Source organism: Lepisosteus oculatus, chromosome 14, assembly GCF_040954835.1.
Source record: "Lepisosteus oculatus isolate fLepOcu1 chromosome 14, fLepOcu1.hap2, whole genome shotgun sequence".
NCBI lineage: Eukaryota > Metazoa > Chordata > Actinopteri > Semionotiformes > Lepisosteidae > Lepisosteus > Lepisosteus oculatus.
The window spans coordinates 24,997,221-25,069,058 of NC_090709.1; the positions used below are offsets into that span (position 1 = coordinate 24,997,221).

A 71,838-nucleotide genomic window follows, 5' to 3' on the forward strand; every position below is an offset into this window, starting at 1 on the left:
TAGAGAGCCATCTACAAGCGAAAGGCGGCATAACATCACAGTAGCATCTTATAAGGTGGAACGAAAAACGCGAATAAGAAGCTGCCGAATAAGAAGCCAACTTCAGCTTCGTTAATGCAGCAGGATTGGGTGAGGTAAGGTGGAAAATATTTCTTCCTCTGCATCCTAACATTTTTGTAGTTGTTCCAGGACTTCTCGCCCCAGATAAAGCTGCCAATACATCACTTGTTTCTACTCCATCAATATCAGCAGTGTTATCGGTACTAAGCTCCACAGCCGAAACATTGTGTTTCCTTTCTTCTCTCCGTGAAAGTCGATTCGATTTGTCAGCGAAACCGAAACTTAACCCTTTTTATAATTGCAGGAAATGCGAGTGTTTAACACGTGTCAGAATCACCAGGAATGTCCAATAAAGACCAACATTGCAACCCCCCAGAAAACCATATTCACCCATGAAAAATGATCCTCGAATGGCTGGCGGGATACATCATTTATACTCCCGTTGCATTGTGTGGCGGGGGCTCCGTGTCCCCTGAGCGGGGCTGGAGGATCGTTTATTTGCAATTCTTTGGAAAGGAGCTTCTTTCGAAATCAATGCGTGCCTGGATGTTCGCGAACGTGCTCCCTTGTGTTGGCTTGTCCCGCACTGGAAGAGCACAAGGCAAGTCTTCACAAGACAAAAACCTCCAGTGCACAGCACACTGAAAACATTTTTTGGCTGGCGCGTTTTATTTCAAAACAGAAACAGCACCAGTCGAACAAGTCGGCCAGATGCACAGAGCCTCCGCCCTCTTGTGGCTCCTTCTTGCTGCCTTTCCGCTGCCCCGGCGGGCGGCGAGGAGGAAGCGCCGTTTCCTACACATCTGCAGTCGCCATGCGCATTCGCAGCATGTCCCGGGACGCAATTCGGCCTCATTTGCATAACACCAGACCGGCTACGCAAGCTCGCATCGTGCGCCTGCCACACACCGAACAAACACCGGAGCCTTTTCAGCAATTTCCAAAAAACGGGCCTGCTCGCCTGCCCACAAGGCTCCATCTCTTACCCGCTCTCCAGAGCCTGCTGTCTTCTGTGCTGTTCTCTCGGCACCGCTGCAGCGCACACAACTCCTGCAGCGCGGGGAGAGAGTTTCCACGCTCCGCCGCAGGGAAGGCTCGCTCCGTGCGCACACGTCCTTTCAATGCCAGTTCAACAAGTGCTCCGCATTAGCAGCGTCGGGGCTCCGGCGTGTCGCACCTCACCTCACCTCGCACAGCCCCCTCCTTGAATGTCTGGCGCTGGGCATGCCCCGCTCTCCTCCACCTTATCTTATCGCGTGTGACCACCGACAATGGCCACAATGCCGGGGAATGGCACCTGTAAAGTGTTAATTGCGGCACAGGACAGCCCGTCTCGTCTCGGGGTCTGGCTTCAAAGACAATACAGCAAACACAGCGGGGCGGGGGAAGAAGACGACATGACACATGCAGGTACATTCAGCTCCAGCGGGAAAGAGTCATTTGTCGGTCTTTTCAAGTGCTGGGAGCCGAGTAATCCTTCGCTTGTATCGTTTCTCCCCGGTGACTAGATCTCACCCTGCGACTCTCGACTGGGCTCACCCACGGCAGCCCAGCAGGTGTGAGCCTAGCCGGCACCCGGATGGGAGATTCCCCCCGGAAAAGCTCAGGTTGCTACTGCTCCTGCAAGAGGTGTGACTGGGACCAGTAGGGAGCGCTCACCCTGCGGTCTGTGTGGCTTTCTTATGCCCCAGCATCCTGATGGCGACACTCTGCTGCACAAACAGGCGCCGTCCTTCGGGGAAGGCGTAAAACTGAGGTCCCAACCCTCCATGGCCATTAAGAAATCTCTCAAAAAGAGACGTCGGGGGTGTCACTCTGGTGTTAGTGTTCCCCTTTACCAATCAGTCGGAGTCTCCTCCTAATCCCCGTCTCATATGTAACAATCAATGACAAGGCCCCCCTGTCCCGCGATATTGTACTTGTCTCCTGGCCGCTTGCTGGCGCCGTGAGATTTAGTACTCGCGCAAGAGACCGGGGGCAGAGCGCGAACGCGGTCCCCCGCCCCCCACAAAGTGTGCGCTCCAGGTTCCCTCTCGGGGCTCTGCAACACAGCAGAAAGGCAGCGAGAAGGAGCCTCTTGCTCTGACGCCGCAAGGCCACAAGAGGGCGGAGGCGCCGCGCGCCCGGCCGACGTGTTGGACTGTTGCGCTTTATGTGCTGAAATAAACACGCGACAGCCCAGAAATGTTTTCAGAGTGCTGTGCACTGGAGGTTTTTGTCTTGTGAAGACTTGCCTTGTGCTCCTCCTTGCAGTTTGTTTGTTCTCCTCCAGTGCGGGACAAGCCAACACAAGGGAGCACATTCGCCAACATCCAGGTACGCAATGCGATTTGGAAAGAAGCTCCTTTCCAAAGAGTTGCACACGAACGATCCTTCAGTCCCGCTCGGGGGGCACAGAGCCCCAGCCACACACAGCTTCAAGTAGTGAGTCAGGCGCCATGGCTTTCGCTTGCGGCCACACCACCCTGAATGTGCCTGATTTCGTCTGATCTCGAAAGCTAAGCGGAGTTGGGCCTGGTTAGTACTTGGATGAGAGACTGTCTGGGATTACCAGGTGCTGCAAGCTTTTGCTCTCTCGGCCAGCAGGGGTCACCGTTGGTGCCTTAGGCTTTGGGAGGAAAACCTGGAGGATGGAAAGGTGATCTATAGCCTCATCTCTAGAGATGTTTTGTTGCTATGGCATGTGTTTGACCCATATAAAAAAAAACCCGTTTGTAAAACGAATATCGAAGCTGCCTCTAAATCTGCAAATGAAGATGAGTCGATAAACCACTTGTTTTTCGTATAACTATACATATATTCATTTATTACTGATTTCATTCATTGAGCACGGATACAATAGAGGTACAGCCATTCACTGTTTGACATGTCTGCACTGGTACAGAACCTAGCAATCAGAAAACGGGTGAAACTGTCTTGAGAATTAGCATACAGTACCGAGGCCCCCATGACCAAATAAATTGGCCTTAATAATGCAGACTACAGCAAAACGACTGACTTTGAAAAGGGAATGAATGTCCGGAAGGAGTAGTGTAACCAGCTTGAAATGCTTCTCCGGACCTCTAACTAAAAGAAACTGGGAACCAGCAGTGGCTTTCGAACTGGGATCCTATCGCAGCACGTGGTGTCATAACTCTTCCGTATTTGATATTGGACCAAGCACATCAGGGGAGAGCGCGAACGCAGTCCCCCACTACCAGAAATTATGCAGTCGAGATTCCCACATTTGGGGAATTCGCAGGGGTCAGCACAGCCGGAGTGCAATGGGTGAGTCTCGCCCTGGGTGAACCGATTCGATTTTTAAGAACTTTATTTTCTTTTCACAAAAAAATACAGGACATCACAAATTAGAAAGGTTTACATTAATATACATACTTAAAACAGTATATATGATCACATCTCATTACATTTTGACACGGTACCAGTTACATAGCAACAATTTTCTTTTTTTCTTGTGCAAATCACATTCTTTACTTAAACATGATAATGTTTTTCTCTGTTTCTTGAGATATTGACCTATGCTCTCTATTTCCCACAGATATTCTGCTTCCTCCCTCCCTTCTCTCCACAGATCTCTGAGGTAATAGTTCTCTCGGGTGATGAACAGGGCCAGGCTACCTGCTGCCTTGACTGGGACCTCGATGCCTTTGAACAGCCCCATGTTCCTCACTCTCCACAGGGCATCTTTCCCACTGTTCACCACGGCCCAGATCCTGTCAAACACGTCAGGAGGAAGTTTGACCAGAGAGATGCCGTATATAACGAAAGCAGCGGTCAGGGTAAATTGGAGCGAGAGAGATTGCAACCAATCTTCAAACTGTGCCCAGAAGGCCTTAGCAAAAAAGCAGGACCACAGGAGATGGGTCACAGTCTCCTCCTCGCCACAGCCCACCCTAACGCAGCAAGGGCTGGGGGTGAGGCCCCTACGGTACAAGAAAGTTCGGACCGGTAAGCACTGGTGGACGACACTCCAGGCTAAATCTCTGTGAATGTTGCACAGAAACTTAGAGGATGCGTGTTTCCACACCTTCCTTGTTTGGGCTGATGTTAAAATGCCCACAGGGGTCTGCCTATTCTTCTGCGGTGCAACGAAATCTTCCAGTTTTTGGACGCTGACATCTCGGAGGGGAATATGGCCAATTGGGTGATGTAGCGGCAATGCTTGTTAATAAGACAGAATTAAGCGTTGGTATGCTCCTAAAAGAGGCCCCATCTCACCCTCCATCTCTGTGGTGCAGCCACAGAGAAAGAATTCATACAAGCTGATTTAAGATGTTTTCTTGTGATAAGAAACCAGCTCCCAAAGGGGGATGCACTTAGCTAAGCCTGGCTATCATGATCAATGGTCATCCATTGGCGCCTATTTGTCTAGGGAGTGCGAGTTGGACATCTGGACTGCATTCCTAAGTGTCAGGACTAAGTGACTCATATCTCACCTTGACCAACCAATCAGGGACTGGCAGGGCGTGGTAATACCACGTGGGTCTACAATGCCCGCCAAACTCTCAACCAATCAGCACACATCTGGGTCTTGATCAAAAAGGGAGCGCAAGCTCAGTTCTGGGCTCTCCTTGGCCATTTTCGCGCATCCTCAGAGACAATCACGTGACAACTGCTGTTGTCTCCAAAAGGACTTGGACTTTGTTCAAAGCGCGAGGCCGAGGAACCCGTATGTACTCAGAATTCTACCAACGTGAATGCTCCGCTTGATCAACGGCAGCCTACAGTTGGACCCTCGTCGACAACCTGAATAGCTTATTCAGAAGCAGCGCTGGACCGGGAACGAACCAGTTTCTTCCCAGGCAAAAGAGTGACTTGTGAGGACTCGCGGTCACACTCTGTGCATAGAGACTTTCTACTAGCCAGCCGGACTGCTGGTAGATCCCCTCGGAGCAACAACTGCCCTGCGCGCCGCAGTCAGATTCCTCCGCCCGTCCTACTCCGAGCTGCACCTCGACTGGTTGGCCGGTAGCCAGAGGACGCCGTCACAACGCCCATTGGACAACCGCTGCAACAGAGGCTGCAACAGAGCCTGTCAGCTGGTTTGGTGTTCGTGCCGGGAATTCCAAATCCCAACACAGTGGATAAGTAAACCCCATGTTCTACATTGCGTCTCGAGAATTCAATTGTACCTCAACACAAGTTGTTATCAATTTAATTCATGAGTAATGTATTTACTTCCGAGTTTAGAGTAACAGTGGGTAATAACACTGATTAGCGATTTGGTAACCGAACGATATATATTGACATATATTCTCTGTTGTGTATCTCTTTGTGTTCGCATCTCTTCGAGATTATATACCTTGTATATTGATAACCCTCACCGTAAGGTCTGCCGCTCGTATCCAGGCAGACTGGTATATGTTTGTTGCACAGTTATATTAATAAATGTATCCCGTGTATTGAACCTGTGTGTGTGCGTTGTTAGTTGTTCTGACGATTGATTTTCTAAAAGCCCCGACGAACAACCTCGTGATTACTGCTACAATTAATAATTGTCTCAGTAAACCCATCAAAACCACTACAGTGAGATCTTAGAAAACTTTTAACTGTCCCATAAATTGCAGGGCATGTGTCAGAGAGTGGGACATCCAGCTTGGGTCTGACACCCCACACTCTGAACACCTCCCTACCTACCCAGAGCCTGGCAAAATAAGTCCAGGTACGCGCTTCAGGTGCTGTTGCAAAGCTTCTCAGCACAAAGGCCAGGAAAATGCACAGCAGCTTCGTAGCAATATCTGGGACAGACTTCCCCCCTGAGAGTAGCGGTCTGTACATTATTTCCCTTCTGAGTCTTTCCTGCTTCCCACCCCATAGAAAATGAAACATCCATCTACTCAGCACCGCCGCAACACGGTGTGGGATTGGGAAGGTAAAAGCCAGAAAATTCAAGATAGGCAAGAGCTGGGCTTTGATGACCAGCACCTTCCCTTGTTATGGTGAGGTCTCGGTCCTTCCATTGCATCAGTTTTTTGTTTAAGATTGGCAATTTGTTCTGCCAATTTACTGTTCCCATCTCTTCTCCAATACACCCCCAGGACCTTAATTCTCTTCTCTTGCAGCCTGAGATCATGCCCTTCTTTTGGCTCCCTCCAGTTCTGATAAAAAATCTCACTCTTAGATTTGTTAATTTTTGCAGAGGAAGCCAAAGAGTAACGATCACAGCACTGCAGAGCTCTGCTAATTGAGACATTGTCAGAGAGGAGCAGGGTGATGTCATCCATTTATAGAGATGTCTTTACCTCTCCCCCCCCACTTCCAGGCACTGGTATCCCATTAATGGCCTGATCCTGGCGCAAGGCACAGGCTAAGGGCTCCATCGCCAAAACGAATAACAAGGGGGATAATGGGCAGCCCTGCCTCACCCCTGAACAGACTTCAAAGGGGCGTGATCTATTGCCATTAACTATTACTCTGCTGTTGCTACCTGTGTACAGCAGGTTAATCCACTTTCTCATGATGGGGCCAAACTTCATGTGCTCAAGTATCGATGTTAAGTACTGCCGGTTTAGGCGGTCAAAGGCCTTTTTCTAGGTCTACACCTAAAATGCACAGAGGGAGGGAGCGATCCTCAGAGTACAGACAGACATCCCTCAACAAGGCCAGGTTGTCGCTCATCAGGCATCCTGCTATCCCACAAGTCTGTTCTTTCCCTACCAGTGAGGCCACTACATTTTGTAGGCGCAGGAAAAGGGCTTTGGACAGGATCTTAGTGTCCACGCCTAACAGGCTGAGGGGTCTCCAGTTCTTTCTGTCATTCTTTGCTCCTTTCTTAAACAAGAGAGAGATAGTGCCTTCTCTTAAGGAGTCAGGCAGCAATTCTGTCTTATAGCTTTCCTCGAATAGGAGCAGTAGCGGATCCTGAAGCAGATCCCAAAAGGTGCAATAAAATTCTCCGTCAGCACCCGGAGTTTTCCCCTTCTGTAAGCTCTCCATAGCCTGTCTCAGCTCTTCTACTGTCAGATCCCTCTCAAGTACTTCCCTATCTTCTTCATTCAAAACGTTTTCTAGCTTTGAGGTAAAAAAATGAATTTCTTCATCCTTTACCTCAGTAGAGCAGTACAGTCTTGAGTAGAAGGCCTCGGTGCAGGAGAGGATAGCACTCGGCTCTGTTCTCTCTCGTCCCTCCTCATCAACTACACTTTCCATGACAGACTTGGAGCCTACCACTTTCCTGAAAAAGAAGCGAGTACACTTCTCATTTTCTTCCAAGAACTGCACTCTGCTTCTTAACAGCACTCCTCGACTACCTTCTTTGGCTATGCTCCGGATGTCCTTTTTTAAAAGGGTGATATCCTCGAGCACATCGAAGCCACTGTGCAGCATCGTGTAGAGATGCTGCAGCTGCCTCTGTTTCCTGGCTAGCACTCCTCTCCGTCTGGCAGCAGCCTTCCTTCCCTCAGCCATGAAAAAGGCCTTTGTCCTCACCTTCACCTCCTCCCACCACTCTCCTACTGACCCGTACAGAAACTGCAAGGACAGCCACTGTGATAGTTTCTCCTTGTAGCGGGATACTACCCCCTCGTTCTCTAGCAGCTTTGTGTTGAGTTTCCAGAGGCCTGGGCCAAAGACAGTCCCGCCCTGGAGTTCCACTCTACACCCTAAAGCCTGATGATCTGAGAAGAAGACAGGCTGAAGAGTGACCCCAACAACTTTCACTCTCTCTGAGACAAAGCAATAGTCAATTCTGGAGCTGCTATTCCTCCCTGACCATGTATATCTTGCTGTTGTGGGATATACAGTGCCTTGCGAAAGTATTCGTCCCCCTTGAACTTTTCAACCTTTTGCCACATTTCAGGCTTCAAACATAAAGATATACATTTTTTATTTTATGTGAAGAATCACCAACAAGTGGGACACAATTGTGAAGTGGAACGAAATCTATTGGATTTTTGAAACTTTTTTAACTAATAAAAAAATGAAAAGTGGGGCGTGCAAAATTATTCGGCCCCTTTACTTTCAGTGCAGCAAACTCACTCCAGAAGTTCAGCGAGGATCTCTGAATGATCCAATGTTGTCCTAAATGACTGATGGTGATAAATAGAATCCACCTGTGTGTAATCAAGTCTCTGTATAAATGCACCTGCTCTGTGATAGTCTCAAGGTTCTGTTGAAAGCGCAGAGAGCATCATGAAGACCAAGGAACACACCAGGCAGGTCCATAATACTGTTGTGGAGAAGTTTAAAGCCGGATTTGGATACAAAAAGATTTCCCAAGCTTCAAACATCCCAAGGAGCACTGTGCAAGCGATCATCTTGAAATGGAAGGAGTATCAGACCACTGCAAATCTACCAAGACCTGGCCGTCCCTCTAAACTTTCAGCTCAGACAAGGAGAAGACTGATCAGAGATGCAGCCAAGAGGACCATGATCACTCTGGATGAACTGCAGAGAACTACAGCTGAGGTGGGAGAGTCTGTCCATAGGACAACAATCAGTCTTACACTGCACAAATCTGGCCTTTATGGAAGAGTGGCAAGAAGAAAGCCATTTCTCAAAGATATCCATAAAAAGTCTCGTCTAAAGTTTGCCACAAGCCACCTGGGAGACACCCCAAACATGTGGAAGAAGGTGCTCTGGTCAGATGAAACCAAAATCGAACTTTTTGGCCACAATGCAAAACGATATGTTTGGCGTAAAAGCAACACAGCTCATCACCCTCAACACACCATCCCCACTGTCAAACATGGTGGTGGCAGCATCATGGTTTGGGCCTGCTTTTCTTCAGCAGGGACAGGGAAGATGGTTAAAATTGAGGGGAAGATGGATGCAGCCAAATACAGGACCATTCTGGATGAAAACCTGTTGGAGTCTGCAAAAGACCTGAAACTGGGACGGAGATTTATCTTCCAACAAGACAATGATCCCAAACATACAGCAAAATCTACAAAAGAATGGTTCACAAATAAACGTATCCAGGTGTTTGAATGGCCAAGTCAAAGTCCAGACCTGAATCCAATCGAGAATCTGTGGAAAGAGCTGAAAACTGCTGTTCACAAACGCTCTCCATCCAACCTCACTGAGCTCGAGCTGTTTTGCAAGGAAGAATGGGCAAGAATTTCAGTCTCTCGATGTGCAAAACTGATAGAGACATACCCCAAGCGACTTGCAGCTGTAATCGCAGCAAAAGGTGACTCTACAAAGTATTAACGCAAGGGGGCCGAATAATTTTGCACGCCCCACTTTTCCTTTTTTTAATAGTTAAAAAAGTTTCAAAAATCCAATAGATTTCGTTCCACTTCACAATTGTGTCCCACTTGTTGGTGATTCTTCACATAAAATAAAAAATTTATATCTTTATGTTTGAAGCCTGAAATGTGGCAAAAGGTTGAAAAGTTCAAGGGGGCCGAATACTTTCGCAAGGCACTGTATACATCTATATGTGTCTGAGAGTTTAAAGTCTTGAATTAAGTTTTGCAGGGCCAGTGAGCTGGAATCCAATTTTATCGGAGAGCTAGACTGCCTGTCTGTGTGCTCTAAGATACAATTAAAATCCCCTCCCACTATCACGTCTGTGCTACATAACAATAGGGGGGAGAGTGCCTTGAGTAGCTCCACCCTTCCTCCCACGTCAGTAGGGCAATACACATTGATTAGCCGCAGGTTAACGGTCCCCCATTCCACATCCACACACAGCAACCTGCCATCTATGACCCTCTGTATACTTTTCAATTTGAATGCCAATCCTTTGAAAAGAATGGCCACGCCAGAGGCTCTGTTATTATTGTCCCCTGACCAAACAGAAGGCCCTTTATCCCACCTATCTTCAAAGCTTTTATACCTCTCTTGATAGGCTAAAGCACACTCCTGCAACATCAACACATCTCCCTCTCTCTGCTGGAGGTAATCAAAGACAGACTGGCATTTAACTCTGTCATTGATACCTCTGGTGTTAAGAGAAATTAAAGTTTAGAGCCATATTACATAAGAAAGTGGAACCAGTCTTTACAAAACACATTTCTCTTCTGTCTCACCTGTTACCTTCTTCTTTTTCTTCTTACCAATTTCCTACCAGCCATCCTCTGAATGAGCCTTCATCAGGGTGGCAGCAGTAAAAGCGTTCACGGAGTCCATTTCAAGGAAGGGGTAGAGGGAGGGGTGGAGGGGTTCCAGCTGTCCCCATAGCCATGCTCTCCTTCCTCCTCGCTCGGGGAGAAAACAGAGTCATTTTTCCTTTTCCTCAAATCCAGCTCCTGGGAGCACTGAGGGGAAAGGGGTGCAGCTGATGCACCAGTCTCCTCTTCCCCCTCACCCACCAGCTGCTGCAGATCCTCCGTGATGGACTGGATGGAGGAGAGGAGGGCATCTGTAGCACTTGCAGAGTCTGAGAAAAGCAGCTCTGCTGAATCCTGGGTATCCTCGCTGGACCCGCTCCACCGGGGGCCCCACACTGGCCCTCGTTCTGAGGAGCAGAAGAGGGGGAGGGGTCCTCGCTGTTCTCGGGGGTTTTCAAACCCTCGTGCTTGTCTGGTGCAGACTGCGGTTGTGGGGGCGTAGTGGATTTCTCTTCCACCGGCCCTGGAGCCACAGCAGGACTGATCCTGGCTGGAGGCAAGGAGTCTTTGTCCAACAAGGGTTCTTTGTTTGACTTGTTGTTTGCTTTGGATTTTCGGGCCGGTTTGGCTGAAACAAGCACTGCCTCATCCTTTCTCATTTTGAGTCTATTGGCGTAGGTGTGAGGGCAATTCTTAAAAACGTGTCCTTCCGAGCCACATAAATTGCACTTTGGCTGCATTGAACAGTCAGAGGCTAAATGTCCCTGTTTGCCACAGGTCTTGCAGCATTTCACAGTGCAGGACGATGCCAGGTGTCCCACAGCACCACAGCGCCGACACACCTTTGGTTGTCCCACATAAAAAACATAGCCATTGCAGGCGCCCAGCCGGATTGTAGAGGGCAGGTGCCTTAAGCCTCCATTTACATTGTCCAGTAGCAAGCGAACCTCGAATTTCCTTGCTCCTGTTTTTATACGGTCAACATCTCTAACCTCAGTTCCATGGTGGACAGTGCAGTACTGGTTAAGCCAGGTGTGAATGTCCTCCGTCTTTGCCAGTTCCAAGAACATAACAACATGCACCGTTTTCCTCTCTCTCTGTGTCAGAGGCTGCAAGTCGATCTTCTCAAGGGCAGGAACTTTCCCTCTTTTTGCCTCAAACACATCCACACATTGTTCAAACAGAGGATAGGTAGCAAAAACAACCTCAAATGCTTTCTGACCTGGGAGAGCGAAGATGAAATCCAAGTGCCGAGGTTCAAAGCCAAGTTCCTTCTGCAACACTTTTCTGCCGAACTGCATACGATCCATGGAGAGGTCATCCAAAAGCTCAAAACGCACAGCATTCTTGCGGGATCCAAAAGTTGCCATTTCGTGAACTGCTAAACAAACACTGCTTCCACAAAACAAGGAAAACAATCCAACTACTCCACCTACAGGCTTAACAAGGTATCACCCCTGCCAGGTAAGTATGAGCTGTACAAGCCCCTGCAAGCGGCCTGCACCCACAGCACAAAGCGCGCAGCCTAGGCCAGCTCAACCCCTCGCACGTCACCGCCTCCTGCTGGGCCCACTCTTTCGCACACTCTCACGCCACACTAACACTCAAAAGGGTGGGCAAAACGAGAAAACGAGCGCGCCGTTTCCTACACATCTGCAGTCGCCATTGCGCATTCGCAGCATGTCCCTGGATGCAATTCGGCCTCATTTGCATAACAGCAGACCGGCAGATCGCTACGCAAGCTCGCGTCGTGCGCCTGCCACACACCGAACAAACACCGGAGCCTTTTCAGCAATTTCCAAAAAACGGGCCTGCTCGCCTGCCCACAAGGCTCGGTCTCTTACCCGCTCTCCAGAGCCTGCTGCCTTCTGTGCTGTTCTCTCGGCACCGCTGCAGCGCACACAACTCCTGCAGCGCGGGGAGAAAGTTTCCACGCTCCGCCACAGGGAAGGCTCGCTCCGTGCGCACACGTCCTTTCAATGCCAGTTCAACAAGTGCTCCGCATTAGCAGCGTCGGGACTCCGGTGTGTCGCACCTCACCTCACCTCGACATACGATATACGACACTGCTTTACACAGAGAGTGGCGGGATTGGGATGTCAGGGCCTGACAATACTACTTTACGCAGTTAGTGGTGGGGGTGGGATGTCAGGGCCATACGACAGTTTTTTACGTAGAGAGTGGCGGGGGTGGGATGTCAGGGCTTGACAACACTGCTTTATGCAAAGAATGGAGGGGTGGGTGACAGGGCTATATGACAGTGCTTTCCGCAGAGAGTGGTGGGGGTGTGATGTCAGGGCGATACAACAGTGCTTTACATAGAGAGTGGTGGGGGTGGGATGTCAGGGCCATATGACACTGCTTTACGCAGAGAGTGGTGGGGGTGTGATGTCAGGGCCATATGACAGTGCTTTACACAGAGAGTGGCGGGGGAGGGATGTCAGGGCTTGACGACACTGCTTTATGCAGAGAGTGGAGGGGAGGATTTCAGGGCCATAAGACACTGCTTTATGCAGAGAGTGGAGGGATTGGTGTCAGGGCCATATGACACTGCTTTACACAGAGAGTGGCGGGGGTGGGATGTCAGGGCCTGACAACACAGCTTAACGCAGAGAGTGGAGGGGTGGGTGTCAGGGCCATACGACACTTCTTTACGTAGAGAGTGGCGGCGGTGGGATGTCGGGGCTTGACGTTACTGCTTTATGCAAAGAATTGAGGGATGGGTGTTAGGGCTATATGACTGTGCTTTCCGCAGAGAGTGGTGGGGGTGTGATGTCAGGGCCATACAACAGTGCTTTACACAGAGAGTGGCGGGGGAGGGATGTCAGGGCCTGACAACACAGCTTTATGCAAAGAATGGAGGGGTGGGTGTGAGGGCCATACAACACTTCTTTACGTAGACAATGGCGGGGGTGGGATGTCAGGGCTTGATGACACTGCTTTATTCAAAGAGAGGAGGGGTGGGTGTCAGGGCTATATGACAGTGCTTTCCGCAGAGAGTTGTGGGGGTCGGATGTCAGGGCCATATGACACTGTTTACACAGAGAATGGCGGAGGTGGGGTGTCAGGGCCTGACAACACAGCTTTACGCAGAGAGTGGATGGGTGGGTGTCAGGGCCATACGCCACTTTTTTACATAGAGAGTGGCGGGGGTGGGATGTCAGGGCTTGATGACACTGCTTTATGCAGAGAATGGAGGGGTGGGTGTCAGGGCTATACGACAGTGCTTGACGTAGAGAGTGGTGGGGGTGTGATGTCAGGGCCATACGACATTTCTTTACGCAGGGAGTGGCAGGGGTGGGATGTCAGGGCCTGACGATACTACTTTACGCAGTTAGTGGCGGGGGTGGGATGTCGGGGCTTGACGACACTGCTTTATGCAGAGAGTGGAGGGGTGGGTGTCAGGGCTATACGACAGTGCTTGACGTAGAGAGTGGTGGGGGTGTGATGTCAGGGCCATACGACATTTCTTTACGCAGGGAGTGGCAGGGGTGGGATGTCAGGGCCTGACGATACTACTTTACGCAGTTAGTGGCGGGGGTGGGATGTCGGGGCTTGACGACAGTGCTTTACACAGAGAGTGGTGGGGGTGGGATGTCAGGGCCATATGACACTGCTTTACACAGAGAGTGGCGGGGTTGGGATGTCAGGGCCTGACAACACAGCTTAACGCAGAGAGTGGAGGGGTGGGTGTCAGGGCCATACGACACTTCTTTAGGCAGAGAGTGATAGGAGTGGGATGTCAGGGCCTGATGATTCTGCTTTATGCAGAGAATGGCAGGAGTGGTATGTCAGGGCCTGACGAGACTGCATTCTGCAGAGAGTTGAGGGGAAGGTGTCACTTCTTTATGCAGAGAGTGGCAGGGGTGGGATGTCAGGGCCGTAAGACACTGCTTTATGCTGAGAGTGGCGGGGGTGGAATGTCAGGGCCAAACGACATTGCTTTACACAGCGAGTGGCGGGGGTGGGATGTCAGGGCCTGAAGGTACTGCTTTACGCAGATAGTGGCGGGGGTGGGATGTTAGGGCTTGACGACACTACTTTATGCAGAGAGTGGAGGGGTGGGTGTCAGGGCCATACGACACTTCTTTACGTAGAGAGTGGCGGGGGTGGGATGTAAGGGCCTGACGATACTTCTTTACGCAGAGAGCGGTGGAGGTGGGATGTCATGGTTATACGACAGTGCTTTCCACTGAGAGTGGTGGGGGTGGGATGTCATGGCCATAAGACACTGCTTTATGCAGAGAGTTGAGGGATTGATGTCAGGGCCATACAACAGTGCTCCAATCAGGCCTCTGCTTGAATTTGTACTCCTCCTCTCTCTCCCTACCTCTACCTCTCCCTCTCTCTACCTCTCTCCCTACCTCTCCCTTTTCCCCTCCCTACCTCTCTTCCTACCTCTACCTCTCCCTCTCTGTGGGGCCAGCAGGGGGTGCTCATCCTGCGGTCTGTGTGGGTCCTATTGCCCCAGTATAGTGATGGGGGACACGATCTGGCCCACCAGCGACGAGCAGGTTACCAGATCTAGACAAAGGGGGCGACTCTTAGTCGTATGAGCTTAGTCACACATCGCAGCGATTAAAAAAACAAAACAAACATATTATGTCTGTTACTAACGACTTTTTTTTCCTACATTGAAAGTCTCTTTCCCGAGTGATTTTCTAGCGCGACTGGGCCTCTTCATTTCTCCTCGGTGTCTCGTCGCGGGCGGATTTGAAACAGACCACAGAACCTGCCGCTGCAGTGCTCTCGGTTAGGGGCTCTCATCCTGCATCACCAATCTTCCACAGGAGGGACGGAGCTGGATTTCTGTCTGGAAAATAAACTCCAGAGTGAGAGAGAGAGAGAAGAGAGGGGTAGGGAGAGGTAGAGAGAGGAGGTGGAGGGCAAGGGAGAGGGAGAGAGGTGGAGAGAGAGGGATGTCAGGGCTTGACGAGACTGCTTTCTGTCGTATGGCCGCACCAACCCTGGTTTGAATCCGGGTCATGGCAGAACAGGGGCATCTGCTATTACTGCTTTTACTGCTTGCACTAATGAAGGCAAAAAAAAGCTAATCGATGTGAACGAACGGCGCTTTACAGAGGAGTACTGCCTGAATGGATCGTTGATGAACGACAGAGGCCACTCCGACCTCTTCTCGGTTTTCATCTATGACTTACTAAGGATCTTCTTCACATTCGCCCATGCAGGGGAAGTCAGTTACACCAAAGCAAACGCAGGAAAGTGCATTTCAAGCAGAGACCAGGAGGGACTTGTTTACACCGAGAGTGGGCGGAGAATGGAACAATGCGCCCAGCCCTGTTGCTGGAGCCGATTCTTGATGAGATCTTGGGCTCACTAAGAGGCCCCCACTGGATGCTAATCTTTCTGTTGTTCTTGCAGGCCCTGCGCTGCTTTTGAGCTGACAGAGCTCGTCCTGGTCTGTCGGCACAGCCCAATTGCAAATGATCGGCTCCGCGTACAGAAGGAACGTGCGTTTGGTACAAGACTGCATGAAGGCACCGGAAATACATTGGCAACAAATGACCGGTCGCTCAAGACCTCTGTGAAGTACAGGAGCGTGCAAAACAAGGCTGTTTCTGCCCAGTCTCGAACCGGGGACTTTTCAGGTGTTAGGCTGACGTGACAGCCGCTACGCTACGGAAACCTGCAGGGACTGCTTCTCATGTCTCATTTGTGTTTCAGGCTGAGAAAGGGAAGCGTCACTTTAGGAAGGGGAAGCTGCAGAGAGGAACAGAGGGCTTAATGAAACAAAACGCTGAAACCCAGGATTGAACCAGGGACCTTTATATCTTCAGTCTAACACTCTCCACACCCACCTGCTCCAGCCTTCCTGTGTTGCGGCAAGAGCGCACCAAGAGGAGCGGGAGAGTGTTGCAGGAACGTCACTCAGAAGAAAAGCCACCCAGGTGCGCCCTCTGAGCTCTGTCCAGCGCATCTTCCTCAGGAGCTCTCGGACACGACGCACAGACAGGGCGCAGGGAGCCGTCGCCTGCAAACACGGCTCCAGGCAGGACTCCACTCCGCAGGAGCCGCAGAGCAGAGGAGATGGGGGCAGCTTAGCTCCTGTGCAGAGACCTGAGCTGTTGTTGCTGTGGATGCTGTCTTTTCTGTTCTCGGGGTAGGACATCAGGAAGCACATTGAAGCGCTGCGACATGCACTGTACAGATCCCGCCACTACTGGGCCCGATTTCCCCGGAACGAAACCGGGCGGAAACAGGCCCGTTTCGTTTGTTGTCACGCACACTGTTTGGGGATTCGCCTAGCGCTAAGATCGAACAGACCCACTCACCTCTTAGTGTGGCGGGATCTGCACAGTGGATGTCGCAGCATATCCTGCTTTCACTTCAATTCATGTCCTGATGTACCCTGGTCTCCCGCGTGACAGGTGGGGATACTTGCCACTATACTAACGAGGAAGACATCGCTCTCTGCTTAGTGTGTAAAACACTTACTTGCAGCATTGTGGGTGCTGTGGTTTAAATGCTATTGGTTTGTGAACAGAATACCCCTATCCCAGTACATTGTGCCACATTAAATAAACACACGAGAAAAAGAGATTCAGAACGCAAAGCTGAGTCAGTGTTCTGTGTAAAAAAACGGTTTGAACATCATGGGAGCTGTTTTTAATAAGCTGCTGAGTAAAGAATATTTTAATCTTCCTGCTGTCAGTAGTATTGTGCATATAGTTGACTCTTACCTGAATGAAAACAGGACGCAAAGGAAGGGTTTCAGAATTCAGACAAAGCTTTATTCCCGTGCTTACAGTTTGGGTAATTGGAGACTGCGCTGTTATGCTTCCTATGGTCATATACGGGTTTTTCGCATGAAGCCGTATTGAACAGTATTTCTCGCGTTGTGAACTTGTGTATACAGCAGTCCCCCGGGTTCCAGTTAGTGCGTAATTACGCATCGATGAAAAACCGGAGGTTTAAAAAAAGATAATTAGCTCACTGATACTTTGATGTAGAGGCTGTGGAAATATCCACGCCGTGGTCTTTAAAATGCATTTGGTTTGAAGGCGTTCTGTGCTTCCGTTGCGAAGATATGGACAAAAGAATATTCGTGCTTGGTCCAAAAAATGTAATATAAACGAAAAAGTAAAGACTGAGAAAGCATTCACAATGTATTTTATTCACAAAGCAAGTATTCTCGCGATTCTAAGAGGTTTCGTGTAAACGCTACAGGCGTGGCAAAATCGTCTTCGAACTTCAAGCTAACTTTACCCCGGTGTTTTACCCTGCTCTTTTCTACACTGAACTGATCATTTGGACACCGCAAGACAAGAGAGACACATTTATATGTAATCAGGAAACCAGGAATCCTAACCGTTAGTCCGTTAGTGCCACAGAAAAAAAAAAACGTTTCAGCAAGATAAAATTGCAGGATAAACACATTTTTTTCTTTTTCGTAGCGCTTGTGTTTTGTTTGATTTAGCGAATTTTATACACTTTATTTCTGACACATGACTTAAAAGGCTGGTAGAGTATATTTAATACAAGAGCGCTGAAAAACAATTTTCATCTACCGTATTGTCATGTTTTTTAAAAAAGCAAGTTAAATGCATATATAGTAAATGTTTTTTTTCATATAATAGTGTTTATGGTCTGATAAACGCAATTCATTATTTAACGGACATTTGGTATAATTAAAAAAAACTAATTCACGAATGTGAACATTTTTTACAATAACGTGTTCTATTTTGATCTTGCGCCCCAAGCAGCAATATCACCTGACAGTTTAATGGTCTGTCGTCCTTTTCTGGGTTTTATTCTGTCTTCAGATGCACCAGATGTATTTTTAAAATACGTAAATGACAATTCTGGTGCAGCGAGGCATTCTGATTAATTCAGATTCACTCTTCACGTGTGTTATAGATATCATCTAATGTTTTTGTATCCACGTAAAACCTCGCATGAAAGTGAAGTTGATAAACTTTGCTTGTGACATATTTAACAAGGCACAGTGCCAAACTATTAAAATACATCAGAAAAGTACCCGAACTCATCTAATTGATGTATTTGAAACGAACGGATGGGAGACTTTAATATGGCGTTCTGGAAATTCACTTTTAGGAGTTTTCGGAAGTCTGGACCCAGATATACAGTGAGGGAGGAGTGCTTGACTTCCTGCTTTCAGCTCGTGCATTGTTTCTACTTGTGACCACCAACAGAGAGAGCTTTACCGGTTCAAGAAACGTCCCGGGAGTTTTCTGGGTTAAGAGGGAAGAATAAATGTAATAAATGGAGATGTTATTGCCGCTGGGCAGTATGAAGGCGGTTTAGCGAGGCAGTGGCGTGTAGAGGGAGGAGAAGCGCATTCCGCACGGGCTGCGCAGAGCAATGAGTCACACTTGCTGCGCGCTGAGTCCTGTCTTATATAACCGCTGAGCCCGGACACACACAGCGTCTCCAGCCAGTGCTGGCGATTCAGAAAGGGTAGTATTTTTAAATAATATTTCAGAAGGCGCAGAAACTGACTCTTTTGCTCAGTTGAGGCTATAGGAGTCTGTGTTTTTTTTTTCAGGCTGTCGGGAGTAGCGTTTGTTATATTTTTTTTTCTCAGAAACCGTATCAGTGGGCTGAATTTCAGTTAAACGCCTGGTTTTGAAAGATCAATAATGAGTCAGGGAAGACAGAGGTAGAGACTAATGGAAGTTATGAAAGCCATTAATGGGTTGTCTCTGCTTGAGCTTGAGTTAGACCTCAGTAGGGCAAAGTATAGGGGTTAATTTCAACAAACTAGAAGTGAAGTATTCACAGGAAATCAACCTGTGTTTAGTACGCAGCTGTGGTCTGAAGTTGTGCTCCACTTTAAGTCCAATTGCAACGAACGTTACTGCTGTGCTTAGTCCGCAGCACCGTACTAAGCCTGTTCTCAATTGCAACGAACACAAAATAATAGTTGTTGCCCTCTAGAAGTGACTAAACTAGTGACTTATTTTAAACCACCTCTTAATATGGCTTGAGCAACTTAGTACCGTACTTGGTGTAATGAAGAACTGCATTCGAAGGCTCCAGAATATACAGTAGTGGAAATAATAGTTACCACGTACTGAATTTATGCATCCGTCGCTTGAAAACATTGTAATATTTAATTAAAGTTGCTTAACACTCATACCACATTTATTCATAATGAAGTTGATTAATGTGTGTATTTACAAAAGTGACATTTACTAATTATGTTGAATGTTAATCATTAGTAGTAGCTGTGAAGTTTAAGGTGCTGGGGAGTGAAGAGAACAGAACTTAAGCTATTATTTATATAAATGTAGCGTGAGGCTTTAATGTGTTCTATAAAATTGAGGAGTCAACTGGATAGATTTGTTAAATATTTTAGTGATGGGTCTCCGTAATTGTGGTTATCGGAGGAAAGCAGGGATGAGGAGGAAATAGGTGGCACCCAAGCATGTTAAAGGAAAAAAACTCAGCATCTTAAGTGAGATATGATGGTTTATAGTCCCTTTTCTGTCCTGTGGCTGTGATCCAATGACTGTGTTGAAACAGCCAGGGTTGTGCTAGCTCTTGATGGACTGGTATGCAAACCAAATGACAGACGAGCAAAACATTGTTTTACAATTCTGAAAGCTCGTTCAATGTGGCTTCTTGTGTTTTTATGACTCCTGTTATAGCGCTGGTCTTCTAATGTTGTTGGATTGTGCATAGGTGTCAGAAGATACCTTCATAAAGGATAAGCATGTCTTGGCAAAACAACATGCCAGCAAGCACTTCCCCACTTTGAAAGGAAGATGTTGGAACTGATTAAAGAGCTTAATCTGAACTGACACAGGAGAGAGAGAAAATCAAAATTCTGAAAAGTAAGCACAAGGCACACCCTGCTAAAGAAATGTATTGCCTTAAAAAAATGCTTAGAAGGTCAGAGGAACAATTGTTTTGTTGTTGGGTTTTTTTATTGCTCAAGTATTTTTATAAGTCTAATTTCCAGCTCTGTTAAAAATAAAACTTAACTTTACTGGTTATTAGTTGGTGTCTTTTGTGACGACTTAGCTATAACAATGGGTTTGCTTATTCATCTGGAGTGTTAAACAAAATTAATGCTGCAATAATACAGTAGTGTTTAATTTCAAATGCACAGCTGCAGTTCTCATTTGTTTCATGACTAATTACAATTGGGTATCTCATTAATAACAATGTAGCCTCATCAGATGAATTGTAGCCTAAATGCAATTCTTAAATTAAAAACTAACTGATTTGCCAGGAAATTTAGTTTGAATATAAACAAGAAACAGAAAAGTAATTGTATATTAACATGGCGTATGTATTATCCTACTAATCGGAAGTGTTCTGATGCACAGTCCCCTGCAGTTCGGGCTAATTAGTACAACAACGCCGAACCGGATTAAGCACAAGTTGAGCTGAGCTCAAACTTTGTTCCACATGTTTTTTGCTGCAATTGAACTCAGAGTGGGAGATGATCTCCACAATGTACCATACTAAATTGGTACGCGGCTGTGTTGTAACTCGGGAAGTCCATTGCAATTGACCCTATGGGTTTATATACATGGGTTTCTCTACATCCACTACCATAAGGGAGGAATGGTGAGTTAGAGGGAGGGCACCAGTTTGGTTTATCAAGAATTCACCAGACTGAGTAGAAGTACAGATCCAATCATTCAAAATGTGCAAGGTATGCTGCAGTAAATCGCAGTGCTCGTTCTGCAAAGAACTGTAGGATACCGCATGATGTATCAAAGTAGGGTGAAATATCTATGAAAGCTCTCATGTGCAGCATTTGGTCTGTTGCCAGAAAACACTTGGTTTTGAATCCCTGTCAATGCTGAGGGACAATTGTTTGTCAATTACAGAATTTAACAGTCTAAACGGTATATGCAATTTAATAATTTTAAGCTTTGTATTACATTGTTAAACATTAAACTGATTAAAATGTACACTGAAGTGTTATAGAGGACACATGTTGTGTATTGCCTCTTACATTTAAAAAAAACATTCATTTGAATGTGATATGAAAGATATTAATAATGAATAACACTGGATAGGCTGTAAGCTCAAAATAGTACTGTAGTCCACTTTCTTTCTAAACATCTGCATCAATTTGTCTCATTCACCTATGATTACTTAAACATTTTGCCTGCCCTTTTCAGCTATAGTTTTTTTGAACCCAGCTCCTGGCATGAGTTTTCCTTTAACAAAAAAAGGAAAATAGTTGGATTTACACTTGTAAGAAACTTTCTGATTTTAATGGGATATGGAAGCTATTAATAATAAATGACATTGGATGGGTCTAAACGGAAGATGTATAGAGGAGACATGTTGAGTCTTTTCTTTTCAGCTTGAAATTAACTTTTGCCTACTACTGTATATTCCATTGCAAACTCTTTATGCAACGCAGCTCCATACTTCTCTCAAAGTCTAGGCTAGGTGTTGCACCCCACTGTGTTTATGTAGATTAAACAGTTCTGCTGGGGGAGGGGAAGGAATTTTCATGCTCTGGTGTCATTGTTGCCCTTTAACATAAGGCAACCAGCAATCAAATGTCATGTTTTTCTGGACTGTAGTTTTAAAACGTGAACAAAGACGTGCCTTATGCATATGGTGTGATGTTGTATTTCCCACAAGCTATACTGTAGTAGCTTTAAAAGTAGACATTTGTCCTGTATCAAAGTTTAACTTGTTCAGAGCACCATTACAAACTGAGCGAATTCAACAGTATCGACGGCTAAAAGCAACATGTCAAAATGTTCCCAAAATAACAAGTGAATGAGTTGAGGATTCGATAATAGAGTAATCATAACAATAACTCCCGAGTTGTTTCATACAATCCAAATGAAAGAAGGACACTTAAATAAACATGAAAAGACTGTTTTTTCATTGACGAAAAGTAACATCACACTCTCTCTTGTTTAATCTGATTGTTTTATTGCTGCACAGACTAAAACCAGAGAGAAAGAGCACCTCTTTCTTTGAAGCATTTTGTTTATCCTATCATGTATCAGTTTCCAATCACACAAAGTAAGTTTTGAGAATCTCCAATTCAACATGCCTACAGTGCCTTGCGAAAGTATTCGGCCCCCTTGAACTTTTCAACCTTTTGCCACATTTCAGGCTTCAAACATAAAGATATAAATTTTTTATTTTATGTGAAGAATCACCAACAAGTGGGACACAATTGTGAAGTGGAACGAAATCTATTGGATTTTTGAAACTTTTTTAACTAATAAAAAAATGAAAAGTGGGGCGTGCAAAATTATTCGGCCCCCTTGCGTTAATACTTTGTAGAGCCACCTTTTGCTGCGATTACAGCTGCAAGTCGCTTGGGGTATGTCTCTATCAGTTTTGCACATCGAGAGACTGAAATTCTTGCCCATTCTTCCTTGCAAAACAGCTCGAGCTCAGTGAGGTTGGATGGAGAGCGTTTGTGAACAGCAGTTTTCAGCTCTTTCCACAGATTCTCGATTGGATTCAGGTCTGGACTTTGACTTGGCCATTCAAACACCTGGATACGTTTATTTGTGAACCATTCCTTTGTAGATTTTGCTGTATGTTTGGGATCATTGTCTTGTTGGAAGATAAATCTCCGTCCCAGTTTCAGGTCTTTTGCAGACTCCAACAGGTTTTCATCCAGAATGGTCCTATATTTGGCTGCATCCATCTTCCCCTCAATTTTAACCATCTTCCCTGTCCCTGCTGAAGAAAAGCAGGCCCAAACCATGATGCTGCCACCACCATGTTTGACAGTGGGGATGGTGTGTTGAGGGTGATGAGCTGTGTTGCTTTTACGCCAAACATATCGTTTTGCATTGTGGCCAAAAAGTTCGATTTTGGTTTCATCTGACCAGAGCACCTTCTTCCACATGTTTGGGGTGTCTCCCAGGTGGCTTGTGGCAAACTTTAGACGAGACTTTTTATGGATATCTTTGAGAAATGGCTTTCTTCTTGCCACTCTTCCATAAAGGCCAGATTTGTGCAGTGTAAGACTGATTGTTGTCCTATGGACAGACTCTCCCACCTCAGCTGTAGTTCTCTGCAGTTCATCCAGAGTGATCATGGGCCTCTTGGCTGCATCTCTGATCAGTCTTCTCCTTGTCTGAGCTGAAAGTTTAGAGGGACGGCCAGGTCTTGGTAGATTTGCAGTGGTCTGATACTCCTTCCATTTCAAGATGATCGCTTGCACAGTGCTCCTTGGGATGTTTGAAGCTTGGGAAATCTTTTTGTATCCAAATCCGGCTTTAAACTTCTCCACAACAGTATTACGGACCTGCCTGGTGTGTTCCTTGGTCTTCATGATGCTCTCTGCGCTTTCAACAGAACCTTGAGACTATCACAGAGCAGGTGCATTTATACAGAGACTTGATTACACACAGGTGGATTCTATTTATCACCATCAGTCATTTAGGACAACATTGGATCATTCAGAGATCCTCGCTGAACTTCTGGAGTGAGTTTGCTGCACTGAAAGTAAAGGGGCCGAATAATTTTGCACGCCCCACTTTTCATTTTTTTATTAGTTAAAAAAGTTTCAAAAATCCAATAGATTTCGTTCCACTTCACAATTGTGTCCCACTTGTTGGTGATTCTTCACATAAAATAAAAAAATTATATCTTTATGTTTGAAGCCTGAAATGTGGCAAAAGGTTGAAAAGCTCAAGGGGGCCGAATACTTTCGCAAGGCACTGTATAACACCTCCGGCTAATGAATCTAAGGTAGAGAGAGAGAGAGAGAGAGAGAGAGAGAGAGAGAGAGAGAGAGATCAGGCAGGAGAAATGGAGGAGAGAGGTGATTAAACTGACCCATGTGGCCTCACACAAACTTAGCCCCTCAGTAGTCCAGGGGGACAGCAGAGGACATCGGTGCCCTACGAAGCTTCTGTCACAGTCAGGGAGACACACACACACACACACACACACAGGTGGGGCTGGACAACACAGGATGTTAAAGTTGCCCTTTCCCCACCCCAGCCACCCTTTGTGTAAAGAAGCGCCTTCCCTGTCCCGTCCCGACTGGAGGATCTCATCCAGCTGTGTCTTGCGAGGCGCCAGGCGATCCTCTTCAACACCCCAGCTCGGCAGCTTGTTCCCGACCCCTGCCACCCTTTGTGTAAAGTAGCACCAATCGTTCACCTTTCCAAAACGCACACCATCTGAGTGTCCACTCCTGCCCCCTGATTCCCGTTTCACTGCTGTTTCTGGAATACGACTAGCGAATCTCCACCAGGGGAGAGTGTATGTACACACACGCACACGCACAAACCCGTTTCATGTACATGAGCAGATCTTAATATTCGTCTAATCCCCCCCCCCCACGTATTCCTCTACGGCAGGTGGCGAAGACTGCAGCAACCTCGGTCTTTCTTTGACGGCAACATCCTGTTCACAGATGCCCCAGTACAGTGCAGAAAGGCGCGTTCGTACACAAGGGTACCTGCTGCAAAACACAAAACCACGCAATGTTCCACCCGCACGCCGCCATAGTTCACACCTTGGTGAGAATGCTGCATGCGATTTTACTTGAAAAGACATCGCTGCTCTGGGACCACATTGGATACATTTCTGTGCTGAAAAGAAGGGATAAGTCACTAGATCTCTTTATTCTCAAACAGAGGAGAATGGGGGGAATGTGATACAAATTTTCCAAATCCTTAAAGGTCACTGGCCAAGTCAGTCCAGCTGGCTTCTTCAGAGTGAATACTGAATCGTGGACCAGAGGGCACAGAGGAAGTGCATTTCAGACAGAGAGCTGGCGGTGCTACTTTGCAAAAAGGGGGGTGGAGGTGGGGAACAAGCTGCCCAACCCTGTGGTTGAAGCAGATACCCTGGCTTCTCTCCAGACACAGATGGATGGGACCTTCCAGTCAGGACAGGAGGCACATCTTTACACAGTGGGGGGTGGGGGTGGGGAACAAGCTGCCCAGCCCTTTGTTTGAAGCCCAAACCCTGGCTGGAGATGAGCTCCTCTAGTCAGGACAGGAGGCGCTTCCTTACACAGAGAGGGGTGGGGGTGGGGAACAAGCTGCCCAGCCCTGTGGTTGAAGCCCATACCCGGGCTTCTCTCCAGACACAGTAAACAGTAAACTCTCTGCTTACATCTGTTTTTTTCCCGTTTACAACTGTTTTTTTGTGCAATAGATGCCAGGGACTTGTGCAATATATTTATAATGTGCAATACAACTTTTTGTGTACTGTTCTGGTTTGTTCTTTGTATATTCTGGACTGTGAGCGACTCTTCTTTGTGCACTTCTCACTGACTAGACTGATTGGATTGGATTGTTGTATTATTGTATCATTTCGTTACACGGTCGCTGCGTTGACAGTGCTGCTGTCGCAGTGCAATTTCCCTCACGTGATCAATAAAGTATCTATCAGTTAACACGTAACAGGTTTAAATTCCCTGCTGAAAAGAGAAGAAAGAAAACACAACGTTTCGACCATGGAGCCTTCTTCAGGTTCGACTCGACTACGGACTCCACACAGAAGGATCGCCACCCAGTACTCGACCACTCGGGGAAGTGAAAACGGGGCCCCCGGGTGGCAGCCATAACACCCCATGGTGACATGCCACACCGTCTCCGTCTGCGACTCAACCCCGCTCTCCCAGGTGGGGCGCCAATGAAAGGGTGTTGACGCGTTAGCGCGTTATCTTCCTGCACCGGTGCGAGCTGACCACTGCAGAAAATCTCTTCTGAAAAGTGTAGACACTTGAAGCCCAACGTTCAAACACGAAAAATCCCTGCCGTGATCTATCGACAACCGGCGCTCGGCGAGCTCGGCGGCCAGGGGCTCTGGCAGCGGCGACGGAAAAGCCGATCTGCGTCTTGGAAATGACGCGCCCACCCCCCTCCTGACCCGCTCCTCTACTGCTCTTACTGCTTTGTGCGCAAAACCCATATATGACCATAGGAAGCAGAACAGCGCAGTCTCCAATTACCCAGACAGTAAGCACAGGAATAAAGCTTTGTTTGATTTCTGAAACCCTTCCTTTACGTCCTGTTTTCATTCAGGTAAGGGTCAACTATATTGACAATACTACTGACAGCAGGAAGATTAAAATATTCTTTACTCAGCAGCTTATTAAAAACAGCTCCCATGATGTTCAAACCGACTTTTTACACAGAACACTGACAGAGCTTTTGTGTTCTGAATCTCTTTTTCTCGTGCTTTTATTTAATGTGGCACAATGCACTTGGATAGGGGTATTCTGTTCACAAACCAATAGCATTTAAATCACATCACCCACAATGCTGCAAGTAAGTGTTTTGCACACTAAGCAGGTCCTCTGACTTTTCCCAGCTTTGTTTTGGGTTGTGGAACCTTTATTTTTTTATGCTTTTTTGAAGATAACACTACAGGTAATACACTGGGACAGGTCGTCTTCACGGCTCAATAGCATTTCAAATACAACAGCCACACTGCTGAAACCAAATGTTTTACACACCAAACAGGCCCCCTAACCTTATACAACCTTGCTGTGGCTGTGCCCCTTTCTTTATTTTGTTATGATTTTCTGAAGATAACACTACAGGTAATACACTGGGATAGGTGGGTCGTCTTCATGGCTCAATAGCATTTCAAATACAACAGCCACACTGCTGAAACCAAGTGTTTTACACACCAGACAGGCCCTAACCATAGACAACCTTGCTGTGGCTGTGGCCCCTTTCTTTATTTTTTTCGTGTTTTCGAATTTCAAGCTAACTTTACCCCGGTACCATTGGTCAGTGCGGTCAGGTCGGGACTAAAACGATAGTAAGGTGCTGGTTCAAGCATATCTAGGCACGCCTTTCTCACTGTTCCATTGTGAACATCATCTAGAGAAAAAGTGGAATGTAATGTTTAATACATTATTGACCTTATTGATATTTTGAGGGAATACAAATGCTTTGCATGTATCGAATTACAGCACGTAACAACTGACTACCTGAGTCGATATCATTGGCAATTTCCAATAACGACCAACATCAGAAACTTCAAGAAAAATAAGATTCCATATCTTTGAATGTAGGGCAGGAGAATTCATTTATACTCCTGTTGCATCTTGAGCTAAACTTTTTTTTTTAAATATGACGCAGATTTGCTCAAGATACTTGTAATCGCCTTAAAGAGAGTTTTCATGAAGACGTACATCGGCTAGCTCTCCACTGTTAATTGACAGAACTATTGGAGAAACTGTTCTCATATAAGCAACATACAAATTACACATCTTAATGAACATGAAGGGAAATCCGGGTTGTGAATAACATAAAACGGTCACTTCACATAATTGAGTTCTTGAGACTGGCACCTAAGACCACTCAGCCATCCTGACAAGCAGTGGAGGATGCCTGTTGCTTTGTCAAAGGATTATTAACTACTACTGACAGTTCTTTTCTTATTATTACAGAGATTTCTACATTGCAAGACAATTGACGATTTAGATAAAGGTAAGTCATGGTAAGCAAACCAGGCACGGATGGGGTTTGAACCCATGATCTTCGATTTACAAGACCAACGTCTTACCACTTGGCCACTGTGCCCATGTTTTTTTTTTCCCATCAAGGCTAATACATTTTGAAAATAAAAAAAATCTTTGTGCACAAATTGCAACGGCAGGAGGAGTAAAACAAATATGACTATGATGTACAGTAATTGTCCACTTGGTGAAATATTCACTTTTTTGGCCTTCTGAATATACCTCTTCTGTGGAGCTGGCTTCAGACTCTGCTTATAGCGCCCGTCAAATAAAATAGATATTTTATTTTTACAGGAAGACGCATTCCAAAATGAATCTCTGCAGTTTTAGAAAAGTTTTGAATGGCGTATTTTATACAACGCACAAACAGTATTCTAATTGCAGACTGCAGATCTGTGCAGCAATCGTACTACATTTCACTGTGATTCTGAAATACTTCTAGCAAACATTCAGGTTTCCTTGAACTTTTAATAAAAAACGACTTTGCTTTCAATCTCTGATGTCACTGTAAACTCGGACGTGATGTTCCGCAGATGTGCAGTGTGCCTTCTTGTCTTATTCAAGTTTACTGGATTTTTTAAATGAAAATACAAACTGGACAATTTCAGACACATGAAGACTCATAAATGTCACTACAAATGACAAATTTGTAGTGTAAATCCGCCAGGCTGATTTACGTGTCTGACAATCTCTCTCCTCCCTCTTCTGCAGTGAGCACTATTTTTTCATTTTCTTCCCTTGTAGTTTCCTTGCTCTTTTACTGTCCCTTTCCCCCACGGAGAGACGGAAAACATGCCGAAATCCTGTTTTCCTGCAACGTCAGTCTGTGAAGGGAAAGTAATTTATGCAGCTTCAGTGGCGCAATTGGTCAGCGTGCGGTACTTGCACAGCGGAGTCATGCTGAGGGTGTGAGTTTGAGCCTCACCTGGAGCATTGTGGCCTGTCCTTAGCTAGTGAAAGCAACTATCCACTTTAGATACTGCTACTTATAGGTTGTCCTTAACTAGTAGGATTGTAGCCTGTTAGGTATTTGCTAGAGATCCAGTCTAAATTAACATCAAAGGAACAGGTAAAGGTCTATTCCACATCACACCCGAAGAAGGTTCCACGTTGTGTTTCCTTCTCCTTTCAGCATGGAATAAACCTATACTTTTTCCTTTGCAGCCCACACATGCTGACACAGGTCACTACTTAATTTCCCATTAGCTGTGGGCCCCCTGCTGATATGTACATTGATAGATGAGAGATATCTTCTTAGACGAGAGGTCTGCTGGGACTAAAGGAACACGATGGGGTACCCAAGATTTGAAAAAGCTCTCGCATTAGATTCTGTGTTTATGTTGTTTCCCAGATTTGTTTTTAATGTTCTTTTTGTTTTGAAGTTGTTCCTTTAATTATTTTTTAAAATTTTTTTTTCTGTAGTAGTTAGACTACTACAATGATTTACCTAGGTTCCCAGAAGGCTTCTCGCATTGTGGTTGTAGTGTTTTCGGGTTACAAGTATTTTTTTTTTCTACTGATAGGACCCCACGCATTACTGTGGGACTAGTTAACTTAAGTTCTTACATTGTACCTGAAATTACCACATAAACTACTACTCTGTTTTTCTTTTTTTTAAGAAAGGCACAAATGATGTTTTTTTTTCTTGCAGCTGATTGGCAATGACCCTACAACGGGTCATTGCAACGAATGTGGCTGCTGAAATTTGTCAGCAGCTCCATACTAAACCTGTTCTCAATTGCAACAAACCTAAAATAACATATGATTGGCCTCTCTTTCTGTCCCCTGCTCCCGCCTCTCACTCCACCTCCCTCCCAACCTTTGTTCTCCCGCTACTTTACCTTTGCCTACTGCCCTGTCTCTCTCACACCTGAAGAAGGCTCCATGGCCGAAACGTTGTGTTCTCTTTCTTCTTTTTTTCAGCATGGAATAAACCTATTACTTGTTCCTTTGCAGCCTACGCATGCTGACGCAGCTACCCACCTAAAATAACATATGCTGCCCATTAGATGTTACCGATGTAGGAGACTAACTTAAACCACCTCTTCACAGGGTTTATGTAGCTCAGAAGAGGAACAGTCTATCGCATTTGAACTGTTCTGAATGTAGTGGAAATAATATAGTCACAAAGTAATGAACATATGCACCACTCGCTTGAAATATTTACTGTAGCTAAAATTGTTTTCTAGACACCACAACTATTCACAATGAATTTGATGAATACATGTCTTTATTAATAAAAGTGTAATTTATTAATAATTAAGATTAATGTATATCTTTATTAGTAGCTGTATTACCGGTAATGCATGTACAGTCCTTAATATGGGATAGTGAACTTTCAGGTATCCTGGGGAGGTAAGAAAACTGAAATGAAGGAAATACATATTTAAAGGGGGTGTAATTCTTAAATGTGTTCTGTTACATGTGGGTGTTAACTGAATAGATTGTATTACTTATTGTGATTTGACACATGTCTTTCTCAGGAGACAGCAGAAAAATTGGGGAATTTGCAGGTACAGTAAATAACTTGAACTGAACAGGCAAATGTAAGGTTATGTTAAAGAAAAAAAAACGTTGTCACCTTTTTCAACATGATTATTTAAGACAGTTTATTGGAACCGTATCTCTCCTCGATTCTGTGGCTGTGGTCCAACAGTAACGGTGGTGAAACAAGCAGAATGTGCAGAAAGAATTGGAGAGAACGGGAGACTCATCCAGTCAATAGAAGGGTTGTGTACGCTGAGAAGTGTAGTTTAAAAACTTAAGGAGCCAGGGAGGAGTCAAACCTACAATCTTCTGATCCGAAGTCAAACGCATTATCCATTGGCATTGATACCTTAAAGCCACCACTGTGAGCTTCGCGCTGGTATTGGTAATACTGTAGCACTCCAGTGTTCACAACAGCCCCCCACCACCAGAGACTCTGTTGTAACAGAAGAAATAAGGTTCTTGATCCCGAGATGAAGTAAAACATATGAGTTTATTGCATGCAAGGAACAATAAAGCTGAAGTCTTGTTTCCCGCAAGAAACAACAAAACCGAAGTATTGTTCAACGTACTGGTACAAACTTTTGGGTTATATGGTGTTTTCTTCTCCGTTTCTTACGTCACTTGGTCTGATGGTAAGAGGGGGGTTCATGGTATTTGGCCAGTTTACGATGTTCTGGACAAATGGTCAGTTTAAGATTACACCCAGGGGGGTTCCTAGCTTGCATCTGCAATCCTTATCAGTTAACCCCCTTTCCTGCAATAAACCCCAGCTTGTGAATTAGAAGTCTAAACCCCCTACAGAAAGGATTAAATTCAAATCCCCGTCTTCACATCTTTCTTCAACTTAAACCCAGGCCTCCTGCATCACTCAACAGGGACCTAGCCTGTTGAGCTAAAGAGCAATCTCCCTTCAGTCCTGCGGCTGTGGCCCTGCTATTACAGGGAAGGGCAGTGACATCACCGCTCTGGTAAGCCGGCTCTTACACACTCAATGGCGGCCGTATGCGTTACACTCTCCCCCGCTTCACTCACCAACCTCAGCAAAGGGCTATCCCATCCCACTGCTGACACCAATGTAACGCTCCAGGGTTCACATGGGCATCCTCGCCACTGCCACATCAGGTCAGTCCCCCACCGTCGGGGACTCAAACCCAGGCCTCTGGCATCACTCAACAGGGACCCAGCCTGTTGAACTAAAGGGAGACACTCCTTAAGCTCCAGCGGCTGGGTCCCTGTTGAGCTATGGTGGCGGTCGCAGGTTTGAGTCCCCGACGGTGGGGGGCTGACTTAAGTGGCAATGGCAAGGGTGCCCGCCTGAACCCCCAACCATTACAATACTAGGAACAAGTAATAGGTTTATTCCATGCTGAAAAAAAGAAGAGAGAGAACACAACGTTTCGGCCGTGGAGCCTTCTTCAGGTGTGAGAGAGACAGGGCAGTAGGCAAAGGTAAAGTAGCGGGAGAACAAAGGTTGGGAGGGAGGAGGAGTGAGAGGCGGGAGCAGGGGACAGAAAGAGAGGCCAATCAAGAGGTGTGAAGTCAGAATGGGTGCAGAGAGGTGTGAAATGAAACTTCCAATGAATGGAGAAAATTTAAAAGAACAGTAATCTGTCGTTAAGGGAAGGGAGAATGTGTGATCCTAACTGCAGAATAATTTTAGTTTCGGTGGTCTTTCTGATGTATGAGTTCGGAAAACCGTCTTTGAGAACACAGACGGAGAGATTAGTGTGGTCGTGGCCGTCAGAGGTGAAATGAGAAACAATGGGCTTGGAGAGATCTTTAATCTTCACAGCCCTGACGTGTTCTCTGAAGCGGTCTCCGAGTCTCCTTCCTGTTTCTCCAATGTAGATGGCTGGGCATTTACTGCAAGAGATACAGTAAATAAGGTTGCTGGAGGTACAAGATGCTGTCTGGGTGATCCGGAATTGTCCTGAGGGGCCTTGAATGAGTGTGGTGGTGGCTGTGTACTTGCAGGTGATACAGCGAGCTCTGTTGCAAGGGAAAGTGCCTGGTGTGGATGGTTGTTGAGGGCGGTCAAGGGAGCTGTGAACAAGGAGGTTACGCAGATTAGGTGGTCGGTGATATGAGATGATAGGGCGATCAGAAAAGAGGGCCCCAATGGAGGGATCATCCTGTAGGATGGAAAAATTCTGGTTAATGGTCCTGGGGATAGGAAGTGTGTTAGGGTGGTAAGGAAGCACCAAGGGAATGCGGTTGTTACGGCGGGAGTTCCTGATCGGGTTGATGGTCCGGGCTTGGTTCTCTAAGTTGATGTCGTCGCTGCATAATCGTCGTAACCTAAGGAATTGTGAAAAAGGAAGAGAGTTTTTAGTGTGGTTGGGGTGAAATTAGCAGAAGGTAGCTGTGTGAATCCGTGGGTTTGTAATAAACTGAAGTGGACAGTCGGGGGTAGTTGATGGACAAGTGGATGTCTAGAAACGGAAGAGTGGTGGAAGATATGTTAACCGTATATTTGAGGGACGGGTGGAAGTTGGTGAAATGGTGCAGGAAGAACTCAAGCTGATTTTCTTCTATATTCACAAGTTTTACGCTAAAGACAAAAAAAATTGTTGTCGTTTTCATGCCAGCTGGCACTAATTATTCTGCACTGACAGGGAAGATTAGTATTTTATCTATCGCAATATGTGTGGAATTTGTTTTTAAAAAAGTTGTTCCAGAAATGAACACTTCCATTAAAGTTAAGGCAGACACCTGTTGCTGTCCACAACGACCAACTCTGCATGGCAAGAGAGGAAGAAAAGCACTGTGGTGATTTGAACCCAGAAGACAGGAGAGCTTCCTTCATCTATGTTTTTTGCGTGAAGGGGGGAAACCATGCGTGTGCTGCAAATGATCTTAGAATCGGAATGCTGTCCCAAATATCCGATCCGAACAATCTGCTTTACAGAGGAGCTTATCGTTGGCAAATTGAAGACCAGGCCGACCTCTTCTGTGACTCTTGAACACTGAATCTCAAGATTGTGAATTCAAGCTCCATGCTGGCGGGAAATTCCATAGGTAATGATCACATTTTCTTGCATGCTAATCAAAAGAAATATTAAGAAACTTTTCCCGATACCAGTTTTTTACAAAAGTAAAGGCACACGGCACATGTGTGCCACATCACGTCCGAGTTTAGTGACAACTACCTCAGAGATTGTCAGCTGGGTTGCTTGAACCTTTTTATCAAAGGTTCAAGCAAACCCGAATACTTTTGCAAGAGACATTTCAGAATCCCAGTCAAATCCAGTACGATTGCTGGATCCTTTGAATTCAACTGAACTATAGCACAGATCTGCAGTCCACCATTAGAATACTGTGGGTGTGCTGTATAAGCCATACCGCCCAAAATAGTTCTAAAACAGGAGAAGCATCCTCGTTTAGGAATGTTGTATAAAGTGAAATGGTCTGGGAAGAGTCCTACGTTTGAACAGTTCAAAATAGACGTAAAGGGGTATTTACGGATTCTTTCGAAATGTAAGAACAAGCTGTGCGGACCTTATCTTTATTTACCTTGTGTAATCGTTTTTCATAAAGTGTAATTGTATTATAGCATGTGCCCCTGACGATTTTCTTGATATGTTATATGTGCTCTTGTTTGTATTGTATATAGTTTTGTTGTTCAAATAAAACGTAAAAGACACAACTTTCCGGATGCGGCTGCTGTAAAAATAAAATGACATCAAGGCTGCTGTACGCAGAGGTCTGAAACCTGCTCCACAGAAGACCTTTATCCAGAGGTGTTAAAGAAGTCGAGATCTCGCCATGAGAGCGGAAGCATCTCAGAAAATGCAGGTGCAGTCGGTTCCACGGTCATAACGCCACTAAGTCGGGCGACGCGCAAAACCCACCCGGCTTCCTTCGGGCAAGTAATGAGACAAAGAGACAGCACACAGCGGGTAGCGTGGCCGAGTGGTCTAAGGTGCTGGATTAAGGCTCCAGTCTCTTCGGGGGCGTGGGTTCGAATCCTACTGCTGCCAGGTGCTTCTGTTGAGACCTCCTTTCAGCTGGCTTCAGATGAAAGGGAGGGAACTACTTTTTGGCAGTCTCTCGAGAAACTAAGCAAAGTGTTTAAAGATACTTTCTCAGCTTGACATCAAGGCACAAAACAAAAACCTTCTTGCGTCCTCTCAACCCAAAAGCGCTTTGCCACTTTTTGCGTTATGCAGGGAAGGACGTCTGCCCAGATCACTTTTGTGTCAATGCAAATCGTAGTGTGCCCTCCATTTTAATGTTGGCTGTGCTGGCGTGCTGCTTCTGTCTGTGAAACCTGAATGTTCTGCTTCTTCACACCGAATCGTCGGCGGGGGTTGAGCTTGTTAAATCTTTGTGCATAGCTCTCTTTTGGAAGTACTTTGTCCAAGGTCAAAAGCGATCGTGGGATTTACTTCATGCGTGCAAAAAGCATGCCTCGCACGACAGATTTAAATGGGGAATGGAGCCTGCTTCTTGCTGTTTTTCCTGTGGCTGCAGTTACAAAGTTGATCGTGCTTTCACATTCTGTTAACAGTATTCACTGGCTGAGCTTTATCAGTTGGTTCGTAAAGGAATCTCTGCTTCGGTTCCAGAAAAGTCATCTGTGTGTTTTTTTCTGTGCCCATGCCAGTCTTTTAAAGCTGGTAGTAATGGCGGTGAAGTTAATTTTTTATCCTCTTTAAAAGAATAAGGACGGGCTGGGGCAAGCTCCATTTACCAATCTTTCAGCTTACACCGAACTCGCGAATTGATTACACTGCAGAGCCACAGGCGCCTCGCTTTTCTCCATTCTCTGGGTAAGGGTGAAAAAAAAAACTTTGCTGGTATTAGCTGGCCTGCTGGGAGTACCTCTTCTTCACTGATAAGCACGATTTGTGTTTCATCTTTCGCAAGCTGTATAGATTTCTTTCAAAACAAGTTGTTCCAGAAAGGAAACGAACACTTACATTCACCTGAATTAAAAGGCATGGGATTTGCCCGTAAGGATAAATTCTGTACAATAAGACAGGAAGAAAGGCACTGCTGGGAATCGGACCCAGGATCTCTTGTTTACTAGATAGGCACTTTAGCCAACTATTCACAGTGCCAGCAAAGTGCTGTCCTTTGACAGCCACTTGGACACTTCTCAACTGTGGGAAGTTCCATAGTTAATGATCAAATTCACTTGCATCCTAATCAAAAGAAATATTAAGAAACTTTTTCTGATACCAGTTTCATAGTGACTTTGTAGGTGACATGTTCTTTATGAGAATAATGTTTTGTATGCGATCAATAACAGCACTAGAAAAAAATACCGGAAAGAAATGATCTGTCACTAAGGAAATTCATTAAATGAAGCCAAGACATAATCAGAAAATCTATATCAAGGAAATGTTAATCACTTTATATGTTCTTTAGCGTTTATATATATATACTGATAGACTGTCACGATTATAGTCCCCCCTCCTTAAGGGTGCTCCAGCCCTTTCACTTGTCTTTATTCTGTGCACCTGCTCCCTATCCCCAGCCCACCTTAAAAGCCAGGCGCTGACGCTCATCCGGGCTCTGCTCTGATTTCCATATCGTGCGAGTCCGGGACCAGGAAGCGCCTGGTCCTGTTAAGGTTTTAACCTCTGTTCCCGTTCCCGTTCCTCGTCCGCCGGTTCCGACCCGGCCTTCGTGGTTTTTAATCCTTCTTCTGATGGATCTCCTGGTTTTGGACTTACCCTTGCGTTTTGGATTTTCCCTAAGGACTACTCTCGGATTGTTCGCCTCGGCCACACCTCCCCCGTGCACCAGCGCACCTTGGACACGCCCCCTTGTCTTCAGCCCCGTTTTCATGCATGACGTTTCCCTAGTGTCTCCCCACTCCGTCGGACTGTCGTCCGCATAGGGTCCGGAAAGAACTGTTCGTTACAAAGACATTCAAGGCATTCTAGTCGCTGTACTCTAAATGAAATCACAGTACAGTACAGGACATGCAGTGAGGAGCTCACGCAACGAATACTCTTGAACGCAACAAAAGTAATGGCACACGGCACATCACGTCCGAGTTTAGTGACAACTACCTCAGAGATTGAAAGCTGGGTAGTTTCAGATCACTTTCGATCATAGTATCGAAGTGCCGTCTCCCACATAACCGATCCACAGAAGAACTGTATCCAGAGGTGTTAAAGAAGTCGAGATCTCACCATGAGAGGGGAAGCATCTCAGGAAAAGCAGGTGCAGTCGGTTCCATAGTCATAGCGCCACTGTCGGACAAGAGCAAAAGCCACCCGGCTTCCTCCGGGAAAGTAATGAGACAAAGAGACAGGGCATAGTGGGTTGTGTGGCTGAGTGGTCTAAGGTGCTGGATTAAGGCTCCAGTCTCGTTGGAGGTGTGGGTTTGAATCCCACTGCTGCTAGAAGTTTTTGTGTTACAACCACCAAGTGGAGCAATGTGTTAAAAGCTACTTTATCAGCTTAACATCAAAGCAGGGAGAAAAAAGTGTTTCTTCTTCTCAACACAAATTCTTGTTTCCACCTTCAGCAGGGAAGTTTGTGTACCAAGATCACTTTTGAGTCAGTGCAAATCACAGTGCGCCCTCAATTTTAATGTCGGTTGTGCTCCTTTTATCTGTGAAACGTTAATGTTCTGCATTTTCAAGTCGAGCCATCCTCAGGGGTAGAGCTGATTAAGTCTTTCTGCATAGCGCTCCATCAGAAATAACTTGTCTATGTTCCAAAGAGATTGTGGGTTTCACTTCAAGCACTCACAAAGCATACCTCACATGTCAGATCTAAATGGGGAATTTGTTGGTTACAAAGCTGAACGTTTTTCCATGTTCTGCTGGAGTATCCACTGGCTTCCCTTTATCAGCTGTCTTGGAAAGATAAGCTGTGCTTCGTCTCAGGAAAAAATCATTAGTACTGTCATTTTATTCTGTGCATATGGCTGATATTTAAAGTATATAAAAATCACGAGTTCATAGATTTATCCAAATATCAACGGCACCTTGTAAACCTGTGATAAGAATTCCTTCAATACAATAGTTTCACTCCAGGGAAAAGGCAGGGAAACATCGAGAATTCTTATTTAAAGACAACATCCGTATTGGATTGCATGTCAGCAGGCATCACTCAGAATTCCTAATATAATTTTGAATTCAGTTTTGCAGTTCTTTAGTGTTTTACTACTTTCAGAGAGTCCTTTATTGACCTTGCTGAAGCAGAGAAGCGACATAATCACAAATGTGACCAGTTTTTCTGCTGTTTCTGGTTAATAATGATTATTATTTTGTATTTTGATTAGTATTTTTCGTAGCGTTCTTCCTCAGCTTTTAAGTTATTTGGTGAGCAAGAACCACTGAGAACGAGTCTGAATCAATCAAGAACATATACGGTACTGCTGTCCTGTGTACAACTGCTTCGTCCTAATTGAGCTTTTCAGTGTTGAAGAAGACGTTTCCAATTTCGATTGCTTGTTTCAGAGGATGTGCTACAAGATCACAGATTCATTTGAAAAGATTTGGAGATGTATTGGCTGGGATTCAAACCTGGCTCAATTGCATGAAGGCACCTATACTCAGCAACGAGAGGAAAGGAGAAGGGGCCAGAGGTAGTGTGGCTGAATTGTCTAATATGCTGGATTTTAGGCTCCACTCTCTCAGGGGCGTGGGTTTAAATCCCACTACTGCCCAATGTTTTAAGACCTTACTTCCTGTGATTTGTAATATGGTCAGTAAAAGCACTTTATGTAAGTATTTCTTATGTCAGCGTTACAAGTCACTTACTGCTCCACAGGTCGGGGGTTCAATCCCTGGCATCTTCAGGTGTTTTATATTACTGTACTCACATCGCAATCTTCTGTTGAGTGAGAACTCTTTGCTCGTGTTCATAGAGAGCCAGGTTTACCTTTTGAATCTCACCCGGGATTTCCTGAGAGATCATTCAGCGAGCGAGCCCTCCCTCTGGACTCCGCACTGAGCTGAAAGCTGCACGAATTCCTCACTGTGTGTCCTCTACTGTTACAGGTGGTCCAGCGTAAATGTGCAGCACAGTGATATGAACAACTTGAACTTTTTCTGTATGTGAAGAAAAATGCAAAAGAGCATGTAAAGTATTGATCATATAAAATATCCATGGTACAACTCGAGAAAAAACTGAAGCACAAAACAACGACTTTTGATGATTACAAGAGATTCAAGAAACACAACCGTCCGCAGATGGGTTCAGATCCTGAACGCATAAGTCAAAAGAACAAAAGCGAAGTAAACTCTCTTCATTGTCTTATAGTTTATGTAATTAAACATTTTTTTTCTTTCTTTATAATTTCTTACTGTTGATAGACGATTTATTGAATTTTAACAGAATCACAACTACAAACATTTGGGGTTAAACTTTTATTCACATACTCTAACAAAGAGAAACGTTAGTGTCTTCCAGTGTGTGAGCCAATTTTTAAAAAAATTAAAAATAAGTTATAGAAATTGAATTGTTCTACTTTTTAGGCTTGCATAGTCTTATTCATATTTCAGTTAAGCCTTTTCTTCTGTAGTAATTTCATTTGATATTAAAATTAGTCCTGATTTACAAAAATTTTGTAATAAGTTTCAATTTAGGAAAATCGTGCCCAGAAGCTACCAAAACTGGTAATGTTCACATAATGTGTAATGCCAAAGCAGCAGTTGGGGTGGGAAACAAAAGGCATTTCTTGGTATGAATCCTAAAACTTCATAGATGGCGTTCTAGGACTTCTCGCTTCAGATAAAGCTGTTAATACATCATAGATTTCTACTCAATCAATATCTGCAGTGTTATCACTACCGAACGCTAAATATAGATCCTGGCAATAATTCATGAGTTGTTCGTTAGAAAATTGTTTATGTTTTTTTAAAACATATTTTCAATACCAGACAAAAAGTCGAAAGTTTCAATTTCATGCAGCTGATGACATCTCTCTTCGATGGAAGTTATAAGTACAGTACATCCAAAATACTGCGGAATCAATCAAATATACATGTTTCTTGTGGATCCAGAAGATCATTTTGAGACTCAAAACATGCCTGTCTTTTCTTTTTTCGAGGACGAAGGAGTAGCAGCAGGAGTAGCAGTAATGGCAAGAACGTGTTTAGAGTTCAGCACTTCTCATTTCTAATGCAGAGCCATCGACTCGGAAAGCACCGCCCGCGATAAAAGAAATTGCAGAATTGGTCTGTTCATGCTGCCTACACGCTTGAATTGCTGGCATTTTCTGCAAGCGTTCCTTTTTGAGGGTTCATGAAATTCCTCGCATTTGAGCCAACACTAAAATATTTCATTCGGGGTCGCCTAATTCATAGTGCAAACCGAATCTACAGGGGAATGCTGTGGCACATGAAGCTGTTTGTTATTCTGTTATTCTGTTATTCTGTGAGGTGTGAGGGGCGGAATGCAAATCGAGTTGGTGAATAGAAAATGAAACAGGAGTCACTTCTTGAGCTACGAATTCCAAAAAGTATGAAAACCTGTGCATTTTAACAGTGCAGAATACTCACAAATTGCACTGAGTTGCTTGCTTTCTTCTGCTGCTTTTATATTTCAGTCATTCACTGTCAGCTAGCACTGGAACAATTCAAGAGAGGTAAAAACGGAAGCTGTTAGGAGTGGGATTTGGACCCACGCCTCCATTTGGAGACCAGAACACCCAAGCCAGCTGGAAAGACACATGTCCTTGAGTCTGGCGCCTTAGACCACTCGGCCACCCTGACAATCAAAAGCATGTGGTGTGCTGAATGCACCAGTAGTTGACTAAACTGAGTTTCTTCCCTGAAATTATTTGCTTGCGAAGACCCAAGTTGCCTTGAATGGATCTTGGAAATCAAATATACGGATGGATTGTTATTCGGTTGGGAGTTTTGAGGGGCGTATTATAAATTGAGTTGGTGAAAAGGCTTTTTGTTAGTCTGTCGGGAGGCTGCACAAGGTGTTTAGAGGGAGAACTTCTAAAAGGCAGGCTCTCTATGTTTAACATCAAGAAAGATTTTTTTTTCTCAATGGAAATGCTCTTTGGCGCTTTCAGCTTTACGTAGGGAACAACGTCTGCCGAGACCACTTTTGAGCCAGTGCAAATGGTAATGTGCCACCAAGTACATTTAATATTGGCTGTGGTAGCGAGCTGCTTTTGTTTGTGAAGCTTTTACTTCTTTAAGCTGAATCATCGGCAGGAGTAGCTTATTAAATCTTTGCTCATTGTGCTCCATCAGAAATACCTTGTCCATGTTCAAAAGAGATCAGGGGATTTACTTCATGCTTTCACATGGCATACCTTACACGAAAGATTTAAATGGGGAATTGATTGTGCTTCTTGATGTTGTGCCTGTGGTTGCCTTGGTTACAATGGTGAACGTTCTTCCACGTTCTGCTAGAGTATCCACTGGGTGGGCTTTATCAATTGGCTCGGATAGGTCATCAGTGCTCCGTCTCCAGAAAAATAATCAGCACTGTCTTTTTTCTGTGCGCATGACCGCCTTTTAAAACATATAAAATCACGAGTTCATTGATTTCTCCAAACAACAACAGTACAATGGGCGTTGTCCCGGCATCCTCTGGCTACCGGCCAACCAGTAGAGGTGCAGCTCGGAGTTGGACGGGCGGAGGAATCTAACTGCGATGTGCAGGGCAGTCGTTGCTCCGAGGGGATCTACCAGCAGTCCGGCTGGCTAGTAGAAAGTATCTATGCACAGAGTGTGACCGCAAGTCCGCACAAGTCACTCTTTTGCCCGGGAAGAAGCTGGTTCGTTCCCGGACCAGCGCTGCTACTGAATAAGCTATTCAGGTTGTCGACGAGGGTCCAACTGTAGGCTGCCGTTGATCAAGCGGAGCATTCACGTTGGTAGAATTCTGAGTACGTACGGGATCCTCGGCCTCGCGCTTAGAACAAAGTCCAAGTCCCAGTGCAGACAACAGCAGTTATCATGTGATTGTCTCTGAGGATGCGCGAAAATGGCCAAGGAGAGCCCCGATCTGAGGTTGCGCTCCCTTTTTAACCAAGACACAGATGTGTGCTGATTGGTTGAGATTTTGGCGGGCATTGAAGACCCACGTGGTGTTACCACGCCCTGCCAATCCCTGATTGGTTGATCAAGGTGAGATATGAGTCACTTACTCCTGACACTTAGGAATGCAGTCCAGATGTCCAACTGGCACTCCCTAGACAGATAGGCACCAATGGATGACCATTGATCATGATAGCCAGGCTAAGCTAAGTGCATCCCCGTTTGGGAGCTGTCCCTTATCAAAAGAAAATATCTTAAATCAGCCTGCATGAATACTTTCTCTGTGGCTGCACCACAGAGATGGAGAGTGAGATGGGGCCTCATTTAGGAAAGCACAGCAATGCTTAATTCTGTCTTATTACCAAGTATTGCTGCTACAACTGCTTAAATTCAAACTAAACAGGACTATGGGAATGAGATTTGATTTCGAACTGGGATTTAAATAAATAGGACCACTGCACTACATTGTGCTTTATGTAAGACAAAAGGTGGGCTTCCTGTGTTTTCGATAACTCAGTTGTACGAGCGGAGGAATATAGTGGAAACAGCTGGGAACTCTTTGCTCTCTGGTTTGAATCTGGCTGGAAGAAAGGTGTTTTTTATGTTCTTTAATCAAAAAAAGAGAAAATGTATCTTTCACTTAGTTGTCTTATTTTCTAGGCTTGTAGACTCCTCACTCTTCCTAAAAGAAAGTGCTGCAGATAAAGATACAGTAGTTGTCAGAAGTTTAGTTCAGTGGTAGAGCACATAGAGGCTGTATGTGGTTGTTTTCAATCGCAGGCGTCTCCACTCTGGATTTCTTCCTAAGCGCGATATCTTTCCTTACTTGTGTGTGAATTTCAGCGCGACACATAAACCCTTTGTCTGTTTTATAAAGATTATATTTTAAATCAGTTAAAACAAAAAAAGTACCAATTACATACATGTAGAAAACACATGTATCTAATTTGAAAATTTGGGCAATGTATTACTAGTAGTGGAGCTGAGCTCACAGAAGAGCAGTTGATATTGTTAAACCACGTATTATTTTTAAATGATGCTACTAAGCACTGGCACGGTGTTTGTGCAGTCCTACCCAAGCTTTCTATCGACTGGATGAGTCTCCTGTTCCATCTCCAATTCTTTCCGCACATTTCACCTGTTTCACCACCGTTATCATTAGACTATAGCCACTAATACGAGAATACTGTTCTGAAAGACTGTCTTAAATAATAATGTTGAAAAGGTTAATGATAAGAGTTTTTTTCATTAAGGTAACCATACATTTGCCTGTATAGTACAACTTATTATCTGTATCCGCAAATCCCCAATATTAATGCTGTCTCCTGAGAAACAGAAGTGTAGAGTCAAATAATATTACAACAAATCTATTCAATTAACACCCCTATGTGACAGAACACATTTAAGACTTACACCCCTTTTAAATATGTATTTCCTTCATTTCAGTTCTCTCCCCGGGATACCTGAAAATTCATTATAGTATAATAAAGTCTGTGCATGCATTACCTGTAATACAGCTACTAATATAGATAACTTTAAACTTCAATATTAAGATATTACACTTTTATTAATAAAATATGTATTGATAAAATTCCTTGTGAATAATTGTAGTGTCTGGAAAGCAATTGTTCATTACTTAATGACGATATTATTTCCACTACATTCAGGACAGTTCCAATGTATTGTTCCACTTCGTCTGCTTAGTCTCCTACTTTAGTAACATCTAATGGGGAGCAGCTGTTATTTTAGGTTTGTTGCAATTGAGAACAGGTTTGCTACAGAGCTGCTGACAAATTTCAGCAGCCAGTTTGTTGCAACTGACCCGTTGTAGCTACCAATCAGAAAAAAAACCAAACGCAACAACTTCAAAAGAGAAAGAACATTAAAAACAAATCTGGGGAACAACATAAACACAGAATCTAATGCAGAACTTTATCAAGTCTTCAGTGCTCCTCTTGTCTCAGTAGACCTCTCTCATATATTTGTGTACAGGTCAACTGGAGGTACACAGCTGTAATTTAAGTAGGGAGCTGCATCACAGCATGCGTGGGCTGCAAATGGAAAAGTATAGGTTTATTCCATGCTGAAAATAGAAGTAAACACAACGTTTCAGCTGTGGAGCTTTGATTGTGACTCGAAATAAATCTTTACTTGTTCGTTTGATGTTAATTTATCTCCATCAAATACCTAAGAGTATCTAAACTCGACAGTTGCTCTCAGTAGCTAAAGACACTGCTCCAGGTGAGGCTTGAACTCACAACCTCGGCATGACTCTGCTGTGCACTGCTGTATAAGTACCACGCACTGACCGATTGCGCCACTGGAGCTGTGCGTCTTGTGTTCTTCATACAGACTGACGCTGCAGAAACACAGGGTGAAAACGGTTTCGGTTGTGGATCCATCTATACATGGGGAACACTAAAATAGCAAGGAAAATACAAGAAAAGAAACTGAAAGAATTGTGCTAACAGCAAAGGGGAACTGAGGGAGGTGGTCAGACAAGTAAATCAGCCTGGCAGATTATTTGTATCGACAGTTTTTGAGTCAATCAGCAAACAGATTTCTCTTCATGTGCCTTAAACTGTGCAGTTTGTATCTTCGCTGTAGATAGGTTTCTTCAGAAGTCCGGTAAACTGACAATAATGGAGAACTAGCTGACGCACCCCATCGTGAAGACCCTCTGTAAGGTGATTACACGTTTCAATTTCAAGTCGCCTCCTTTACACTCAATTGCAGCCCCGAAACTGAGAGAAAGCATGAGAAATGGCTTCAATTTCAATGTGAAAGTGCAGTACAGGCTCGATGGCTTCACATCTCCAATCAATCAAATAAAATTGCAGTAAAGCGATCTAAATATGACTCTGAAGTACTGGGAAAGATGATTATTTTGAGCGTGCCTCCAAGGGTCTGCTACGAGGCTTAAGTTGGCTTCTTATTCGCCAGCTTCTTATGCGTGTTTTTCGTTCCACCTTAAATGGTGCTGCTGTGCTGTTATGTCGCCTTTCGCCTGTAGATGGCTCTCTTCAATCAGTACTAATCCGGCTGGAATACTGTAGACATCTTCACTGAAAAGGAATATCCAAATAAATAGCGACTGTCCAAATTATATTTTTGTATGGAATAGATTTCAGAAAATCGCAAACCAATTTTAAAAACTCACCACAACACGGACTTACACTGGGAAAAGGTGACTGTACTTTCTGCTTATTGCTACGGCCTTCCCCCCGATTATGAAAATGTCTCACAGTTCTGACACCGATGTGTGAAAGACAATGTAACAGACTATCAAAATCCTGAAGTACAAGAAATTTTAATGCACCAGTTTTTTAAATATGACCCTCTGATCCTGGCATGTCAGAATACATTTCGAAAAAGTATGGCACGAATTGCACGAATTGCAATGGCACAAATTGTTGAGAATATCACTGACCTTGCCGATATTTGCAGGGGATACGAATGTTTTACACGTTGAACTACAACACGTAAAAATTGAGCTTCTTAGTCAATATCACCGGGAATGTCCAATAATGACGAACATCAGTAGCTTCAAGGAAACTTAGACTCGCACATGGAGTTTTATCTTCGAATGGAGGGTGGGAGAATTCATTTATACTCTCGTTGCTCATTAGCTAAACTATTTTAAAAATATGACACAGATTTGTTTGAGAAACTTGTAATCGCCTTAAAGAGAGTCTTCTTTGAAGATGTGCACCAGCTAGCTCTCCACTGTCAATTGACAGGACTTTAGAAGAAACTGTTCTCATACAACCAACATACAAATTACACATCTTAAGGAACAAATCCGTGTACTAAATAACATAAAACTGTCGCTGCAAATTATCACCAAGCTGTTTTATGTGTCTGACCACCTCTTTCCTACTTTGCAGCGAGCACAAATCTTTTTGTTTCTTCATCGCTATTTTACTGTCTCTTTCCCCCATGTGGAGATGGATCCACAGCCGAAACTTTAGGTCAATTCCTGTTACTCTGTCTGATTGAAAGAGCTGTATTAAAGGCACTCCCATCTCTGCAGGAAAGTTATTGCTGCTCTCAACACAATATACTGCAGCCAAATATAGCGATACTGTCACTGCCTGTGGGCCACGTGTTCCTACTGTCAGTCTATTATGTCATGTTCATCCACACCCAGAAACATTACTGCTGGAGCATAAGAGTTATATAGGCGCAGTCCATAGAGCAAGAATCTCTTAATCTCAGAACTGTGGGTTCAGCCCCCACATCGGGTCCCTCTGTGTCAATTTGATCCCCCAATCCTTCTAACATGACCTGATGGCGTAACAGTGATACCCAGTACCCAGCGAAATTCAGCTTTCTTTCCACATCGGCCGAACAAGAGTTTGTCTAAATCGAGGGAGATCTGCTCACAAGCAAGTATTAAACACTTCAGCATTTACTGTTCGAATACCACACTTTGTCAAAACACTGCCGCTTCTTAAGCTAATAAGTAACGGTTTTTGAGCACGCATTGTATTGTTAATGCTTATATTAAAAAAGCATAAATTCACATAATGGAATTTTGACGGAACAAAGTAGTCCAGCCCCTTTACAACATTACATACCCACTGATTAAAGCTTAAACTACAGCAGCAGGAGTAACAATAATGGCAACAACATGTTTGGAGTTCGGCATTTCATTTATTCTGCGGAAACATCGTATCGGAATGAACTGCCCGAGATAAAAGAGTAATTGCTGCTTCAGATCATTTTTACAGAGCATTGCGTTGTTCTGTTCATGCTGACTACACGCTTTAAATTTGTCATTTACTGCAAGCGTTGCTTTTCCGGGTTTTTCTGAAATTCCTCGCATTTGAGCCAGCACTAAAATATTTCATTCCCGTCGCTGAATACATCGTGGAAACGGTATTTGCAACCGAATGCTGTCACACATGAAACCTTTTTGTTATTCGGTTCTGAAGTTTGAAAATGAAAATAAAACGGGGGTCACCTCATAGGCTTGAAAGAAGTCCAAGCAGCATAAAAACCCGCGAATTCTCACAAAGGCTGCACCTTTCTTCTGCTGCTTTTATAAATCAGCCTAAAACATTTGAATGCATACCTTACTGCTGCTAACCACATTCACGTGTTTACAAAGCTTTTTTCTGTCCGTTATGTTTTTGCTAAATAGTTTCTCCGTTTCCCTCGTACTGTGATTGTCAGCGAGCACAACAAGACTGAAACAGTGTAAAGGCAGGTAAAAAAGACAGGGTAAAACGCCTGACTGTCGGGAGTGGGATTTGAACCCGTGCCTCTATTTGGAGAGCGAAACACAAAGCTTAAAAGACACGAATCTGAATTTGCTGTTTTTAACCGCTCGCCTATCCTGAGAAAATGTGTGCTGTTTGCACTAGTTGCATGCGATTTTCCGTAACTTTAGGACGATTGATACGACTGGACGAACACAATTTGTGGCGTTTAGCATGATAGGACTTTCGGAGACACAGGCCACACACTCACAGCCCACTCAGTATTGATGGAACGGAAGTGGAAACAGTCACCAGCTTTAGGTTTTTGGGAATTCACATCTCTAAAGATCTAACCTGGACTGTGAACACTGACTCTATCATGAAGAAGGCTCAGCAGCGCCTTTATTTCTTGAGGTGCCTCAAGCGATGGGGGATGCCAATACATGTGTTGGTGAACTTCTACCGCTGCACTATCGGGATCACCGTGTGGTATGGCAACACCTCTTCGCGAGAAAGAAAGGCACTGCAGAGAATGGTCAATATGGCCCAGAAGATTAAACACCGAGATTAAACAGCTCTATGAGGACTGCTGCCATGGTAGAATTCTGGCCATCACAGAGGACAGTCACCACCCAGGGCATGAGCTCTTCACCCCACTGCCCTCAGGCAAGAGATATAAAAGCATACGGACAATTACCACTAGATTCTTCAATAGCTTCTATCCACAAGCAGTGAGACTGGCGAACACATTTAGCCATCCCCCTCGGACCACACCTACACCATCACCATCTACCTCATTGTAATTTATTAATTGTACGTCTCCAGTCATTGTTTACACGTCTGTATTGTTTACATTTAAACTGTCTGCATGTTTACTTGCACATTGTCTATTGTTTGTTTGTACATTGTCTTGATGCACTGTTTGCACTTTGTTTTGTTTTTTACACTTGTTTTATAATCAAGAGACTTTCTGTAAGTAAGAATTCCATTGTACCAGTACCGGTTACATATGGCAATAAAGTTCAAGTTCAAGTTCGATATGGAAAATGGTACCGGAGCATTCGGGTCCGGACTACCAGACTCAGAAACAGTTTTTACCCCCGCACTATCAAACTATTAAACTCCCAGCCTCTCTCACTCTCTCCTCACCTCTCACCTATGATCTGAACCTCACAGTGCCTTCTTTCTTACCAAAAACCCAAACACACATTGAAAATCTACCTCTACCATACATGTCAAAAGCTCACTCCCCATCATTTCTATCCCTTTATTTCATTCTTTTGATGCATGTTTTTGCACATAACCTGTTACCTTTTTGTTGTTTTGCACACTGCCTGTTGTTGTTTTTTGCACATCGGCTGTTGTCTCTTTCTTTTGTTATACAATTGTATTGTTGTTGTGTTTTTTTCTTTGTACTACTTATGTCCGAGAGCTAGCTAAATACCATTTCGTTATTCCATATACCTGCGTATGAGTATAATGACAATAAACTTGAACTTTTAACTTGAATTTGAACTTGAACTTGACATAGTCTTGCAGGCAGTATATTATTTTATCGTTTACTCGTATAAAAAAACATGGTCTTCTCGTTCCTAAGTCAGATTTTGAGTGCTTTCGAACGTTACTTCCGACCTGCACTGACAGCTCACCCGATCTGTTTGTGATCAGACCATGGAGTGGGGGACTGTACCAAGCGCACGTTCTTTCCCAATGCTGAGGCGATCATTTGGAAGATGGGTGTGAAGAGAGACAAGCTTTGTCGACTAAAATACAAGGCAGGATAAGCATGAATACTAATCACTGGCGACAGTTATGCTCTCTTACTATTGAGACTCCTACATTTTTTTTGAAGACTTTGAAACAAAAGGTAAGCAGAGACAAACAAAACAGGTACGGGTGGGGATTGAACCCACGATCTTCGGTTTACGAGACTGACGCCTTACCACTTGGCCACCTCGCCTTCAAATAAACAGGAGAATAATGTTGTTCAAATTATTTTTTTCTGAACCTGGTTTACATCGCCTGGAGGCAGCAACAACAATAAAAGGGATACTTAACAAGGAGATGCGCTGTAGCAGTGCAACTCCAACAGATGCTCCTGAAGAGACTGGAGGTTTAAGCCAGCTCCTTAGAGCACTCGGCCGTGTTACTCTCAACAGCGGCTCTTCAGCTCTTGTTGTTTGACCTAGTGGTTTTATAACGCGTGGAAACGACCGCAACTTCATTTTCTGAGATGCTTTCTCTCATGTGGTGAAATCTCGACCTCTTTGGCATCTCTGGCTATAGTTTTTCCTGTAGAGCACCTCTACTTATAGTGCCCTTGAAGTCATTTTATTTTTACAGGAAGACGCATTCCCTAACGATCTCTCCTGTTTTAGAAATGCTTCATAAGGCATGTTTGATTCAATGGACAAACAGTATACTAATTGTACAATGCAGATCTATGCGGCATTCGTACTGGATTTGACTGGGATTCTGAAATACTTCTTGAAAAGGTATTCAGATTTTCTTGAACCTATAATAAAAACACAGACCCGAAACTCCCTAGCTTCCAATCTCTTGCTGTCCTTAAACTCGGACGTGATGTTCTGCAGACGTGCAGTGTCCCTTTACTCTCGTTGTTTTCAAAACGAACTCCATTGTCGGGCGCAGTTAAAGTGGAACTGGCCTGACCGCACAGGAAAGTACAGAATGATAAAATGTTTCTACGGCTCAAAATGTCCCTTTAGACCCTCGTCATGTCTCTGTGAGGAACGGGTAGGTAGAGAGGTTTAACAGATGCTCACGATGTTTCACACGGGGTGTTACCTGTTGTAGTGTTTCAAAAGATGTGTTAGCGGACCACAGATTATCTTGAAAAGATTTGGGTTTGCACTGGCTGGGATTCAACCCTGACTCAATTATTTGGAAGGCGCCTGTACCACCAACGCACTTCCGAGAAGCACCTACAAATTATCACAATCCTCTCTCTCACCTACAAAGTTATGGAGACACAGACGTCCAATGAAAGCTCAAGGCTCAAATCCTTTGTTGTGATATCATTTTAATTAATATTAGCTTTGATAAGGTGTCATTTTTGCCACTTAAAGGTAAAGTCTGCTCCTTTTCTCCTGGTATAGAAAGAACGTGTTCCATCTTTTTTTAAAAACACTACAAAAAGTAAATTATTCAGCTCTACCGCCTGTGAGCATTGACAAGACATCTCAAAAGGACATATTAAATAAGAACACGATCCTTCCTGTTACCATTCCTGTGGTTGGGGCATTGTTTCACCCTTTTGCGTTAAATCATCAGTACTGCTGTTTTTCTATGGATAGTTTAATCAAGAGCACTTAAAAGATGCAAAAAGCTTTCAAATAAAATAGAATTGAAAGACAGTCGAGTAAGGAGGTAGAAAAAAAGCACTCCCCCGTCTGGGAATCAACCACCGTCGCCCATGTAACTGGATACAAAAATAACAGATTAATTTGTGCCCAGTCTCTTGAAGCTTCGATGCGATTATTTTTCCTTCCTTATTTCTTCATTCCTATGAATTTACTCTGTAGTAGAAGAAACGCGAAAGTGGGAAACTGCAGGCATTCTTCGTGAGTGGTGTGATCAGTGAGCATTTGCACATCTCTAAGTCTGTTCCATAAGCTTTGCCATCGGGGATGTAGCTCAGTGGTAGAGCGCATGCTTTGCATGTATGAGGTCTCGGGTTCAATCCCTGGTATCTCCAGGTGCTTTTATATTAGAGTACTCACATCGCAATCTTCTGTTGAGTGAGAACTCTTTGCTCGTGTTCAGAGAGAGCCAGGTTTACAAAATTAAATGCAGGCACAATCGACGTGCTGCAGAGTTGCGCTGCTATTTTAAATGTACCTCTTTTAGTTCTGTTAAATCCTAAATTATTTGAACTAATAATTTAGTTCAAAGTCAGGAAATCCAGAGATTGCTTCACACTTGTCGTGGCTGTTGCAGAAAACACCTGTTGAATCTCACCCGGGATTTCTTGATTGATCATTCAGCGAGCGAATCCTCCTTCTGAACTTAGCACTAAGCTGAAAGCTTCACGAACTCCTCACTCCGTGTCCTGTACTGCTCTCGTGTAGATGTGAAGCACAGCCGTAAACACACCTTGAACTTTTTCCGTTTGTTAAGGAAAATGCAAAAGAGCATGACAAGTATTGATCGTATAAAATATCCATGGCACAACTCGAGAAAGTACTGAAGGACTACACATCGACTTTTGATGATTACAAGAGATTCAAGAAACACAATCGTCCGCACCTGGGTTTGGATCCTGAACGCTAGAGTTAAAAGAACATAAGCGACGGATATGACCTATAAACTCTCTTAATTGTCTTATAGTTTATGAAATAAAACAATTTCTAAATGAATTCTAACTGTTGATAGACGATTTATTGAATTTTAACAAAATCACAATTACAACCTTTTTCGGTTAAACTGTTATTCACATGCTCTAACGTAAATAAACGTTAGTGTCTTCCGGTGTGTGAGTCAATTTCTCCAAAAAAATATTTGTTAGTCTGGCGGGAGGCTGTGCAAGGTGTTAAGAAATAGAATTTCTAAAAGACAGGCTCCCTAAGCTTAACATCAAGGCTGTTTTCTCTACAGAAATGCTCTTTAAATTTCAGCACTGTTGCAACTCCCTTTATAAAGGGTGTGCACACGTATACAACCAAGGCATTGAAATTTTTTTTTTAATTATTGTTCCAAAAAATGTTCCATTTGTTTTCTTTTTAATGTTGTTGATTAAAAGATTTTATTAAATGTGAAAAAAATCTGAATGTGAAAAAAGGTCCAAATGCTATTGAAAAAAATCAGTAATGTGAGGAAAGATGGACTGTGGGAGCCCCTTAACTACCCATGTCATGCTGTATTTCTCACTCATTCTACTGGGAATGCTACACGTGACTTGCGAGGATCCCGACAGTGTTGACTTTCTTTCAGAGCCCGGATAGTTCAGTCGGTAGAGCATCAGACTTTTAATCTGAGGGCCCAGGGTTCAAGTCCCTGTTCGGGCGGATGTGCTATTCATAAGTCTATCGTGAATGTCATTCTAAATAGTCTTTTATCTTTCACTCTTCTAGCTGTACTGTGGTTATTTTAAATGTCCATTACTTGTATTTACAGTAGTGTATTTAGTGTCTCATTTCACAAACCGAAAATGTTCAAGTAGATCTTGTCACTCTACTCCACGTCATTATCTAAATTAAATCACAGTAGAGTACAGGACACGCAGTGAGGAGCTCACACAGCGAGTACTCTTGAATACGACAAGAGGAAAGGCACACTGCACATCTGCAGAACATCACGTCCGAGTTTACAGTGACAGCAGAGGTTGGAAGCGAAGTAGTTTTTTATTACTCGCTCGCTGAACGATCTCTCAAGAAACCTCGGTTGAGATTTAACGGGTGTCTAATAATCACGTTCAAAAAGGTGACGATGTTTTTTTTTAACTAGGTAGCCTTAATGGCATCGCGGTGTGAGTAGATCTTAAAGCAGCTGCAGACAGAGTACCCGTAATGGCAACACGTTTCTGCTTTGAGTTCGGCTTTTCTTATTTCTTCTGCAGAACCAGTGGTATCGGAATATACTGATCCGCATAAGAAGCGCTTTCGGGTTCTGATCATTTTTATTGAGCGCTGCTCTAAACTTTACATTTGCTCGGGCTAGTTTTCCCCATGAAAAAAAGAAATATCCCTAATTACATGATGACTTTTTTTCTTGTCAACGAGTAGAAAGAAATAAAATATATACTTCATTATAAGTACCACAGGCAAGATGGCGTTGCGTTCAGGTCGCAGTTACCCCTGGAGACGTTTGTTAAAATCTCACTTCTAATAAAGAGGTCTTTCTCGTTAGAGTAGAAACGATAGAAGCCTTAAGCGGGGGAAAAAATCACAACATCTCGCATTTCACGTGTTTAATGTTAACTGTCTCAGTGGTTGCTTTGGTGATTGATGGCTCTTCTCCCTCGCAGGGTGACGGCAAACGTCTTCAGGGAGGGAGTCTCCCACGCACGGCTTGTCTTTATCAAGAGCTGAGACAACAGAAACAGACTTCCAACTGACATTAATTACTTCTTGAGCGTTTATGACCGTCTTTAAAAGTTGAGAGCAGACTAGTTAGTGCGGTAGAATATGGAGATCATCTCCAGCTTTTGAGCTCAACTGCAACAAGAAGTCATGCTAAATGTAGTATAGTGAGTAGACATCGCGAGACAACAGAACGAGAGAGTAGAAGGCAGGAATATATGGTGTAAGGGCGTGATCTGTGTAGTTAACAAAATAGTTAAAATAATATAAAAACGTCTCTTTATTAAGATACACAACATTTATGGCGACGAGAGATGAGTGCTTGACGGACTCAAAGCGAGCAGAACACTGCAGATTTTAGTTCTCTTGCTGGTAGAAACGAACTTTTGAATTTTCTGACTGTTCGTTTAGCTTGCCCATTGGAAGATATGGCAGCCGCGCCGAGAAGCTTTGCTTATGCCCGGCTTTTTTCACCGCTTCTACTGAACCTCGTAGCTCCGGATTTGTATACGGAATACAAGATATGGATGGAGTCGTACAGATTTTTTTTAAATAGCCGGTGGATCTACAGAAGCTCAGGATGCCGTGAGACGTGCTACATTACTGCACTGTATCGGGGCTCCCGTGCAGCGGATTTTCGCCAATCTCCCTGGAGAAAAAGGTACATATGAACAGACTGTAGCTGCCTTAGACGCTTACTTTACACCGCGGAGAAATGTGGTTTTGGAACGGCATAAATTTAGGCAGAGAACTTAGTCTCAGGACGAATCTGTTGATGCTTTTGTGACTGCACTAAGAGAATTGGCTAAATCTTGTGACTTTGGAGTATTGGAAACTGACATGTTAAGAGATCAACTTGTGGAAAAAATGTGCACATAAGAGACTATAAATTGCTGCAGGAGGAAGGGCTGACTTTAAAAAGAGCTCTTACAGTCGCTAGAATTCATGAAGCAGCTCAAGCAGAATCAAGAATGCTTTCTGACCACAGTGACAAAGTGACACTGAACGGGGCGCTCGCTCAAACTTTACAAACAAAAGCCGAGCAGCAGGACACAGTCATGCTAGAGAAATAGAAGAACAGGGGACGGCTGACATTACATGTTACAGGTGTGGACTAACAACGCACAAAGCAGATGAATGCGGAGCGTGAACAGCAAAATGTCTACACTGCAAGAAAACAGGACATTGTGCACATGTCTGCAGAACATCACGTCCGAGTTTAAGGACAAGTATACCTTTTATTGTTGTTGCTGCATCCAGGCGATGTAAACCAGATTCAGAAAAAAATAATTTGAACAACCTTATTCCCATGTTTACTCAAAGGCGCGTTGGCCAAGTGGTAAGGCGTTGGACTTGTAAACTGAAGAGCGTGGGTTCAAGCCCCACCTGTGTCTGTTTCATTTGTCACCGCTTTCCTTTAGTTTCAAAGTCTTAAAAAAACTTGCAATGTAGGGATCTCAATAGTAAGAGAGCATAACTGTCGCCAGTGATTAGTATTCGTGCATATCCTGCCTTGTTTTTTAGTCGACAAAGCTTATCTCTCTTCACACCCATCTTCTGAATGATCGCCTCAGCATTGGGAAGGAACGTGCGCTTGGTACAGCCCCAGACTCCATGGTCTGATCACAAACAGATCTGGTGAGCTGTCAGTCCAGGTTGGAAGTAACGTTCGAAAGCACTAAAAATCTGACTTAGGAACGAGAAGACCATGTTTTTTTATACGAGTAAACGATAAAATAATATACTGCCTGCAAGACTATGTCAAGTTCAAGTTCAAATTCAAGTTAAAAGTTCAAGTTTATTGTCATTATACTCATACGCAGGTATATGGAATAACGAAATGGTATTTAGCTAGCTCTCGGACATAAGTAGTACAAAGAAAAAAACACAACAACAATACAATTGTATAACAAAAGAAAGAGACAACAGCCGATGTGCAAAAAACAACAACAGGCAGTGTGCAAAACAACAAAAAGGTAACAGGTTATGTGCAAAAACATACATCAAAAGAATGAAATAAAGGGATAAAAATGATCGGGAGTGAGCTTTTGACATGTATGGTAGAGATAGATTTTCAATTTGTGTTTGGGTTTTTGGTAAGAAAGAAGGCACTGTGAGGTTCAGATCATAGGTAAGAGGTGAGGAGAGAGTGAGAGAGGCTGGGAGTTTAATAGTTTGATAGTGCGGGGGTAAAAACTGTTTCTGAGTCTGGTAGTCCGGACCCGAATGCTCTGGTACCGTTTTCCATGTCATGCTAAACGCCACAAATTGTGTTTGTCCAGTCATATCAATCGTTCTAAAGTTACGGAAAATCGGATGCGACTGGTACAATCAGCACACATTTTTCAGGATAGCCAAGCGGTTTAAAACAGCAAATTCACAGCTTCATGTCTTTTAAGCTTTGTGTTTCGCTCTCCAAATAGAGGCACGGGTTCAAATCCCACTCCCGACAGTCAGACGTTTTACCCTGACTTTTTTAATTGTCTTTACACTGTTTCAGTGTTGTTGTGCTCGCTCACAATCACAGTACGAGGAAAATGGAGAAACTGCTTAGCAAAAACATAACAGACAGAAAAAAGCTTCGTAAAAACGTGAATGTGATTAGCAGCAGTAAGGTATGCATTCAAATGTTTAAGGCTGATTTAAAAAAGCAACAGAAGAAAGGTGCAGCACAATGCAACACAATTTGTGAGAATTTGCGGGTTTTTATGCTGCTTGGACTTCTTTCAAGCCTATGAGGTGACCCCCGTTTTATTTTCATTTTCAAACTTCAGAACCAAAAAACAAAAAGGTTTCATGTGTGACAGCATTCCGTTGCAAATACCGTTTCCACGATGTATTCAACGACGGGAATGAAATATTTTAGTGATGGCTCTGCTTTAAAAAAAACACTATTGTTCCAACCCCCAAAAAGACAAAAGTGGCATGCCTGAATAATTACCGCCCAGTAGCATTAACATCTGTGGTGATAAAATGCCATGGAGAAGCTGGTGTTGTCACACATCAACTCCTCCATCACAGAGTCCCTGGACCCCCTGCAGTTCGCCTACCAGAGCAACAGATCAGTGGATGATGCTGTCTCCCTGGCTCTGCATACAGCCTTGGAACACCTGGACACTAAGAACTCGTATGTGAGAATGCTGTTTTTGGACTACAGTGCAGCATTCAATTCCATCATACCCAGTCAACTGGTGACAAAGCTCAGGGGATTAGGTCTGTGCAACTCTGTCTGCAACTGGCTGCTGGACTTTCTTATCAAGAGACCACAGGTGGTGCGGATAGGCAATAAAACATCAACAGCACTCACCCTGAGCACTGGAACCCCACAAGGCTGCTGTCTGAGTCCAAGGTTGTACTCCCTATTTACTCACGACTGCACAGCAAGACACAGCAACAACCACATCGATAAGTTTGCCGATGACACCACTATAATAGGACTGATCAGTGATGATGATGAGTCCACTTACAGGGATGAAGTTGTACAGCTGCTTCGGTGGTGTCATAGTAATAACCTGGACTTGAACATAAAGAAAACGAAAGAGCTAATAGTGGACTTTCGGAGACACAGGCCACACACTCACAGCCCACTCAGTATTGATGGAACGGAAGTGGAAACAGTCACCAGCTTTAGGATTTTGGGAATTCACATCTCTAAAGATCTAACCTGGACTGTGAACACTGACTCTATCATGAAGAAGGCTCAGCAGCTCCTTTATTTCTTGAGGTGCCTCAAGCGATGGGGGATGCCAATACATGTGTTGGTGAACTTCTACCGCTGCACTATCGAGAGCGTCCTCACCAACGGGATCACCGTGTGGTATGGCAACACCTCTTCGCGAGAAAGAAAGGCACTGCAGAGAATGGTAAATATGGCCCAGAAGATCATCGGCTGCGGTCTCACCAAGATTAAACAGCTCTATGAGGACCGCTGCCGTGGTAGAATTCTGGCCATCACAGAGGACAGTCACCACCCCGGGCATGAGCTCTTCACCCCACTGCCCTCAGGTAAGAGATATAAGAGCATACGGACACTTACAACTAGATTCTTCAATAGCTTTTATCCACAAGCAGTGAGACTGGCGATCACATTTAGCCATCCCCCTCGGACCACACCTACACCATCACCATCTACCTCATTTTAATTTATTTATTGTACGTCTCCAGTCATTGTTTACACGTCTGTATTGTTTATATTCAAACTGTCTGCATGTTTACTTGCACATTGTCTATTGTTTGTTTGTACATTGTCTTGATGCACTGTTTGCACTTTGTTTTGTTTTTTTTACACTTGTTTTACAATCGAGAGACTTTCTGTAAGTAAGAATTCCATTGTACCAGCACCGGTTACATATGGCAATAAAGTTCAAGTCAAGTCAAATGCGAGGAATTTCAGAAAAATCTGGAAAAGCAACGCTTGCAGTGAATTACAAATTTAAAGCATGTAGTCAGCATGAACAGAACAATGCAATGCTCTGGAAAATATGATCTGAAGCTGCAATTACTCTTTTATCTCGGGCAGTTCATTCCGATACGATGTTTCCGCAGAATAAATGAAATGCCGAACTCCAAACATGTTCTTGCCATTATTATTACTCCTGCTACTGTAGTTTTAAGCTTTAATCAGTGGGTATGTAATGTTGTAAAGGGGCTGGACTACTTTGTTCCGTCAAAATTCCATTATGTGAATTTATGCTTTTTTAATATAAGCATTAACAATACAATGCATGCTCAAAAACCGTTACTTATTAGCTTAAGAAGCTGCAGTGTTTTGACAAAGTGCGGTATTCAAACAGTAAATGCTGAAGTGTTTAATACTTGATTGAGAGCAGATCTCCCTCGATTTAGACAAACTTTTGTTCGGCCGATGATTTCAGATCAAAATCTGAATCAAGTGGAAAGAAAGCTGAATTACACTGGGTACTGGGTATCACTGTTACACCATCAGGTCATGCTAGGAGGATTTGGGGGATCAAACTGACACAGAGGGACCCAATGTGGGGACTGAACCCACAGTTCTGAGATTAAGAGATTCATGCTCTGTCAACTGCACCTATAACTCTTGTGCTACAGCAGTAATGTTTCTGGGTGTGGATAAACATGACATAATAGGCTGACAGCAGGAACACGTGGCCCACAGGCAGTGACAGTATCGCTATCACATTTGGCTGCAGTATATTGTGTTGAGAGCAGCAATAACTTTCCTGCAGAGATGGGAGTGCCTTTCATACAGCTCTTTCAATCGGACAGAGTAACAGGAACCGACCTAAAGTTTCGGCTGTGGATCCATCTCCGCATGGGGGAAAGAGACAGTAAAATAGCAATGAAGAAACAGAAAGAATTGTGCTCGCTGCAAAGTAGGAAAGAGGTGGTCAGATACATAAAATAGCTTGGTGATAATTTGCAGCGACAGTTTTATGTTATTTAGTACACGGATTTCTCTTCATGTTCCTTAAGATGTGTAATTTGTATGTTGGTTGTATGAGAACAGTTTCTTCTCAAGTCCTGTCAATTGACAGTGGAGAGCTAGCTGGTGCACATCTTCAAGAAGACTCTCTTTAAGGCAATTACAAGTTTCTCAAACAAATCTGTGTCATATTTTTAAAATAATTTAGCTAATGAGCAACGAGAGTATAAATTAATTCTCCCAATCTCCATACAAAGATAAAACTCCATGTGTGAGTCTAAGTTTCTTTGAGGCTACTGATGTACGTCATTATTGGACGTTCCCAGTGATATTGACTAAGGAGCTCAATTTTTACATGTTGTAGTTCAACATGTGCAAAACATTCGTATCCCCTGCAAATATCGGCAAGGTCAGTGATATTCTCAACAATGCGTGACATTGCAATTCGTGCCATACTTTTTCCCGATGTATTCTGACATGCCAAGATCAGAGGGTCATATTTAAAAAACTGGTGCATTAAAATTGTTTGTACGTCAGGATTTTGATAGTCTGTTACATTGTCTTTCACACATCAGTGTCAGAACTGTGAGACATTTTCATAATCGGGGGGGAGGCCGTAGAAATAAGCAGAAAGTGCAATCACTTTTTCCCAGTGTAAGTCCGTGTTATGGTGAGTTTTTAAAATTGGTTTGCGATTTTCTGAAATATATTCCATACAAAAATATAGTTTGGACAGTCGCTATTTGGATATTCCCTTTCAGTGAAGATGTCTACAGTTTTCCAGCCGGATTAGTACTGATCGAAGAGAGCCATCTACAGGCGAAAGGCGACATAACATCACAGCAGCAGCATTTAAGGTGGAACGAAAAACACGCATAAGAAGCTGGCGAATAAGAAGCCAACTTCAGCCTCGTAGCAGACTCTGGGAGGCACGCTCAAAATAATCATCTTTCCCAGTACTTCAGAGTCTTATTTAGATCGCTTCACTGCAATTTTATTTGATTGATTGGAGATGTGAAGCCATCGAGTCTGAACTGCGCTTCACATTGAAATTGAAGCCATTTCTCATGTTCTCTCAGTGTCGAGGAAGCAATTGAGTGTAAAGGAGGCGACTTGAAAATGAAACGTGTAATCACCTTACAGAGGGTCTTCACGACGGGGTGCGTCAGCTAGTTCTCCATTATTGTCAATTTACTGGACTTCTGAAGAAACCTATCTACAACGAAAATACAAACTGCATAGTTCAAGGCACATGAAGAGAAATCAGTGTGCCGATTGACTCAAAAATGTCGCTACAAACAATCTACCAGGCTGATTTACTCGTCCGACCACCTCCCTCCGTCCCCCTTTGCTGTTAGCACAATTCTTTCAGTTTCTTTTCTTGTATTCTCCTTGCTATTTCAGTGTTCCCCATGTATAGATGGATCCACAACCGAAACCGTTTTCACCCTGTGTTTCTGCAGCGTCAGTCTGTATGAGGAACATCCCCTGCACAGCTCCAGTGGCGCAATCGGTCAGCGCGCGGTACTTATACAGCAGTGCACAGCGAAGTTATGCCGAGGTTGTGAGTTCAAGCCTCACCTGGAGCAGCGTCTTTAGCTACTGAAAGCAACTGTCAAGTTTAGATATTATTAGGTATCTGATGGAGATAAATTAACATCAAACGAAGAAGTAAAGGTTTACTTCGAGTCACAATCAAATAAGGCTCCACAGCTGAAACATTGTGTTTCCTTCTCTTTTCAGCATGGAATAAACCTTGACTTTTTCCTTTGAAGCCCATGCATTCTGACGCAGCTCCCTACTTAAATTACCATCAGCTGTGTACCTCCAGCTGACCTGTACACAAATATATGAGAGAGGTCTACTGAGACGAGAGGAGCACTGAAGACTTGAAAAAGCTCTCGAATTAGACTCTGTGTTTTTGTTGTTCCCCAGATTTGTTTTTAATGTTCTTTTTCTTTTGAAGTTGTTGCATTTGTTTTTTTTTTTTTTGTAGTTGTTAGACTACTACAGGGATTTACCTAGGTTCCTGGAAGACTTCATGTTTTGTGTTTGTTGTGTTTTCGGGTTAAAATTGTTTTTTTTCTATTTATAGGACCCCACGCATTACTATGGGAGTAGATAACTTTAGTTCTTACATTGTACCTGAAATTACTACATAAACTACTACTCTGTTTCCCTTTTTTTAAAAGGCACAAGTGAAGTTTGTTTTTCCTTGCTGCTGATTGGTAGCTACAATGGGTCAATTGCAATAAACCCTTATACAATAAACTCCACTGAAATTTGTCAGCAGCTCTGTACTAAACCTGTTCTCAATTGCAACAAACCTAAAATAACAGCTGCTGCCCGTTAGATGTTACTGCATTAGGAGTCTAGCTTAAACCACCTCTTCATAGGTTTTAAGCTACTCAGTAGCGGACTAAGCAGAACAATCGATCACATTAGAACTGTCTTGAATGTAATGGAAATAATGTACTCATTAAGTAACGAGCTTATCCACCACTTGCTTGAAAATTATTATTATATTTAACTAAAATTGCTTTCCAGACACCACAAATATTCACAATGAATGTTATCATTACACATATTTACTAATAAAAGTGTTATTTCTTAATAATTATGTATATGTTCCATGTATATTTTTATTAGTAGCTGTATTACAAGTAATGCATATACAGTCTTTATTATAGTTAGTTTTCAGTTATCCTGGGGAGGGAAGAGAATGTAAATTAAGGAAATAAAAATTTAAAGGGCTTTTAAGTCTTCAATGTGTTCTGTCATAGCTGTGTGTTGTCACATCTGGGTGTTAGTTTAGTATATTTGTTGTATTATTTATTGTGATTTAACACTACACTTGTGTTTCTCAGGAGAAAGCAGTAAGATTTTGTTTTATTTGAGGGTACAGAAAATTGTATTGTACGCCCAAATGTAAGGTTACGTTAAGAAAACATTATTGTTACCTTTTGCAACGTTATTTATTTAAGACGGTTCTTCAGAATAGTGTCCCTTACGTATCTGTGACTGTGGTCCAACAATAACGGTGCTGAAATAGCCGGAATGTGTGGGAAGAAGATGGAGATGGAACAGGAGGCTTATTCAGTCGATAGAAAGGTTGTGTAGGACTGAACACACTACGGTTATGGTACTGGGTTTAAGAGCATTACGATCCTACAGTCTCCTGATCCGTAATCAGATGCGTTATCCAATGCACCACTGGCCCTTGTACTGCATTCCTCAAGTGCACCACTGTGAGCTTGCGCCGTTACAATAATACATCGCCCCAGTCCAAATTTTCTCAATTAGGTGCACGTTTTCTATGTGTATTTAGTTAATAAGTCTTTCATTTTGTCTGTTTTAAAAATTGCATCTCTTTAAAACAGACAAACGAGTTTATGTGTTGTGCTGAAATTCACACATGAGGGCATTCAAACGAAAGAAATCACAGAAAAGATATCGCGCTTAAAAAGAAATCAGAGTGGAGACGCTGGTGATAGAAAACAGAGCTTCATACGATGCATGAGATGCTTTACCTCTGAACTAAACTTGGCTCTTTAATCGTGTTAGGAAGAGTGTATAGTCAACAGTGTACATTTTAAAAATCTAAGCAAGATATTGAGACACGAAGTGAATTTGGAACACGAGCCTCTCCTTCATTGTTTAATGAGCTTTTGATGAACATCTAAGTGAAAGACAAATTCACTATTTTCACTTTGTGATTAAAAAACACTTTTATCACACGTTAAGCACTCCTGATGGTGTCGAATAGTTCTCTTTTCTACCCTCATCATTTGAGGATCCCCAGCTAAAATATCTTTTTAAACTACAACAAAATTGCAATATTTTGAATACTATTTAAGTTTACATAGTCACATTCCCAGTGATATTGACTTAGGCGCTCAACTATTAACTTCTTGTAGTTTGACTTTAGCCAAAAGTTTGAAATCTCTGCAACTATCAGGATGCTTAAGGACATCCAAAGAAACCCCATCACATTTAGGGGAGACGGTGTTGAGGTCCGATTAATTTGAAATGCGTCTCTGGGGACTTTTGATTTACCAACGTTATGTTTAACTGAAGGATATGCGGACTGACTGTGCCATAAAAACTAACCCACACATCACCTTTTTTCTACATTCACAGGTTTTTGGCTAAAGACAAAAAAATCGTTTTTGTTTCCTTGCCAGCTGGCAGTAATTCCTCTGCACTGACAAAACAGATGAGTATTTTATCTTTCGCAATTTGTATGGATTTTTTTAAAAACAAGTTGTTCCAAAAATTAAATGAACACTTCCATTAAATTTAATGTAGAAGGATGTTGCTTTCCATAATGATAAACTGTGTGGCAAGACAGGCACCACTGAGACTCAACCCCAGGATCTCCTGTTTACTAGGCAGGCACTCTAACCAACTAAGCCACAGCATTCTCACATCCTAGTGTTAATTCTGCATCAGCAGGGTCAGCTTGTCAGCACGCCTGTCTCCATTTGGTGGTTTGAGCTGACGTTGCCATGACGTTGCCATTAAATGCGACCGAGAATACTCCAACCGGCGCGCCGCTATGCCTGCCGTCGGAGAACTAAGCCACGGCACTGGCATCAGATATCCCTTTTACAGCCACTTGGACACATCTCAATTGCTCTGAGACACCTGCATTCAGTGTGCGCTGAGCCTGCTCGCTGAGCAAGTGACGAGAAATGGCTTATGTCCAAGGAGCTCAATATGCTTTTTATGTTCAATGGGGTGTCCACTACAGCTAACACTGAAGCGCAGCACAGGCTCTGTGGTTTGACATCTCACAAGGTAAATGTTGAAATTGTAGGTGGAAGAGGAAAATTACCCTTGAGTATGGGGAAAGAGGCAACTCATGTCCGGAGGGGGCTGAAGTGTGTATGGAGGTGGCCTAGTGGTTAAGGCAATCTCCTCTTAATACATGATACTCTGCACAAGTAGGTTTGAACCCCATTCTCCTCGAGGAAGGGCTTTGACACATTTTGACCTTTTTAAACTTGGTGTGCTTTCGTTTTGTTTCTTCGCTCCTGTACTACAGCAGTAATATTTCTATAGGTGTATGATCATGGTAGGCTGACAGCAGGAACACGTGGCCCACAAGCAGTGACAATATCAGAGGTGTCTGCAGTGTGTTGGTTTGTGAGCAACGATAAAATAACTTGACATGGAAGCAGGTGTGCCTGCATTAATACAGCTCCATCGAGAGGAAAAAGTAACACAAGAACCGACATAAATTCAACAGCATGTTTCTGCAGCTGAAAACGGAACATACTCCACGTGATGATTGAGCTCACAACCTCGGTATAACTCCACTATAAAAGCACCACAACCTGACCAATTGCGCTACTGGAGCAGCACAGCACAGTAGCACATTTTCCTCAGTGCACTCAAACAGTGCTTCTTCCCTAGCCTACCAGCTTCAAGACTTTTTTAAATTGATCAAAGATTCATTGGAAAAGGTTTGTTGATGGGTCAGGTGGGAATCACACCCAGATTCACTGCTTGCAAGGCAGCTATGTTCATCATTATACCCAGGACTGGCGCCAGGGGAATGATCTGTAGGGGGGGGGGAGGTCTGAAATCCTGAGGGGGGTAGTGATATTTCGGTTTAAATGGAGCCATTGCAACCATCCAAGTGAATTCTCGCAAGCATGCCACTGATTAGTATTTAATGTTAGAAGATAACGACAAGCAATCTGGTATTTAGTGATGAAGAACAGTTCCACGTTCATCAGAACTCACGTGATTATTTTTGCCTGGAGCATCAACCATATGTGTTCATTTTTGCAACAACATCAACGGTAACGAGGTTCTGAATCATTAAGAAATCATTGTAAAACCAACAGAAAGTAGAAACTTCTATAACTACAGTCCTAGTTATATAACGATTGTAAGTATAAGGATAAACTACTGCAAGGCATTGGTCCACCTGAGCAAATAAGGTCATAATAATGTTGACACCCCAAAACATAGACACTATGTAACGTGCTGTTCCTGGACAGATAGCCCTTCTGCACATTAAACAGTCTGATGTAGTAACTGTGAATTCGGGGTTAGTGTAGTTATCTGACCATTGACAATTTATCCAAAACTGAGGGGGGTGGGACTGTTCAGTTGAGGGGGCGATTTTGGCATGCCAGTAACATTTTGACAAAACGTCCAAGAGTTACGAAAACACTTACTTTGTGTATAAAGTACATTGTGTACACACTGTAAGTTCAGAACGCGAGAAATACTGCTCAATATGGGATCCTGTCCAGGAATATCAGGGCTGTAAGGGGGTCAGATCTATAGATGTAGTAAACACATTAGTGGAGACAGTGTGTCTGCCCTCTGTGTGAGAGCCAGACAGGAAAAATAATCTGGTCTGGGAAGAAGAGACCATCGTTGGAAGAGCGGTGCTTCTCACAGGAGAGAATGAAAAACAATATTTTTCTCCTTGGGGGAATTAAAAGCACTTATGGGGAGTGGTGTGATGGTAGTGCATGTGATACCACATCAAAAGGTTGTGTGTTCAAATCATGTTGAGATCGGATGATGTATGTTCAGGTTCAGCTGGTGCCGAACCCAGGAATTAGACCATGCCGTTTGGTTTTATCTGTACACCACATAGATAATCTAAATGAAATAACAGAGCAGTACAGGACACGCATTCAGGAAATTACACAGCAAGTCATTTTGAACATGACAAGAGAAAAGGCACACTGCACATCCGTGAAACATCACGTCCGACTTTAGAGACAGTTACATCACAGAATGGAAGTTTCAGGCCCCTTTTTCATTACAGGTTCAAACTAACCTGAAAGTTACAGAGTTTTAGGTAACTTTTGTATTAAAATGTGTCTGAAGCCTATAAATATAATTTGCCCTTTTTTAAATTGTGGATGAAATCCAATCCCATGTACCAAGACCTTACAGTATATTCATGTTAATTAAAATGACTAATGCTATTGGACATTAGCTGGTGCTTTTTGTAACGATTTGCTATTTCATGCTGGAAAGAAGGAAACCCGACCAACGTTTGCTTTCAGGTGCGGTTCATTCACATAATGGACTTCTATTTCTGAGTAGCCTGATTTAAAAACACACGAACCCGGTAGAAGTCGAACCTCCAATCTCATGATGCAAAATCAGACGCGTTATCCATGAAACCACTGGCCAATCATGTAACTGAATTGCACCATGGTGAGTTCAGCACTGCAACTAGTAATTACTAGTAATAGTAATAATCCCATCCTAAATTTCTAAGTGAGAAACGTGTTTTCTACATTTTTATCAGTTTTAAAATATCATCTCTTTAATACAGACAAAGGGTTTGTGTTTCACTTTGAAATTCTGATTGATTTAGAATTCAAAGAAAAAGATGTTTTCTTCAACAACGCAGTGCAATTATGACATCTTTCACTCTACTTCTCTCTTGTAGTAAAGCAGACCTTGCAGTGTGAGCATTTACTCTAGTAAATTAGGTCATGTATCATGTTAAATCACTTCTTCAAAACAAAACATTCCTGGTGCATGTTTTCTCCATGAAAAAAATACATTTTTCCCTTACATGATTTCTCTTTTTTTTTCCATCAGAGTACAGAAAGAAGAAAAAAGGGAAAAGCAGTGTCGCAAAAAAACTCCATCGCCCTTGGGAGATGTCAAGCTCATCGGATATGAAAAGTGCCCAATAAAAGCAATTTCTTTTCATTTATCTTAGCGTCAGGGCTGCTATTGTGTGTAGAGGAGGCAACTTGCTCAGCCAGCAGACTCACCGCTTACTGAATACAGGTATGTTTTGAGTGTCATGCTGATCGTCTTATAAATGCAAAAGAAACTTTTAAAGCTGATAAAGTTTTCCATTGTAATTTGCATGTGGCTACAACGTCCCTGGAAGAGAGATTTTATCAGTTGCACGTAATCAGTATTTTTTACTTTTTGTTTAGTACTGGAAATATATTTTTTTAAATTTTTCTAAAGAAGATCTCAAGAAGTATTGCCAGGACCTACCTTTAGCATTCAATAGCGATATTAATGGATCAGAAATGTAAGGTAAATTGGTGATCTGAGCCAAAATAGTCCTTACACGCCTCCTGGAACAGTGTTCATATTCATAGCAAGTTATATTCTTTTTCAACCCCAAACGTTGCTATTGCATTAAGCTTTGTGTGACCATTAGAGGTTTCGGTAGCTTCTGGAGAGCGCACTTTTCCAAACTGAAACCTATAAGAACATTATTCAAGACGCACCATGTCCCAGAATCATTCATCGGGACTAGGATTAATATCAATGGAAAGTACTTCAAAATAAAAGATTTAACTGAAATATTAAAAGAGTAGGAAAGCATTTAAAGTAGAAAAAAATCAGTTCAGATGATATTTAATTTTTTGAGAAATGGGCACATACATCAGCTCAGTGAGCAGTGCGAGGTGCTCTTCTGGAGATGATGTTAAATTAGTTAAAATCATGTGATAGTTAAAAAAGCTTAATACTTAGTTAAACAGCCAGCACAAATGGTTGCGTTTGTGATTATGTCACTTCTCTACTACAGCAGCGTCGGTAAAAGACCCTCTGAAAGCAGTAAGGCTCTGCACAACTGAATTCGTTGCTATTTGGAGAAATCCACAAACTCGTGTTTTTCATGTGCTTTAAAAGACAGCCATACTCACCGACAAAATAAAGACACTGCTGCTGATTTTTTCCGAAGCACAGTTGACCTTTCTGAGCCAATTGATGAAGCTCACCCAATGAATACTATAGCTGAAGGTGGAGGAAAGTGCAACTTTGTAACTATTACAACCACAGGAACAACTGCAAGAAGTAGAATCAATTTCCCATCGAATGGTGGTGTTGTCTGCGGTACGCGATGTGAGCGTGTGCAGAGAATCCCACAATCTCTTCAAAACTTGGACTAAGTATTTCTGATGGAGCGCTGTGCGCAAAGATTGAATAAGCTTTGCTCCTGCCGATGATTCTGCGTGAAAAAGCACAGCATTCAAGTTTCACAGACAAATGCACCATGCCTACTGTAGCGGCGAGGCTTATTAATAAGAAAGAATTAAGTGTTCTGAGCCTTCCCAAATGAGGCCCCATTTCTCTGTTCATCTCTGTGGTGCAGCCACAGAGAAACTATTCATGCAGGCTGATTTAAGGTTCCTGATAAGGACAGCTCCCAAAGGGGGATGCACTTAGCTAAGCCTGGCTATCATGATCAATGGTCATCCATTGGTGCCTATCTGTCTAGGGAGTGCCAGTTGGACATCTGGACTGCATTCCTAAGTGTCAGGAGTAAGTGACTCATATCTCACCTTGATCAACCAATCAGGGGCTGGTAGGGCCGAGTAACCCACGTGGGACTCTGATGCCCATGGAACTTTCAGCCAATCAACGAGCTGAAGTTCCTCCAGGTAAAAACAGGCAACACAGAGAGCCTGAGAGATTCAGTAAGATTCAGTAAGATTCTGGAGAGGATTCTGTGGACTGTTCTAAAGGGAATTCAAAGGAGAATTCCAGGGCAGGACGGCCAAGGAGCAGAAGGCTCCCAAGGGCAGGACATTCTCGCAGCGTGCCTCCTGACCATCCTGAGACTCAGCCCGGACAACCACGGAACGGCCAGTGTGTCCGAGTGCCAGAACTTTCCTTTGTTCTAAGAGTCTAGAGTGGAGGTTGCCAGGGAGTAACCAGCAGCAGGCCTCGTGAACAGGTCGGAACTGTGGACAGCTGAATCACTATTCAGAACTAGCTCTTCATCAGGAACGAACCGGTCCTCTTCCTGACTTTCTGGGACCCACAGTCATCTTTTCTCCTGTGCACAAACTTTGCTAGTTAAAGCCAACAGTAAGCATCAGCAGTGCACCGTGACAAGCCGCACAGCACAGCCTGGCACCGAGCCAGAGAGCGCGGATTGGACAGCAACAGCCTGCAACTGTTTGTGCCCGCAGGAGATCTGAATCCCCAGAAATTGGATGAGTATTCAACTTCACTGCATTACAGCTCGAGAATTCCATTGTTATCCAAACCAGTTGATATCAATTTAATTCCTAAGAGTTATGTACTTGTTTTGAGTATCTAATGTAGAAGTTGTAACCAAGTTCACTTTACGAAACGGTCTTAATGAATGATATACTGAACGTATGTCCTCTTGATATGTGTAACACTTTGTAACTGATTGAATATATATCTTTTGTATTCTGATAACCCTCTCGATAAGATCTGTTAGGTTTACATGCATATTCTATGTATTAATAAATGTATCCTCGTGTATTAGCACCTGTGTGTGTGCGTTGTTTGAGTTATGTCGCATGGTTGGACTCTAAAGCCATCAAAAGAATCAACTTTGTGATTTACTGCTACAGTAAATAATTGTCTCAGTAAATGCCCAAACCCTACAGAACTGGTGCCTTCAGAGAGCCACTACAGTTACATATTTGGCGTCCCTGAACGGCCGGTTTTTCTTACACTACAGAACCAATTTTAAAAACAATTGCGGCACACTACGATTCACACTGACTCAAAAGTGATCACGGCAGATGTTGTTCCCTGCATAATGCTGAAGGGACCAAAGAGCATTGCTGTTGGGAACACAAAATGAGGCTTTTTTATGCCTTGATGTTAAGCTGACAAAGACTATCTTGAAACACCTAGTTCAGTCTCTCGACAGACTGCCAAGCAAAGCTTTTACCCATTGACGTCGCAATAGAAGGAAGGTCTTAACCCACCAACACTTAGCAGTGGCAAGATTCAAACCTAACCCAGCGAAGAAAATGGAGCACAAACCCAGCACTTAGACCACCCAGCCACACTCCTTACACCTTACTCTCTTGAGAACGTCGGGTGGGTTCAGCTCTTGTTGTGCGACGCGTGGAAATGACTGCATCTTCATTTTCTGAGATGTTTCCTATCACATCTTTGTCAGCTCTGAATAAAGTGCTTCTTTGGAGCAGGCTTCAGACCTTTTATTTTATTTATAAAGGAGGGCCATTCAGAAACATGTAATTCCTGTTTTAGAAATGCTTTGGGCGGTGTGTTTTATATAATGCACAAACAGTATTCTGATTGTATACTGTAGACCTGTGTAGCAATCATACTGGACGTGACTGGGATTCTGAAATGTTTCTTGAAAAGGTATTCAGGGCTGCTTGAATCTATAATAAAAAAGTGACCCGAAACTTCCAACTTTCCAATCACTGATGTCGCTCTCCCTAAACCTGTACAGGATGTTTTGCTGATGTGCAGTGTGCCTTTACTCCTGTATTAAAAACGACCTCTGTTGGTGGGCGGAGTTGAAGGAGAACTTACTGCACAGAAAAAGTACGTAACGATAAAATATTTCTGCGCGTGAAACACATCAATCGTTCAGCATTTCTAAAATGTTTAATTGAATTGACAAAGAAATCCTCTCCTTAAACTTCGAAAAGGATTATCTGTTGAGCCAGCAGGCGTAACACTGCAGTTGCCCGTTTCTCACAGGTGTTTGAAGTTGTGGATAACATTTAGCAGGTTTGGCACCATGGCTTAGCTGGTTAAGACGCCTCACTAAAAACCAGGAGACCCTGGGTGTGAATCCCAGCGGTATCTATTCGTAGACAACAGGCCACTCATTGTCAATATTTATGGAGCTTAATTTAAAGACAACGGGAGAAGCATGAGTTACAGCTTTCTGTAGCTGTTTTATATAGCGATGTATCGGTTGGCTCTGTGGCGCAATGGAGAGCACATTGGACTTCTAGGTTTTGATAGATGAAGTCATTCAAAGGTTGTGGGTTCGAGTCGCACCAAAGTCATGTATCATCTTGATTCAACCTTTCAAAATCCTCTAGGGATTAGTGTTGATCAAGTCAAATAAAGGACTTCTTAAGAGTCCACAGTTGAAAATGAACCAGCAGCCACAAGAAAGAAATTAGCACTGGACTGTGATCACATTACTCCTGTCCTGGACTCCTTGCACTGGCTTCCTGTCAACTTCAAAATCCTCATGCTCACCTATAAGGCTCTCCATGGCTTGACACCACAGTACCTGTCTGGGTTATCGCCCTACTCCCCATCTCACAACCTTCGCTCTTCTAATTCTGGTCTCCTATCTGTCCCCCAGTCCATCTACACTCTATGGGTGACAGGGCCTTCTCCTGTTTTGTACCAAAGCTCTGGATCTTTATTCCCAAAGATATCAGAGAGTCACCTTCTCTAAACTCCTTCAAATCCAGACTCAAAACCCTCTTCTTTAGAAGAGCCTTTAATGAACTATTCTTTACCCCTCTGTTCCTACTGTATTTAATACCACCATCTATTGTCTCCTCTAACTGTGTATTCTCATCCTGCTTATCTTGTGTATTTTTTAACTTTATTGGTTTCATTCTGTAAAGCACTTTGAAAAGCCACCTTTAAAGGCACTATATAATGTATAGATTATTATTATTAATAATAATAATGAACAGCGCATTTAACACTGAGCACATGCGGTCCTTCTTTGCAAAGGATTGCAAAGGCTGGGAATTAGCCTTTCACTCGTGTTGTTGAAGACCGTATCCTGGCTTTGTTGCAGGAAATGTCTGGATGCCATCACCGGATCAAGGAGAGGATCAGGGTTTTGGGAAGTCTTTTTGATGCCTGACACTGTGTGTTTCCTGGTTGTAACGGGTGTCATTCTGGACCTAAACAACAGAGAACACCGTTGAAATAGCTGAACTGCCTAGCGGACACTTTGTCGCCTTCTTCTGACCTGTATTTAATGCGATTCTCTGAAAACTTGGCACTTTATATCTGTGCTACCTTTATGGAGGGCACACTCATAAGAATCATAGATTCGATCACAAGCATCTAAAAATGAGCCTGAGAAAATGACATCACGCTATGAGGCTGAATGGCACAAATTCTCCTGTTACTTCTGCAGCAAATGTGTGTTTTTTGCTTCTTAACACTGAGATAGTTGGAGATATTTGGCAGCAGTGGGATTCCAACTCACACCCCCAAAGAGACTAGAGCTTTAATCTAGCTCTAAATTAAAAACTAGGTGACTTGTAATGGCTGGTAGGAGAGGAAAGGTATAAATGCTTCTTTTTTGGACAAAGTCTTTATCTTTTTTTTCACCAGTTGTTTTGATCAAATTATTGTAACGCAGTGCCATATTAAGGTATAATATGTACATGAACGTCATGTCTGAGTCGATGATGGCAGCTGAGTATCGCTGGAGGACAGTTCATCATGAGTGGGTAAGCCTGCATAATGAGGGAGAATAGATCGGCCTCTCTGATGCAGTGTCCAGTGACACTAACCTTCTGTCCTACTGTTCTCTGCTAATGTAGATGGTGAATGTTTATTTAGGTGAATGTAAGGTTTCCTTCTTGTAAAATATTTCTGAGCACTTTTTTTGTTGCTGAAAATTAATCCTGAGCATTTGAATGAATTCCGATATTGTCACCTAATTCCATACATTGTTTCATCAAACTAGAACATTTAGAGGAGGTCAATTGCATTTATGAATTGCATAGTGATAGTATTTCTTTCCATTTAAATACTTCAGTCAAAAATGTAGAGAAGGTGCTCCTGTTTTCACCATTATAAGAACTGTGATGCACCAGTAATATTTACTCTCATAAAAGTATTGTAATTGTATTGTTCTGTTCTGTAACAATCTTGAGTGACACAAACCTTCTGTTTTACTGCACTACACTTCTCCAGAGGCCAGTTCAGCACACAAGGATCCTCAGTCAAACAAACACTGCAATCGCTTGATAAACGCTATTTCTCATCCTTTCTCTTAGTGTCGGTGCTACTATTGTATGCAAAGGAGGCGACTTGACAATGAAGAGAGTCTTCATGAAGGTGTGTGTCGGCAAGCTCTCCACTGGCAATTGACTGGGCTTGTGAAGAAATCAATCTCATTCAACAACCATACAAATTGCACAGCTTAAGGCACATGAAGCGAAATCTGTGAGCTGATTGACACAAAACAATGTCACTTCACATTATCTGCAAAGTTGTTTTGCTTGTCTGACCACCTCTTCCTACTTTACAGTGAGCACATATATTTCAGTTCCTTTCTCCCATGTGGAGATGTATCCACTGCCAAAACTGCTGTCTGATTATTTAAATTATCTGTAGAACTGTTACATGACTTTATCTAATTGTAAATTTATAAGACGATCTGTGAGACATTTGTGAGAGTAGCTGAATCCCAGGGCTGGTATGGAATCACACACAGGCGGGTCTTCTGTGTGATCTGAGTCCCACTGCTCAGAGCTACAGACTGGTCAAATGGT

The 71,838-nt window shown here is 43.5% G+C and overlaps 9 non-coding genes and 2 pseudogenes across 9 annotated transcripts; 6 read left to right on the plus strand and 5 right to left on the minus strand.

Annotated features, from left to right (window-relative positions):
• The first annotated feature begins 2,507 nt into the window (after nt 1-2,507).
• Nucleotides 2,508-2,626, plus strand: LOC138218920 (5S ribosomal RNA; annotated as a pseudogene).
• A 599-nt stretch (nt 2,627-3,225) lies between these two features.
• LOC138243656 (U1 spliceosomal RNA) lies at nt 3,226-3,361 on the minus strand (annotated as a pseudogene).
• Nucleotides 3,362-27,472: 24,111 nt separating this feature from the next.
• On the minus strand, nt 27,473-27,544 carry trnat-ugu (transfer RNA threonine (anticodon UGU)). The gene has a single exon. It is a non-coding gene; the product is annotated as a tRNA-Thr (tRNA).
• A 785-nt stretch (nt 27,545-28,329) lies between these two features.
• On the plus strand, nt 28,330-28,413 carry trnaa-ugc (transfer RNA alanine (anticodon UGC)). Its single transcript is given in 2 exon segments — nt 28,330-28,367; nt 28,378-28,413. It is a non-coding gene; the product is annotated as a tRNA-Ala (tRNA).
• A 5,455-nt stretch (nt 28,414-33,868) lies between these two features.
• On the plus strand, nt 33,869-33,950 carry trnal-aag (transfer RNA leucine (anticodon AAG)). The gene has a single exon. It is a non-coding gene; the product is annotated as a tRNA-Leu (tRNA).
• A 5,590-nt stretch (nt 33,951-39,540) lies between these two features.
• On the minus strand, nt 39,541-39,653 carry trnal-caa (transfer RNA leucine (anticodon CAA)). Its single transcript has 2 exons — nt 39,616-39,653; nt 39,541-39,586 (listed from the first exon to the last, which is right to left on the minus strand). It is a non-coding gene; the product is annotated as a tRNA-Leu (tRNA).
• Nucleotides 39,654-43,173: 3,520 nt separating this feature from the next.
• trnai-uau (transfer RNA isoleucine (anticodon UAU)) lies at nt 43,174-43,267 on the minus strand. Its single transcript has 2 exons — nt 43,230-43,267; nt 43,174-43,209 (listed from the first exon to the last, which is right to left on the minus strand). It is a non-coding gene; the product is annotated as a tRNA-Ile (tRNA).
• A 4,765-nt stretch (nt 43,268-48,032) lies between these two features.
• Nucleotides 48,033-48,104, minus strand: trnat-cgu (transfer RNA threonine (anticodon CGU)). The gene has a single exon. It is a non-coding gene; the product is annotated as a tRNA-Thr (tRNA).
• Nucleotides 48,105-49,790: 1,686 nt separating this feature from the next.
• trnaa-ugc (transfer RNA alanine (anticodon UGC)) lies at nt 49,791-49,862 on the plus strand. Its single transcript has one exon. It is a non-coding gene; the product is annotated as a tRNA-Ala (tRNA).
• Nucleotides 49,863-51,098: 1,236 nt separating this feature from the next.
• trnak-uuu (transfer RNA lysine (anticodon UUU)) lies at nt 51,099-51,171 on the plus strand. Its single transcript has one exon. It is a non-coding gene; the product is annotated as a tRNA-Lys (tRNA).
• A 7,913-nt stretch (nt 51,172-59,084) lies between these two features.
• On the plus strand, nt 59,085-59,178 carry trnai-uau (transfer RNA isoleucine (anticodon UAU)). The gene is made up of 2 exons: nt 59,085-59,122; nt 59,143-59,178. It is a non-coding gene; the product is annotated as a tRNA-Ile (tRNA).
• Nucleotides 59,179-71,838: the final 12,660 nt, after the last annotated feature.